The 72089-nt window shown below is 32.9% G+C and overlaps 3 protein-coding genes and 2 long non-coding RNA genes across 7 annotated transcripts; 1 reads left to right on the top strand and 4 right to left on the bottom strand.

Moving 5' to 3' along the window:
* Nucleotides 1-37460: 37460 nt before the first annotated feature.
* Nucleotides 37461-41221, bottom strand: LOC112715955 (probable receptor-like protein kinase At1g80640). 3 transcript variants are annotated; one of them, XR_011866777.1, is made up of 9 exons: nucleotides 40851-41213; nucleotides 40586-40768; nucleotides 40271-40491; nucleotides 40052-40184; nucleotides 39730-39793; nucleotides 39546-39642; nucleotides 39328-39401; nucleotides 37878-37996; nucleotides 37461-37782 (listed from the first exon to the last, which is right to left on the bottom strand). XR_011866777.1 is itself a non-coding variant. In XM_025767800.2 (9 exons), exons 1-9 carry the CDS (start codon nucleotides 41197-41199, stop codon nucleotides 37567-37569), a joined length of 1485 nt encoding a protein of 494 aa, XP_025623585.1. In that variant the 5' UTR covers nucleotides 41200-41221; the 3' UTR covers nucleotides 37461-37566. The 3 variants fall into 3 exon arrangements, 2 of the variants coding, with proteins under 2 accessions (XP_025623585.1, XP_025623584.1); XM_025767800.2 differs by having other exon boundaries at nucleotides 39299-39401; nucleotides 40851-41221; XM_025767799.2 differs by having other exon boundaries at nucleotides 39299-39401; nucleotides 40271-40497; nucleotides 40851-41215.
* A 723-nt stretch (nucleotides 41222-41944) lies between these two features.
* Nucleotides 41945-42274, bottom strand: LOC140175703 (glucuronoxylan 4-O-methyltransferase 1-like). Its single transcript, XM_072204240.1, has one exon. It carries the CDS (start codon nucleotides 42272-42274, stop codon nucleotides 41945-41947), a length of 330 nt encoding a protein of 109 aa, XP_072060341.1.
* A 4227-nt stretch (nucleotides 42275-46501) lies between these two features.
* LOC112715956 (uncharacterized) lies at nucleotides 46502-48282 on the bottom strand. Its single transcript, XR_003160091.3, has 3 exons — nucleotides 48152-48282; nucleotides 47952-48049; nucleotides 46502-46812 (listed from the first exon to the last, which is right to left on the bottom strand). It is a non-coding gene; the product is annotated as an uncharacterized lncRNA (long non-coding RNA).
* Nucleotides 48283-52741: 4459 nt separating this feature from the next.
* On the bottom strand, nucleotides 52742-54477 carry LOC140175515 (uncharacterized). The gene is made up of 2 exons (XR_011866339.1): nucleotides 54192-54477; nucleotides 52742-53052 (listed from the first exon to the last, which is right to left on the bottom strand). It is a non-coding gene; the product is annotated as an uncharacterized lncRNA (long non-coding RNA).
* Nucleotides 54478-56044: 1567 nt separating this feature from the next.
* LOC112717738 (uncharacterized) lies at nucleotides 56045-58667 on the top strand. Its single transcript, XM_025769690.1, has 5 exons — nucleotides 56045-56128; nucleotides 56292-57173; nucleotides 57443-57815; nucleotides 57936-58034; nucleotides 58126-58667. The coding sequence occupies exons 1-5, from the start codon at nucleotides 56045-56047 to the stop codon at nucleotides 58665-58667; spliced, it is 1980 nt and encodes a 659-aa protein (XP_025625475.1).
* Nucleotides 58668-72089: the final 13422 nt, after the last annotated feature.

The following is a 72089-nucleotide window of genomic DNA, read 5'->3' as shown; positions in this document are numbered from 1 at the left end:
TTTTGCAACAGAAATGACAAGAGAAAAAGAAGCATTATGAGACTTGGCATAAGTCATAAGTTGAGCAGTAATTTTTAGGGTTTTTGTAGGTAAGTGGTCCATATGTTCTTCTCTCAAATACTATTCACCCACATGTACCTTCCGGAATTTATCATTCAACACTAGATTACGCTAAATGACCACAAATAAAATTCTCTAAGAGAAATAAATATAATTACTTTTTGGAATAGTTCACAGAACATACAAGATTATATGGGTTACATGATTATTTATTATTTAAATATGTCATAAAGTACAAGCTAGGGATATATTTGTTATCCGTGTTTTGTTTTACAACAAATTTTGTTTGCGTAGTTCACTGAACTGGGGCTAACTTCCATCAAATCCCATGTGATCAAAACTACCAACGGAAAAATATATGTATATATACCTTGGCTTCTTTCTTCGAAAAAGAAAAATTAAAGAAAAAAGAAACACACACAAAATGATGGGGTCCATTCTATGGAGGGTGATCAAGTTCCATGCATGTCTGTGCGCCACGCATACATGTTGATATGGTCAATGAAGTGCTGTTCATGTTATTTTCTGGCTCAAGAATCTTTTTTCATTAGCTCGCACTTTAATTATATATGTTAATTCAAAAAATTAGTTATTAAATTTATTATTATATACATAATTTAATTTATTTTTAATATAATTTTATATTTTATAATAATAATTGAATTTGGTCTACATTTAGAACGATTGATGTAAGTTTTATATCTTAAACCTGCTTCTAGTTTTTTGGTACATCAGTTTTGCCTTTTGTTTCTTTCTATGTTGAATGAATATAAATGTAACACAGTCATCGACCACTCACTAAGAAAGGGAAAAAAGAATAGAAGAAGGGGAGACAAAAGAACAAGTAACATGTATGTCATGGATTGAAAGATTTGGAACTTTACATCAGTATCCTTATCTATGTCTCTATCTCCATCTTCAAAATTTCCCCTTTTTTATTTTCTTGTTCTAAATTTTATTTTTCCTAGTAGCTAGAGAAATCCTTTCTTGTTCTTTAACTTGGTGTACAGCTAATAAGATGAAATTGATAATGATATATGCACAAAATGTCAAGAGATTCATATAATATTTGATATAAAACCCAGTAACCCATCCTTATTACATACGCGTGAAATGGGACCCAAAACATAACATGGGTGATGATAGCAAAAGTATAGTGTTAATAATGTGTTTATTAATTAATAAGCAATATATAAATAACCTTAAACCTCTGATCTCCATATATATATGTTCATGACGCCCATTCTGTTCATGTCACAAAGCACACACAGACAAACTACTTCTTCACATGACAATATGAATTAATAAATCCATTGAATTCAAATAATAATTAAAAGCAAGGGTCAGCCTAAGGATATGTAACATAACATGGGATTTTTCTCTATAATACTAGCGATATGAATTGAACAACTTATGTCTTTTTCTTTCTGTTGAATACACACATGCATGAACCATATACATATTCATGTGGGCCAATTGTCTTTTTCCTTGATTTGTTTGTTTTCTTCTTTTGGTCTTATTGCTAGATCAATAATAATAATAATAATAATAATAATAATAATTCACTTGTATTTTAGTCTACTTCGACAGGTGATGTCAAAATGTGCTTGTATAAAGATCTCAAGTATAAAAAAGCAGATACGACTCATCTGAAAAAAGAATGAACTCAATCCAAGAATTATTTAATTAATGTCAAGGCAGTTTATCTTGATATTGCTAATAGTAAACTTATGACAAACGTCAAAAGAGTAAAATAAACAAGAAGATGAAAACGTAAAAATTTGATTAAAACAAAGTAAAATAACAATAAATGCAATAAGAAGCAAAAGAAAATAAATTAAAGATTGACTTCGGACACTTGCATGCACTTGCATTTCATGTTCTTCCGTTATATTGCGGAGACTGAAAATTTTATGAGTTTAAGTGATGATTTAGTATTCTTGAGTGAAGTCCTGAATTTTTTCTAAATTTCTATTATTTATAGGCCATGAATTTAATTGACCTTGGAACATGTCATCCACGATTCACTTCCTCCTTTTTCTCAACCACGACATTGCCTTAATCATGAAAAATTTTTATCTCAAAATTTTGACAACTACGTCTTCTTTGGTCTCTAAAGTAGCATTTGTTTTGCAGTACTGAGATAGAGACTGAGAGACTGAGACACAGTATCATGTTTGTTGGTTCAAAGATTGGTACTAAAATTTCTGTCTCTGTTCTCAAAATTTCAGTACTTCAGTGCCTCCAAAATGTAGGGACACAGGGGACTGATATTTTTAAAAACAGAAACTAAAACTTTAATAACATTTTATACCTAAAATACTCTCATTTTAATTAATTGATTCCAATTTTATACTTTGTGCAAATTAAATTAGAGTTTTATTCTTGTTTCAATATTTGTCTCTCATTTGGCACCAAACAGAATACTAAAATTTATTTCAATTTCTGTTTCTTAATCTCTATTTCTCAGTCTCAGTCTTTCAGTATCTGTCTTTCCACCAAACGCTACCTAAGTACTAGCTTGTTCCTCAATTTTCTCTCCCATATGTTCCCATTTTCAGTTTGAAGATCGCATTAAGCTTTTGATATTTCGAAAGAGATCACCAATTACTTTTTGATTTTGACATATTTATACTTTCTTCCATCGACTCCAACTTACCTAATTTCACAGTCAAAACACTAATTCAATGATCGAAATTATTGAAAGTAAAAAAAATTCATTTTTTATACTAACAACTAATAATAATAATAATAAAATTTTATTCTCTAAAATTCTTCAAAAATTAATTTTTTATTATTTTTAATTAAATTTTTAATATGTATATTAAATAAATAAACTTTTAAGTCAATTTGGCCTTCAAAAAATACACTTCAAAATAAATTTGTCTTTTTTAAAATGACGCAAAGAATATTTGTTTCGATAAAAATAATTTCTGAAAGAATTTTTTGAGAATAAAAATTTATTAAAAACTAAATATCTAGTAATAATAACAATGCCTTATAGCTTCATCAATCGACATATCTATATATCCATCGAGAAAACGTTTACCGGTTAAAACCGCCCCTAAAATTCTTTTCTTGTACCTAAAGAAAGAACTAGCTAGTTTCCATTCTGATCCTACTAATATATAAGTTATTTAATTACTTATTTATAATTCAACATTTTCTTGTTTTTCATTTGAAATGAAACAGCTGGATGGAAACGAGATTCACAAATTACTAATGGTCAAAGAGAAATAAATTCAGAAAAAAAATTAAAAATTAGTAAATTTTATTATTTTTAAATATTATTTTTAATTATTAATCAAATTTTTTTATTTTAATAATTTAATAATATATTTTTAACTTATATTTTTAAATATTAATAATTAATTACAAATAAAAAATAATAAATTCTACTAATTATTTAATATTTCTCATCAATTTAACCACATGATCAAGTTGCCGTGCATAAATATAAGTAGCTTATAATTATAGTACGTAATTTTCAACAAGTGAAGGCTTAACGCGGTTTCGTTGCTAAGCAAGAAAAAAAAATGAAGGGTGAGACGTGAGGGTGAATTAAAGGGATGATGTGACACTAAACATTACATATTCTATACTATTACTTTTCTTCACAGCCATTAATCCGCATTCCACAGTCCCCACCCTCTCCGCACTACATGCGCCGGCTTTCGCCCATTGATTTTCCAAGGTAACAAATTTATTTAACTTAATAATGCATGTATGCAATTATATATTATAAGATAAGAAGATTTATCTTTTAATCTAATTTTTTATAATCTTTTAAAAATATAATTATTTATATATTTTTTCAAATCAATTTAAATTTTTCAAAAAAAATTCATAATATGATATCAAAATTTGTATGACTATGTTATTTAAATTATTTTTTATTAATTTAATGTTGATGATAATTAATTATAGTAAAAATACATAAAAAGTACATAAAATTTTTTACTTATATATTTTTTATTAATGAAAAATTATAAAAAATGAAAGAACTGTTTTTTTCCTTCTCTCAAATTTCACTCTTCCTCTCTCTCTTCTAGTTTATCAAACCATTAAGATTACACCTTGAATAGTTTAAGACATGAGATTTTCTTTGTGACACGATAAGCATGGAGAGCAACCAAGTTGTAAATCGAATTAAAAAGTTATAAATTGCCAAGCAATGACGTCGTTTTCTTTCTTTTTCTCATTTTTTCTTCGACATTTCCTTTTCCCTTTCTTATCTCTTCCTTCAAAACTCAGCCAATAGAGTTTGATAAGAGACTATTTCGTAAGATTCTTTTTTAGTGAACATAGCTATTCCGATCAACGAGTTGGAAGGAAGAAAAATATATGAATCCATATTATTCTATAATTCATTGATTTGGTAAGCAGATCTTCGAGTAGTAGTTTTGACAATTAGAGTAATGCCAATCTCCTCCGTCAATTCACGAATCTTCAATTTCAAATTTCAAAGAGCAACACAAGTCCGATTCAAGATCAATCAAACCCTTATTTTCTCCACCCTAGAGAAAATCTAGATAGTAGAAGTCGTGGAATTACAATGGCATGCTCTCATTGAAACAAGTAAGACTACACAGAAAATATGTGCTATAGAAAAAGCATGGGTACTCCTCCCATTTCCAGCAACGGTAGCAACATAACACGGCAATTAGTCATGTGATCACAGAGGAGCATGATGATATACTTGGTAACAAATAATCCTAACCCAATTGTCTTTAAGAGAGCATTGGAATATCAAGATCCGAGTGAGAGCAAATATTTACTTTGTTAGAGTTGATCAAAGATAAAAGTGTGCAACAACAACCTCATAATGCAAAGAAAATTTTGATTAATTCCATTCAGACATCCACTCCAAGTAAAACCATTGCATTACATTTTAAAGCAAGAATTATGTGCTTATTTGGGTGAACTTCTAAGAAAATATCATTTTTTGAGTTATATTTTTTAAAAGATCTTATGGAAAAGTAAAAGTAATTGTATGTTTGGGTATCTCATGCAAAAAGATCTTTTTATTTATCAATTACGTTTGGGTATAACAATGTAAAAGTAATTTTTTGTTTATTTATGACATGAAAAACATCTTTTTTTAAGGAAAAAAGATTTTTAAAAAAAAGATTTAAATTACAGCTTCTAAAAAAAGATGTTTTTTTTTTAATTTTTCTAGTACTTTTACTTTTACTACTAGAAATTTGCCAAACACACTAAAAAAAAAATTCTTTTTTCATTAAAAAAGATCTTTCTTTTTATCAAAATAATGGCGCTCAAACAAGCACTGTGAGCATTATCACTCCAAAATCTGCACTATGGGTCATTGACTCCAATGCAACAGATCAGGTGACTTTCGACTTAAAATTTTTTATAAACTTTTAAAATATTGCTCCAATCAATGTGATATTGCCCAATGGGACCAAAACTGTTAACACCATCATTGGCATAATCACATTCTCCAAAAAAAATTTTCAAAAATATTTTGTACATTCTTTCTTTTGATTTTAGGCTGATTTCTATGTCAAAATTAACCTCAAACTTACATTGCCAACTGTTAATCGATGATAAGTGTTGTGAGATACAAGATCGATTCACATTCAAGATGATGGGCATTGCTAAGTGTAGAGAAGGGTTATATACAATGAGTAGAGAATCGAAATTCTCTCACTTTCTCTCTTCTCCAACAAAACAAGTTTCATTAGTGGCAACTACGACTACTACTCATCCCACAACACCTTCATACACTGAGCACAACAACATTTGGCATCTTAGATTAGGACTAATACCGATGCATAAATTGAATTTACCGAAGATATATTATCCTTGTATAGATTGTATTGTTTCAAAACTTCCTTATGACTCATGTCATTTTGCAAAATAAAAGAAATTATCTTTTGATCTTAGTACAACTGAAATAAAAGATTGTTTTGACTTAGTTCAAATGGATATCTGGGTCCTATTTCTATCCCTTCCAATGAAGGACATAGGTATTTTGAATTTTTTTTATGAAAAACAAATTTGAAGCATCACAATTAGTTATTAATTTTGTGAATTTTATCAGAGTAAAATTTAAAAAATAAGTTAAGTGTATAAGGATTGATAATGGGCTAAAATTCACCCTAAAATCCTTTTTTTACATCAACTGTCATTTTACACCAAATTTTTTGGGTAGAAACACCAAAACAAAATGGGATTGTAAAGCGAAAACACCAGCAAATTTTAGATGTTGCTAAAGCACTATTATTTCAATCAGGAATTTCACATCATTTTTGGCAATATGCAGTTGCTCACGCTATTCACCTAATTAATAGACTACCCAGCACTAAACTGGATAATGCTAGTCCTTATCAGCTTTTGTATGGTAACTTACCTAACCTTTTATATTTAAGAGTATTTGGTTCTCTTTCATATGCCTCCACATTAACAAATTCAAGAACAAAATTAGACTCAAGAGCCAGAAAACAGCTTTTCTCGGTTTAAAACTAGGAACAAAGGGTTTTCGACTTATTGATTTAAAATAAAAAGAAATTTTCATATCTAGAAATGTAACTTTCTATGAAACTCATTTTCCATTTTCCATTTTCACATTCCACTAGCACTGACATTCCTGTGGTACCCATTCCTACTCCATAATGCATTGATTTTTTTCAATATGATACAACATTCACACATCATTTTTAAACACCCACACATACCACACTCATAGATTCAAATGAACATTTCTCAAACTCAATGCACTCACCAATTTCCTCACATACCATTGCACCCATTACCATCCCACACACTAATAATGCACCTGCATTACAAAACTACAACAACATCACACATGACTGCATCATTAGAAAATCTGAAAGAGTAAAAAAATTGCCTGCTTATTTGAAGGACTACCATTGTATGATAATCCATGCAACTCACTCTAGCAACTTTGCCAATTCTAACTCTTTATATCCTATCTCATAGCACTTGTCATATGATAAGTTAACACTAAAATATAAGTCCTTTTTTCTATCCATCACCTCAAATTCAAAACCTAGCACTTATAAAAAAGCTGCTGCACATGAATGTAGGAGAAAGGTAATACAAGCTGAATTGACAGCTTTAAATCAGAACAAAATTTGGTGTCTCATTGAACTTCCAAAAGGCAAGAAAGCTGTGGGTTGAAAATCAATTTTTCGGGTAAAATTTAATCCCGATGGTACCATAGAAAAGCATAAAGTAAGGTTAGTTGCAAAAGGATTTACTCAAGTGCAAAGACTAGATTATGGTGATACTTTTAGTTTAGTTGTCAAAATGACTACTCTACGAGTAATGTTGGCATTAGCAGCGACAAAGAAATGACATTTGAAACAGCTGGACGTCAATACTACCTTCTTTCACGGAGATTTGGATAAGGAAGTTTATATGAGGATACCACCTGGTTTGACTGTGTCAGTCTGTCACAATTAGGTTTGATTTGTAAATTACAAAAATCTCTATATGGGTTAAAGCAAGCAAGCAGACAATGGAACATTAAGTTCACTCAGACTCTTGTTGATGCTGGTTATAAGTAGTTTTTTTATGATCATTCACTCTTCATCAAGAAACAATATGAAAGCTTCACTGTCATTCTAGTATATATTGATGACTTGGTTTTAATTGGGGATGAATTGGCAAAATCAATTCCATCAAGCGAATTTTGGATGACAAATTCAAAATAAAGGATGTTGGTGATCTCAAGTACTTCTTGGGAATGGAAGTAGCATGCTCTAACTCTGGAATTCACATTTATCAGCGGAAGTACACCATGGACCATCTCAAGAATTTTGGTTATCTAAATTGCAAGCCTCTCTCCACTCCATTTGATTATAGTCAAAAACTCTCGAAAGAGTCAGGTACCATTTTGACGGACAATACTACTTACAGACAGCTCATCGGCCGACTCCTTTAGCTCACAAATACTAGATCCGATATCTCTTATGTTGTGAGACGTTTGAGCCAGTTTTTGGACTGTGCAACCACTTCTCATCTACAGGTTGCTTTTTGCGTACTCTGATATTTAAAAGTCAGACCTGCAATTAGTCTATTTTTTACCTCTACTTCTAATCTGCATCTCACCAGATTTGTCGATGGTGACTGGGCTACCTATGCCAATACTCGTCGCTCCATTTTTTGTTATTGCTTCATGCTTGGAAACTCTCTCCTTCGCTGGAAGAGTAAAAAGCAAACCACAGTTACCAAGTCTTCTACAGAAGTTGAATATATGTCTCTTTCTGTTGCCACTTGTGAAGTTAGTTGGTTATCTTTTTTAATAGATTTCATTGGTTTGCCATTTTAAAATTTTATTATGCTATTCTGTGACAATCAGTCAACCATTCACATTGTCAATAATCTCATTTTTCATGAAAGAACCAAATACATTGAAGTGAACTGCCACATGGTTCGTAAAAAGTATTTGTCTGATCTCATTCATCTTATGCTAGTTCGTTCCAAAGACCAACTTACTAATTTTCTTATCAAAACTCTGTCCCCGAATCCTTTTCTTATTAACGTTTTCAAACTAGGATGGTTAGATTTATATAATTTTTGCGGGAGGCTGTTACCTAAAATATTTTTTATTAGTTTTATATTAATGGTAATTAATTATAATAAGAATACATAATGAGTACATAAGGTTTTTCACTTTTCTGTTTTTTCATTTATTAAAAATTATCAAAAATAAAGAACCAAAATTTCTCCTTCTCTCAACTTTCACTCTTTCTCTCTTTCTTCTAGTTTGTCAGACTATTAACATTACAATTTGAATAACTCAGGAAATGAAATTTTCTTCCGACCAAATAATCCAAATTTTGATTTTTGTTATTAAAAAAAAACTAATATGGGACAAATAAAAAGAGAAAAATAACTTATGTTAATATTTAAATAAACATAAAAAAGATTTTTGTTTAAAGAAATATGTTAGAGATATAATTATTTATGTATTTTTTTTATTAGTTTAAGTTCCTCAAAAAAGTGATTTTGTGACAAATAGAAATCGGTTACATCACGTAAAAATCTTATGTAAAAAACAAAGGGTCTTGTAGAGATTTATTTTTTTATTAAAAAATAAAAACAAAATAAAATTTTAACAAGAGCTTTCGATTTTTAAACTATAATTTTATATTAAGGACAAAACAGAAATAGGAAAAAGCATATGCTACTTCCATGTGGATGTTCCTATTTTGTCTGCACCATTAATGTATTTGCATAATAGAATAATAATGCTATTTCTAACGAACATAATTTATCAAACAATCTTAATAAAACAATTCAACTACTCCAATAATATATAGTATTCATTGTTTTGTTTATTCTCTTTCTTTATTATGGTTTTGCATACACATATTGAAAGAAAGTCATTACATTCTAAAGAATATGTGTATGCATTCTATACAAAGAAAGGAAGTCATTTCTAAAGATGAGTTTAAAATCTCATCTTTGTAAAAGAAAGGAAGTCATTACATTCTAAGAATGTCTTGCTTAATTAGTTCATGTATATGGTGTATGTGAAGTATGCATCAATTTACCAGAACAAACCAAATGGCTTTCGATTTTATATTGATCTTTATACTACTATTGTTTCATATTAATATATACACGAATCTTCTACATTAACGATTAGTTTAGTAATTTTTTAGTTGTTGAAATTTCTCGTGTGCGCTTGCTACTGACAAGAACATAAAACGTTGTAATTTATTGTGTGGAATGTATTAGTTCTTTATCCATCCAATTGAAGAGCATTATATTAGAGGACGTAGTTTTTGTCCCCACAGAAATTAGTCAAAATGAAGCACATGCTTCACTCACTGTTCCAAACTACAAAATGCTAAATGTAGAGGTAACCAACCATATTGTTGCCTTGTGTATTATTATATAGAAAAAATGACACTTTTCTTTTTATAAGATTAAAATAATATACATTTTAGTTTATTTAACTAAAATACTTATCAATAACTATTATAATTACATATAAATTAGTGATTATTATTTGATTGATAATAATAATAATAATAATAATAATAATAATAATAATAATAATAATAATAATAATAATAATAATTTTAATATATTTTATTTATTTTTATGTTTTATCACCTAATATAAAATATTTTAATTTACTAAGATATTTAATTTAATTTTTATATATAGTTCATGATTATTAATGTAATAAATTTTATTTATTTTTAAAATTTTATAACATAATATAAAATATTTTATCATATTAAAAATTATTTAATCTAAAATTTTATACAATTCTTGATTATTGTGTAACAAATTTTATTTATGATTAATGTAATAATTTTTTTATTTTTAATATTTTATCAACTACTACAAGAAAAATGATGAATACCGCCCGATTATAAATCTCGCCGGTAACCACCAGTTACTGTCACATTTTTTCATCTGACGGTAATTATCATTGGATTCTGCAACAGATTACTAGTCCCAAAAAATTATTTGGTTATCGGCAGATTTTTCTAACGATAACATTAGTACCACAATATCCTGCTTTTCACACTATTACAGTCAGATTATTCCCTCGATAAATTTGATGGTAATGTCAATTTTTAAAAAAAAAAAACTTGTGATGCAATTTTGTTTTTTATTTTTTTCTTTTTAATTTTAATTTTTATTTAAACTTATTTTTCACATAATTAGTGGTCAAATTATAAATAGTACAAACCAATTATGTAATATTAAATATCAAATGTTTAAATAAATTAAAAGTCAAATAAATCAAATATAATGAAACAATAAAACAAAGCCCTAATCAAATATAATGAGGCGGCGATAATATTTGTGTCCCACCAGCAACACCGCTACCACTGGCACACATCTGAACCTAGTACACTGCCATCTACTGCTTCATCTGCTAAAGCTGCTCCAATTGCTCCCTCTACTCCAACCTGAGCTCATTCGTGTCTGTCACGCATGTGAGGATCTCCCAATAGTTCTCCCGAGTTTTGTTCAGCTCTTGAGCCTGATCGTGAAGGCTCTGAGTGAGCTTCTGCACCTGCAGCCTCAAATTAACGCCTTCTTCGAGATCAACAGTTTGACTGGTGGCAGAAGTGGACGATGGTCTCAACGTGGAGGTGTGGAGGCTGTTAGCAAAGAACGACCCCAACCCGTATATGAAAATCTTGTGCGGCTCTGAGGTGGTCTCGCGCCAAACCGCATTGAGATTGACGACTGAAGCAGCAGAGCCAGTAGCATCCTTCTCACTTTGCTGAGATTGTTGAGTTGTGACCTTCAGTCTCCGCATGTAGGACTTCTATGTAACACATGTTATTATGATTAGGACAACAGCTGTACAGTTAATTGAAAATTTTATATCACAAGATCAGATGTTTACTCACATAATGATCCACAGACCGCTGATAAGCAAATCTCTCTTTGTTCTCCTTCAAATTAAAGTGTAGGTGTACTTGTAGGCCTTCGCCAATGCGCATCGCAATCCAACGACTTGGACTACAAATGTTGCATTGAAATAATATGTTAGGATGCCTACTAACGATATGTCAAAGAATATAACTAAGTTAATAACAAAATTAGAGAAGTTACATACCAGCCTGATCTTAGTCTTCAAAAGGTCGCTGAGCTGCCGGTATACTTGGATGATGATGCGTGAGCATCTTTCCTACCTTTTCCTAATGAATTTACATTTAATTTGTTGAGTTTAATCAAGAATTAATTATCTTTTAGCCACTATGGATGCTACTTTGAGTCTTGTGCAATTCTGTTTATTTTAGGTAGCATTCGGATAGATTTGATGGAGTTTTCGCAGAAAAAGAGAAGAAGGCGAATGATGTTGTCAACCTTGACCTCTCTGCACTCAAACCTGAATAACTCAAATTACAGAGGTCCACTTGACGTGATTCTAGTGGCGTTAGAAAGCTAACTTCCAGAGCTTTCCAACAATGTATAATAGTTCATACTTCTTCTCCATCAATTTGGCCAAGGCTGCGCCTAACTTGATATTTTTCAAGTTAGGCGTGGATTATTAAGGAATCAAGTGGTCCCCAACTCTCCAAGAAGCAAGCACGCAATCTCCTATTAATTCTTATTGAAATTTTATTTATTTAAAATAGGAAAAGATATTATTTAGTTTTAGAAAATATATTTTACATTAAATAGGATTAGATATAAAAAAAGAATATCTTCTCTTCTACCTCATTCCGCACTTCACAGTTTACCTGAATCCTTATTTTCTCTCTGAACCATGAGCAACTAAACCTCCACTGTTAAGGTTAGGAGCTCTGTCTATTATATGGATTGATACTATTATTTTTCTATTTTAATTCATATACTGATTTATATTTCAAGAATTGTTTTCGTTCTTTATCTTATGAATTTGGGTGGAACGGAAGTATGACCCTCTTTCTAATTGAGTTCTTGTATAATTTGGAAAAGCTCTTTACTTAAACAACAGTTTGAAAACATATTCTCCTAAATTTCTAATTATCTGGACTTAACGGGATACGTGACATATAATCCTCTTATATTTGGGTAATTAGGATTTCTGGGGCATATAAACTTAGAATTGAACTTCACCCTCTAATTGGAATTAAGTGACCAAGGAATTGGCAGTTGATGAATTTTAGAGGAGACTAAAAGGTATAAGGAATTAGGGTTTAGTCACACATAGTTTGCCATGAATTAAATCTTGTATGATTAAAATAGTTAGTAAGAAAAGTCAATCCGGAAAATAGACAACTCTGAAGCCTTAACTATTTTCTCCATATATTATTCACATTAATTTACTGTTTGCTTTATTAATATTCTGAATTTACTGTTTAATGTTATTGAACTCTCAAACACCATTTTCTGTTTGTCTAACTAAGTAAATTAATCAACCATTGTTACTTAGTCCATCAATCCTCGTGGGATCGACCCTCACTCACCTGAGGTATTACTTGGTACGACCCGATGTACTTGCTGGTTAGTTTGTGGTTATAAATTCTGCACCAAATTTTTGATGCTGTTGCCGAAGATTGATTGTAATTGACAACTACTCGTTGTTTGAATAGTTAGATTAGATAATTTTTTTAAATTAATTTTTTAGTATTATTAATTTTTGTTTTCTATTTTTTTCTTTTTTTTTCTTTTAGTTCGCGTTTTTCCCTGTCCCTACTCCCTATGTCTTCTTTTCATTTTTTTCTTTTTATTTTTTTATTTCTCTAACTTCAATTTGATTTTTTTTAAAACTTTCTATTTTTTTATTTTTGTTTTTTTTTTAGTTCTAAATTATTTAACTTATTTTTTATTTTATTTTATTTTCGTTTGTTTTCATTATTTTTATTTTTTATTTTATTTCTTTTGATAAAAAAATTATATATATATATATATATATATATTTAAACAAAAAAATATTTCTGTTATTTATTCTTTACTTTTCTATTTACCACATGGTGCGTTTAATTCTGTTTGGTGTTTTGTGTTAAGAAAAAATAATGGAGAGATATATATCACATGGGTTACTACTCTCACCCAAGTAGTGATTCATATTATTGTGGATGGAGGAACTATCCGAATTCTAGTTGGCAAAGTCAAAATTAAAGAAACTTCAGTGCTCTATGTTCCAACTATCAAGAGCCACCATCTCCCTATTCATACCAAGAACCACCACCTCTCTATCCATATCAAGAACCATCATCTTTCGACTTATATCAAGAGCCACCATCTTCCTATTAATACCAAGAATCATCATCTTTTTACTCTTATCAAGAACCATCATCTCCTTCTTATTCATATCAAGAGCCACCATCTCCTTATTCATATCAAGAACCATCATCTCCTTTTTATTCATATCAAGAGACACCATCTCCTTATTCATATCAAGAACCATCAGTTCTTGAACTTCTCATGAAAGAATTTATACATGATATAAGAACGAGTGTCAAAAATATAGAGAAATATGTGCAGTCGATTATCAAGTCCCAGGAAAAGGAACAAGCAAATTCCTTCCCAAGAGATATAATGCAAGATCCTATGGAAGAAAGTGAGGAAATCAATCAAATGAGTTCATGCTCCAGTGAATTAGAGAACTTTCCACCCTCACACATGGAAGAAGAGAAAGATGCAAGAACAAAGGAGGAAGATGCACCAACAAAGAAGGAAGATGCACAAACAAAGAAAGTTGTAAGGGATGAAAATAATTATGGAAATCTACACTCTAATGAAGCAGAGAGTGCCATAGAGGGTGAGTTTATTGAACCACCAATTCAAGAAGTTTTTGATGAAGGGTACACTCTAACCATCACACAACACCCAAATTTTGAAATCAAAGAAGTGAAGGCAACTAAGGAAAGCACTGAAAAGGGGATTGTGACCAAGAAACAGAAGAAAATATCCATGAAAAAGAGAAGGTCAGAAAAAAATAATCCAACCTTTACCCCAACAAGCAAGGTGAATCAAGTTAACCACAATAAAAGAAAGCTTGTTACGAGAAATTTATATCAGGGGGCACTAATTTTCACAACTCCCCCCTTGGAGACATTTCTTTTAACCAACTGGAAGAAGAGGAAGAAATTTCAACAATCAAATGTCAAGCTAGTGACATTAAAGAAGCGCTTGTTGGGAGGCAACCCAACTACTAGTATCCTTGTTTTTGCAGTTACTGTGGTTTTAATTTTATAGTTATTTTGATTTTAGCATTATAGTTATTTTAGTTTTGATTTTAAACTACTTTATCTCTTTTTTTTAGAATTTTTCTTGTTTTACATGTGTTTTGGTCATGCAGAATGATTAGAACAGGAACAAGAGCAATTAAGAAGAATTTTTGACACCTTGTTTTTAGATTTTCTTTGCTTGAGGACAAGCAAACTTTTATGTTTGGTGTTGTCGCTTCGCTTTTGGCCTTTTCTGTTTATTTTAATAGCACCAAAGGGAGATGAATGTTCTTCATGGGGGAATGAGATGGCCATCAGCATAATTGAGGTGGTTGAGTTCCTTTCATTCTATTTCTCTTCCGTTCTTATTTTGTTATCTTCTATTTTCTGTTGCTTTGTTTTCCTGCATGATCTTTAGTACTTTCAGTTCTTAGATTTAGTTTCATTCTGTCATTTGCTTTTAGTTAAAAAAAAAACAAAAAAATTTCTCATGTATTGCTCACTGAGCTTGAATTCAAAAGAAAAAGAAGTGATGTATTGCATGAGAAAGTGAGTTTATATTTAAAATTTGTCTTGTTTACTTAAATATGGTGGTATTATTTGTGATTCTGAATGAATGACATGAACAGTGCATAGTTGAATTTGAATCAAGGGATGTTGATGTATAAAGAACAAGAATTTAGAGAACTATTATAACTTCTCTGACATTAGTGAAGGCTTAATCCTTGAAGTAAAATAAACAGCAAAAGAAAAATAAAAAACAAGGTCTAAGACTCTGAGCATCAATGACTAGGGAGGTCAGACATGATTAAAAGCTCAAAGAGTTGTTTTCCTAGTTATATGCTTGTGGTATTTTTGTGTCAAGTAATCCTTGAGACAGAGCACTAAGAGTCAAGATCAAGTGCATTTAGCAGAGTATGCCCAAGGCTTTGAGCACCACTGTCTGGGAGTAACTGAAAGAAAAATCAGAACTTAAAGAGAGTTCCCCAGTTAAGTGCTTGTGGTGTTTTTGTGTCAAGTAAAGCTTGAGACAAACATTTAAAGTCACGGCTAGGCTCAGGGTGCAAAGCACCCAAGAAAAGAGAATTAAAAGAAATTTGATGTGTTTAAGGATTAAACTGAAATAGAAAGATCAGAGAATTCATAATACGATCCAGATTCTAATTCCAAATAATAGTGACATTCCTCTGATTCAAAGGAGAGTGAGATGCCAAAACTGTTCAGAATTACCCCACTTTAAGAATAGACATGAGCAGAACTGAACTCTCACCTCACATGCAAATTCACATCTTAATCATGTACTAATTTTGGTTGCTTAAGGACAAGCAACACTTCAAGTTTGGTGTTGTGATGCGTGAGCATCTTTCCTACCTTTTTCTAGTGAATTTTCATTTAATTTGTTGAGTTTAATCAAGAATTAATTATCTTTTAGCCACTATGGATATTACTTTGAGTCTTATGCAATTATGTTTATTTTAGGTAGCATTCGGATGGATTTGATGGAGTTTCCACAAAAAAAGAGAAGAAGGCGAATGATGCTGTCAACCTTGACCTCTCTGCACTCAAACCTGAATAACTCAAATTATAGAGGTTCAATTGACGTGATTCTAGTGGCGTTGGAAAGCTAACTTCCATAGCTTTCCAACGATATATAATAGTCCATACTACTTCTCCATCAATTCGGCCAAGGCTGCGCCTAACTTGAGATTTCTCAAGTTAGGCGTGGATTATTAAGGAATCAAGTGGTCCCCAACTCTCCAAGAAGCAAGCACGCAATCTCTTATTAATTCTGATTGAAACTTTATTTTATTTAGAAATAGGAAAAGATATTATTTAGTTTTAGAAAATATATTTTATATTAATTAGGATAAGATATATAAAAAAAGAATCTCTTCTCTTCTACCTCATTCCGCACTTCACAGTTTACCTGAATCCTTATTTTCTCTCTGAACCATGAGCAACTAAACCTCCACTGTTAACGTTAGGAGCTCTGTCTATTATATGGATTGATACTATTATTTTTCTATTTTAATTCATGTACTGATTTATATTTCAAGAATTGTTTTCGTTCTTTATCTTATGAATTTGGGTGGAACGGAAGTATGACCCTTTTTCTAATTGAGTTCTTATATAACTTGGAAAAGCTCTTTACTTGAACAACAGCTTGAAAACATATTCTCCTAAATTTCTAATTATTTGGACTTAATAGGATACGTGACATATAATCATCTTATATTTGGGTAATTAGGATTTCTGTGGCATATAAACTAGAATTGAACTTCACCCTCTAATTGGAATTAAGTGACCAAAGAATTGGCAGTTGATGAATTTTAGAGGAGACTAAAAAGGTCTAAGGAATTAGGGTTTAGTCACATATAGTTTGCCATGAATTAAATCTTACATGATTAAAATAGTTAGTAAGAAAAGTCAATTCGGAAATAGACAACTATGAAGCTTTAACTATTTTCTCCTTATATTATTCACATTAATTTACTGTTTGCTTTATTAATATTCTGAATTTACTGTTTAACGTTATTGAACTCTCAAACACCATTTTCTGTTTGTCTAACTAAGTAAATTAATCGACCATTATTACTTAGTCCATCAATCCTCGTGGGATGGACCCTCACTCACCTGAGGTATTACTTGGTACGACCCGATGCACTTGCCGGTTAGTTTATTGTTATAAATTTCGCCCCAGATGACCTGGCTGATTCCTTGTTCGCTCTATTTGTGAGACGCCGATGTTAGTGTAAATCCCTAGTAATTAGTAAATAATTAATCAATAACTTAATTATTATTCAAAGAAATTAAAAACATTAAATTTTAAAGTTTAGGAAAGTAGAATTAATTAAAATATGAATTTTAACACTAATTTTAAAGATTTTGGTCCCAAAACGGACCAACGGGCCAAACCGGTTGGATCGGACTCAAACTGAACCCAAGGCCTAACATATAAATAGCTTAGCGCAGCCTCCTCTCCCCTATCATCACATTGAAACACGCTGAGGAGGAAGGGGCAATCATGAGAGCCTAAACCTCCATTTCTCTTCCAACTTCAAATCCTCGTATCTTTCAACTCGGAGTTCTCATTGACGAGCTGTTAGCGGCCACACATTTGTCTCGGAGTCCTCTTCAATTCTAACTAAACATTGTGGTAAGGAACCATAAATTTCGTGCCCAATTCTGTGTTTTCCTCTTTTTCACATTTTTTGGTTTGGAAAATTGAGGGATTTTGATGATTTTGATGATTTAGGTAAACTCTAGCAGTGTAAAATTACTGGGTTAGTCAAATTGACCTGTGGGTAATGGTAAAGAAACTCTAACCCTTGTAAATTATTGCATTAGTGAGCCCTATGCTGATTATTATGATATCGTATGGAATAGATTATGTATCTTGTTAATGTGGAGTTTAATTGGTGGTTTGGAACAAAGTTCCGGTGGTTGAGCTTGTGGAAGAAGAGGCATTTTGAGGTATTGCGGGTTTAGGGAGAAACCGGCCAAGGTATGGTTTTGGTTTCTTGTAGTTAATGTTTAATATCACGTGAAAACTTAGGCTAGTTGACCATATGATAAGTTGAACTATGAGAACTTGTTGAAGTTTGGTAAATTTGGTGAGAATCTGTTTAATAACGATGATTGTGATATTTGATGATATCGATGAGTTATGATGATGATAGTTGATGAATAATGAGTTATGTTATTTTGATTTTGGATTGGTTGTATGAGTTGGTATTTATTAAATTATGATTTTGATGAGTATATGAGCTTGTATGTAGTGGACTATGATGTTGGTGATTTACAAATAATAATGATTGTTGATGATTTTGGTTGAGGAAATTGTTGAGATATATGAATTGTATATGATGATGATTTGAGGATTTTGAAGTGTTGATAATTGTTGATATTGGTGAGGATTGGGGATAATTATGAATGTGGAGTGTGAATTGATTTGAGAAACTGGGTGTAGAATGGTTGAGGAAGGATGGAGAGGTAATTGGCATTGAGTTTTAGTTGTAATTGAATTGAATTAGGATAGAGGTTTTTGGAAAGCTAGTGTTTTATGAAACTTGGTAAGAGGCTGATTTTTGACCAACTTTGACGGTCATAACTTGGTTTTCAGACTCCCAAATTTTGTAAAATTTATTTTGAATAAAAATTGGATTTGTGAAGTTATGCCGTTCAAAGAACGGATGAAAAATCATTTAAAACGAAAAAGTTATGCGCGCTTGAAGTTTGTTGCAAAAATCTGATTTTTCTGCAACTTGGCCATTTTGATGAAAAAGGGAGATATGCGTACGCGAGAATCTGCACGTGAGGCGAGAATTTGGCACTGCCCAAGCATTTCTCGTACGCGGAACCCCAATTTTGAAAACTTGCATACAGAAAAACGAGCACGCGACGCGAAGAAGATTTGCTGTTTTTCTGACTCGCATACGCGGACCAGGGATTGCGTACGCGAGATGGCCATTTTCCATATCCCCGCGTACGCGGACATAGTCTCTCGTACGCGGAACCCTTATTTGGCAGAAATGTGATTTTTTTTCAAAGTTTATCTAATCCTCTAACTTTCTAAACCTCTGTAACTACCTTCTATGATCCAATAACCAGTTTTTAAGTCTAGAAAAAAGAGTGAATCTATATGGGATGTTAAGTGGCAGAAAATGGGTTACGGAGGATGAAGTTCTAACTAGGAAAGTGTGGACGTGCTGATTATGATGTGAATGAGAACTAAAATGATGTTGATTAATTGAGAATTATGAAGTATTGATGAAATGTGATTAGTGATTGAGTTAATGTGTATTGTTGGAGAAGTGCGGAAATATTACGAATGTATGAATGATGAATTAAAATAATGTTGAGAATGAATTTTTTATTGAGATACCTGGGCAGTAGCAAGGATTGTGGTTCGTACTGCTTGCTCCGGGTCAGTGATTGAGATATCTGGGTAGTAGCAAGGATTGTGGTTCGTCCCGTTTACTCCAAATTAGTGATTGTGATGCCTGGGTAGTAGCAACACTAGTGGATTATTCCACTTGCTCCAGGTTGAGTCTTTAAACACCAGCCTGGGAAGTAGCAGTAGTAGTGGTTTATTCCACTTGCTCTGAGTTAAGCAAGGGGGTTATGGCTCATACCCACTTGCTCTACGATGGGTGTTTCTGTTCAGGGCTAGCTACAAGGACATGTCGGGTTGGCTTTATAACCGACAGATGATATCATCAGCCATAGGACAGGCATGCATCATATGTATTTGTATGTTTTGCTTGAGTGTGCATTATTTTGGTTTGCCTAATTTATTATCTATGCTTATTTGTTACTTGCCTTACTTGCTATACATGTATCCTATCTGTGTTTTATTTTCTTGTCTTGTTTGTCTTTACAACTGAGAGATCCCTCGTGTGATGGAAGTGTGACAAGGGTTGTTCCACCGATGATTTGGAGGGTTGGAGGAGAGTGGGATTGAAGTGTTAGGTTATATTTGGATTAGAACCTGAGTACCTTAGATAGTTTACCTGATTTCTGGTTTAATTTATAATTCTAAGTTTTAAATCTGAGTGTCAGAGTTATAGGATTGTCTGTGGCTTTTCCGGGACCTTATACATTATGTACGTTGGCGCCTTTACCTTACTGAGAACCCCCGGTTTTCATTCCATACATATATTGTTGTTTTTCAGATGCAGATTGAGAAACATCTCGGTGAGCATCTGGAGTTTTTACTGCAAGCGAAGTTGGTTATTTTGGGATTACTATATTTTGTTTTATGCTTTATATATATGTATATAGATTCTCCTTGTTTATATTTTACGTTTTGTCCTCCTAGAGGTTGACTTGGAGAAACAGGTGTATGTTTCATGTTTCTTGGGCTGTTTTTGGGTTATATGTGTGTGTGTGTGTGTGTGTGTGTGTGTGTGTGTGTGTGTGTGTGTGTGTGTGCGCGCTCTGGCCGGTCTTAGCTTCACAGGCTGAGCCTAGAGTTAGTTATTTGTATCTTTGGAATTCTGATCTTATATATATACTTTATCTTTTCCGTCCGATCTTATCTACCTTTTTATGTTTATCCGACCGTGAGTAATGCACTTTTCTGTTTATTTTTTTGTTTAACTTTTTCTTCCAAAGCTCTTAGCTAAGTTATTCTTCATATATATATGAGGTTTTAAGATTTTTTTTGCTTTGTTACTCATTTTAAAAGGTTTGAAAAGGGGTTTTTCAATAGTTTTGGAAATAGAAGTTTCATGGATATTTTTTGAAGACAAAAGAGATCCTGAAGATGAAAGGTTGTCACCCAGACATTGTAAAAATTTATTGGTGTAATTTGCCTGTTCAATAAAATTTTTGATATCTTTTGGGGTGACTGCTTCATCTACATTTTTGGTTTTGAAAGGAGATGCCATAATTGGATTATGTCCTTCCATATTTGAAATAACAAAAGGTCCTTTCGGAGGAAATTCAGATCTGACTAAATTCACATCTTTAACTTTCCAAGTTTAAATGACATTTGCTGAAAGCAAAGTTTGTTTGTTTTTGAAAGGATAATCAATATTATTTTTGATGGAATAAGCATGAAATCATTCAATGAAAGGAACATGCATTTTAACATCATTTAAAAATTTGTAGTACTTTTCTTTGAATGATGAAATTTGAGCAGCTGTATATGTACGTAAATACCATTCTCTGTGGAGGTCATATTCCTCAGATTCAAGATTTTTACGTAAAAGCTTCCTTATTTATAACAAATTCTGTGCTACTCATTGGGCATCATTCATAGAAGAGTATTGAGCTTCATTCATAGTTGATTATGTTGGAGATAGAATGGAAGATTCTATTTCAACATCATCATCTGAATGCTTACCATCGGTTTGATAAACTGCTTGAGAAATATTTGAATTATTTTGTAATCCTGAAATATTGACTTCAGAATGTACTGCTTGAGAAATATTTGAATTATTTTGTAATCCTGCTTGAGAAGTCACGGAGAAAGACCTTCTTGCTGAAGCAAAATTATTGGATGTTCCTGCTTTAGATCTGGAGGAAAAGGAGTTTCGTCTGGCAAAGAAAATCTCTACTTTTTCTGATTCATCCTGTTTTATTTCTCGTAAGAGAGGTGCTTGTCTATGTTGGGTTGGGATGGCTCGGTCAATTGACCATGACTGGGGGAGGTCAATTTCATCCCACCTTATGAGCCTTGGGATCGTGATGTTGGCCTTTATCATGTCGGTGACAAACAAAGTGGTCTCACGATATTAGGATTTAAGAAGGACTCTAGAGTTACAAGTGTTCATAACCTTGTATTGAATCCTATGGATTAAAGAGGCTGGAATGGATTCTTCCTTCATGTTGAGACCATGAATTCGGATGTTTAGAAAAAAAGAGTCAAGAATGTTAACGTCTAACAAACTGACAGTTTTGTTTGGGAAACAGTTGAAGTAAACCGGACCGTGTCCTAGACTTGTTTTAACTGTTCCGATTAAGGAGTCTTGGAAGTCATTGTATCTAATATCTCTAAGACACATGAGGATGGAGGCATTCAAACCTTCTCGGATGAGAGGCTTGATGGCAACCTGGACACACCTTATGTGAAGATATCTGTAGTGACGGGCATGTTCTCTGACGGATTGCTTGGTCAAAAGATGGAATTCCTCACCAGAATTTGGTCCTAGAGGAATGTTGTTTTCAGCGGTTTTGATGATATAGTATGATTTTCTTTTGTTGTCCTCAGGGACATATAACTCATCTGGAGGGATTTTGGGTATTTTTCAAATGTCAATGGCTTGATTGATATCTTCAAAGCAGACTTCTTCCTCAAAGATATTGTGTTTGGGAGAAAGTTACTCAGGACGAGCTACTTTCTCGGTAAGGGAATTGGAGGAAGAGTGGATTGGAGAGGTGGAGGAGGAAGACGGAGAAGAAGAGGAAAAGCGTCTAGAAAGAGAGCGGAAGAGTTTAGACATATTTTCAAAAAATCTGATATCATTGCCCTCCTTTGGTTCAGAAAGAACATATTTATTATCACTAAACTATCACTCAAATTTTTGAACCTGGGGTTTTTAACTTTTTTTTATCCCTTAAATCCATAGCCACCAAGAGTTCTTACGTTCGGATCTTATCACCTTCAGGAACATCGTCAAATTAGACTTACTGTTCAATCTCAAGGGTCTTACTGCTACAGTTCCTTTCAGTGATAAGATAAAACAGTCTGTACTTCTAGATTTAAAGCATTGTTTAAGGTATACAAAAAATAAGAACATGAACAGTAAATAAGGATATGAACAGTAGATAAAATTTTTAGATCCATGAATTTCAGAGATAGTCTAATGATAATAATATTTCTTCTTCCCCATCAGGCTCTGATACCAGATGGCCCGAAGCGGATCAAGGAGAGAAAGGGAAGAAGGGTTCAAAGAGATGGAAGATGTCAGGATAATGAATGCAAATGCAAGAACAATAAAGTAAATATGAAGTTAGATGCGGCGGTAGTCCGCACGCATATGCAGGTTAGTATGATGTTAGATGTGGTGGTAGTCCGCACACATATGCAGATGCAGAAATGTAAAAATAAAAACACGAAAATGAAGAACTGAATAAAAGTTTTATTGAATGATTCGAAAAGAAAGAAGAGGGAAGAAGAAGAGCCGGAGAGCTTACAAGGGATCTCTCAGAGCTTCTCTCACTAACTTCTCTCTATTTTGTAAAACTGAAGGGTGCCTTACAATGAAAACGAGGCCTCCTTTTATAATTGAAGATTCTACTGTTTCTACAGTACAGGTGAAAATGACCGGTACTATTTCTACAGTACAAGTTGACGTAATTATGAATTTTGTGATTAGATAAATCTCGAGATTAAAGACTAATCCTCTCCTAAGTCAATTCCAAAGCAGTCGTCTTCATTTTGGTTATAACCGCTTGAAGATTCTGCTGACGACATAGGATCTTCTTTGTGTTTCTTATCTTCTTTGATTATTTACATGATTTACTAAAGATGTTTTGCTAGAGTTTCTTTTGATTGAGCTCCTACGAGGGCTGCAGCAATTTGGGCTTTTTTATTGAGAAACAAATCTATTTCTGGATCCGAAATCTTCTGACTATCTGGATTGGATTTGAACCATTCTCTGACCTTTTCTGGATAGGCCATTGATGAATCAAATTGAGGCCACCATTTGACATAACCATGCCTTTGTATGATTGGAAATGATTTTGGGTGGTCTGATTTTGCATATTTGTATTGCCATGAGAATATCCATGCCAATGAAAAAGTTGAAAAGAATTTTAACATTACAGGAACACTTGTTTCCTGACTGTTAAATTTCAATTGAAAAAGATTATACCCTTCATCCATAGGTGAGGGTAGAATTTCTAGGATTGCCCCAAAGAAGTCCCACCATTGGTAGAACGAATTTGAAAAAAATATAATTGATTTTTCTTTTAAAATATATTAACCATGAATGTCTGTGCTGATTTTTTTGGAACCAAAATACTTTAGTCCAAACCTCCATGTAATCCCAATAATTAAAACCTATTGGGTCATAATTTTGAGAAAATTTTTGAATTTTATTTAGATTGTTCCCAAATTGCTTTGGGGACAAAATTTTGAGAATTTGGATGGTTGAATGGGTTATAAGATCAAGATTGGTTTTGTCTTTGTAATGTTTAATAGCTACTAGTCAGTATCTATTAGGATGAATTCGTAAAATTGGCGGATTTTATTGGGTGCCAATGGCCTGAAGTGGAATCCGGTGGGAAAAATCTTTGGGATGACTCTGTTTGGTCAGCTGTCCCAGAATTCAAGCTCCATATGGATAATATTTGAGGTTTTGTTTGTGGGCCTGTAATTAGTTTGGGATTTTTGTGTTTTGGTGGTGATTGAGGATGTTTGGGGTATTTGGACGATAGTCTTTTCTTTTGGTTTTTGTATGACTATCTTTTAGTTGGCCATTTGGGATATCATTTGTGTTATGTTAATTTCTTCATCTGACTCACTGCAAATGTTAGCCCAAGTTTTTTTGTTAAGTTTTGTAAGGCCTTGGTCCTGCAGAGCCAGGAGGGTTTTGATTGGAAAGGCGTAATCTACCTTAGTTTGTTTGGATTGGTTGATTGCTGGTTCGATTGGTTGTTGGGCTGGGCTTTTGGAGGATTGTTGGGTAGGTTGTTGGGTGGATGACCCAGTTGGGGTGCTAGACCCTGATTTTCTGATTGGCCCAGGTAGGGTTAGGCGAACGCCTCTACATCTAGCAGAGGCTAAAGTTGCCTTTTTAGGCATTGTCGTATCCTTGCTTGTCTCCTTGCAAATATTCACGTGTGAGAAAGTCAGGGAGAGAGTTTGAGTTACCCTTGATGTGCTCAATATCAAAATCAAAAACACATAAAATGGCTTGCCATCTGGCAAAAATTTGTTTTGATGCGAGATTTTTAACATCATTTTGTAAAACTTCTTTGGCTGATTTACAATCGACTCGGACTAAAAATTTTTGATTGAGTAAGTCTGATTGAAATTTTGTAATGCATAAAACTATGGCTAAAATTTCTTTTTTGATTGTGGAATAATTTTGTTGAGTGCTATTCCAATGTTTGGATGTAAATGCAATGATACATTCTTTATCATGCAATTTTTGTTTTTTGATACCCCCATACCCTAAATCTGATGCATCTATTTCCACTATCTTGAATGCATGAAGAACATGTAGGTAAAGACAAAGAAGATTGCGAACTTTGGTTTTAAGAAATCTGATAATATCAGAATGTTTGTCTGTCCATGGTGGAGGATTTTTCTTAAGCCTATCATGGAGAGGCTTAATGAGATTGTTAAGATTTGGGATGAAATCTGATACATAATTGAGACATCCTAGGAACCTCTGGAGTTGAGGTTTATCAAGGATATAATCTGAAAACTTTTCTGCAAATAAAATCGATCGTTATATAGGAGTTATAGTTCCTTGAAAAATCATATGACCAAGAAAACGGATTTTTGTTTGGAAAAGAACAATTTTTTATTTAGAGACAGCAAGACCGTTTTTTTTGGATGATTTACATAAAAGTTTTAACATGCTTAAAATGTTCATCTAAAGTTTGGAAAAGATTAAGGCATCATCAATATAAACGATTGCAAAGTTTGAATATGGGTTGAAGATGTCGTTCATAATTTTTTGAAATTCAAAAGGGGCATTTTTCAGACCAAAAAGGCATTACTTTCCATTTATATTGACCGAATGGAACTGTAAATGTTGTTTTATATTGGTCTGATTCTGTGATTTGGATCTGCCAAAAACTAGATTTCATATCAAATTTTGAAAAAATATTTGCGGAGTTTAATCTATTAAGCAAATCTTTTTTGTTTGGGATAGGATAACGAATCCATTGTAAAGCTTGGTTCAAACGTTTGTAATTGATAACAAGTCTAGGAGTTCCTTGTTCTATCTCAGCTTGTTTATTAACATAAAAAGCATAGCAGGACCAAGGACTCTTGCTAGGACAAATTAATCCTTTATCCAAAAGATCTTTAATTTCTTTTTGACAATACTGCAAAAGCTGCTCATTCATTTGAATGGGGCAGAGTTTTGTAGGGATTTTTGATTCCTTGAAATCTTTTTCATAGGGAAGATCAACAATGTGTTCTTTCCTATTCCAAAAGGCATGAGGCAAATCAGAACAGATAGACTCTTCAATTTGATTTAAAAGATTTTTATTTTATCTTGAATCTTTGGTTTAGAAAGTTGTGATTCAAGGATTTTGAAAGAGATTTCTTCTTTTAAAAAGCAATTTTTTTTTTGTTTTGGATTCAATTAGGTTTAGAGATCTCTGCTTGGGCGAATATAGGAACTTAAAGAAAGTTACCTGTCCTCCCACAAAAAAAGGTTAATCCAGAAAAATCTGCTAGATACAGAAACAAAAGGATTATGAAAGGTGTCCCCAAGACTACATCATTTTTTATATTCTTTGCTATAATAAATTCGGTAGAAATTCTAAGATTACCCTTTTCAACAAAAACATCGGTTAGTTTAAAATTGATACTTAGCCTTTCGCCTATTATTGAGCTAAGACGTTCAGTAGATTTTTCGAAATATTTTGTGGCGATCAGACCTTCTTTAATACAGTTTGAATCTGCACCTGAGTCAAAGAGTGTAATGGTTTCGAAAACAAAATCTTTAACGACAATTCGGATATGAACACGATGTTTCATAAAAGAGAATACATTTATTATTCTCAAAATTTCTTTTCCCTCATTGTCGTTAGAAATTTTATTTTCTTCTTTCTTAGAACACTCAGTTTGGTTTGAAAGAGAATCAAGCTCTTCGTCATCAGACTCTTCTTGTTGCATTATCTGCGAGAGAATGATTCGATGATCATCTTGATTTCTTTTGATTTCCTGTATTTCCTTCTTAAGGTTGTTAACCTCTATTTGGAGATCCTAGATGGTTATGGGACGAATAACTTATTTTTCTAATTTTTTGAAAATAGGTTTGACGTCATATTTATTGCTAAGGACCAAATTTTTGGGTTTTTTCTCCTTTTGCAAAGATCTTTTTAATTTCAAAAGAAATTCTTTCTTTTGTTCTGGAATGTCAATAGCCTCAATAGCATCAAATAATAGATCTTGATCTTTGGATAAAACATTAATTTTCTTGACATCTGAATCTGAGGATGATTCAATGTCATCTACTTGGATGTTATTGATATCATCCGAAGATTCTAGGTCAGAATCATCATTAGAATTTTCTATCAAAAGATTATTAATCTGTTCCTCATTCAGAAGATCAAGGTTTAGATTATTAATCTTCCTTTTAATCGACAGTATTTGCTAATATGTCTTGGTTTCTTACATGTATAGCAAATAATGGGGTTTTTCTGTGGGTGGTTTTGGAAATTCTTTTGGAAACCTTTTTCATTTTTAAGTTTTTAAAAACCTTTTCTGGATCTTCTGAAATTCTTTTCAGGAATAGGTTTAAAAACTTTTTGATTGGATGGTCTTTTAGATTTCCTTGGATGACAAGCAGGAAGACCAAATTGTTCACAGAAAGTTCCCAGATCGATACGATTTTGGGTTTTCTCACGAGCAAGTTGCCTTTGGATTTTATCATCTTGACAAATCTTCAGAGCAACCTTTTGGATGAAAGAAATGAGTTGACCATAACTTAACTCGTCATAGGGTATTATCCCGTCTGGGGTTAAGCTACGAATTTTTTCCCTTACTTTATCTCCCTGGGATTTGGGGAGTCCAGCAAGGAAGTTTTCTTTCCAGAAAGGTTGTTGACTGTCTTCTCTGGTATAGACCCTAGTAAGAAAGGTGTCCTTATACCATCGAAAGTCAGACAAAATTTTGCATCTGAGATTGGAAAGTAGTTCAGCAGATCGGTCTTTCCAAAGAGATGGGTCACCTATGAAGTGGCTTGCTGTGGTAAAGATTAAGGTATTGACAGCATCAGGGATAGGTTCCCCGTCATCTTCAATAATGGGTTTGTTTTGATCATTGACTTTTATGGCCGAAAATATTGAGTGTTTTTTATTATCAGAAAGGTAGTTATCCCACCATCCTTTGAGTTGACCACTGAACCCGGAAACAATAACATTGGCTATTGCCTCTTCAGAGGTTTCATGGGCGGCTTGGTAAGCTGTGCCTACTATAGTCATATGCTGAAGCATACTCATGATATTGTATTCGGTTTTGCCGTCTATGTTCCATTCATAGACATTATTGGCATTGAAGCTGACAAAACCTAGTTCTCTTTCTTCAAGAGCTAGATCTGGTGCGGATACTCGATTATAGCCATACACAGAGGATTTGGTTAAACCCTTCCACTTGGTTAGAGAGTTGGTCATAATAGGGCTGACTTTGAGGGATGAATTGCAGGAATCATCACTTTGTTCGGAGGAAGATTCATTGAAATCATGGCCAAGGACATTAAGGCCAAAAATACGTGTATATATATATTGTTTTAGAGGGGAGCACCTCACCACCTTTGATATACAGAGCCTTTTTTTGGGCAGAGCCAGGAAGTGCAGTGGTCGCGCCTTTCACATACATCCTCCAACATCTGTTGCATCCGTCTACCTATTCGATGGTCGTATATCTTTCTAATGAGGGTATCATGCTCTTTGACCCATATAAAGTTCACCTGCACAAAGAAACTTTAAAATTTGTTAATCAAAAGATATCGTATTAAACAAAATAGAAGATACAAACTAGCTAATAAGGTTTGACTATATTAAGCTTTTACCTCCCACTTCTAAAACCATCGCTCTCTGGTCTCAGAGGGGATCTTCTTGTTGCTCGGCCATAGATGGTTGTACATCAGTTTGATGACGTTGGTCATCTCTTGAGTACATGCATTATTATTTGGCACAAACCTAAAATAATTTACAAACAAACTAATATGGCAATATAAATTAAAACTTCATAAGCAAATAACTATAATATATAGAGATTTTTTTAGAAATTTCGGCAGAGTTTCATCTATAATTGGAATATGATACAAACTCTATCCGTCAACAATAATCTTAAACAGTACCAATTGTCAACAATCAATGAACAACAATCAATAATCAACAAGCAACATCCATAAATCCACTAAACCAGAAATAATAATCAAGAATCAATAATCAGAATATATCAAACACTTTCAACAGTTCAAATCTACAATCCTAAATCCACTAAAACTAGAATCAATAATTAAGAATCACTAATCACGATATATCAAACACTTTCAGCATATAAAAGACTTAAAGTAGTACTTACGCCGTTCCGCCATCAAGTTAAATCATCATCTGTACGATGGGAGATGGTGGAGGGACATCAGTTGGCTGGCTTCCATGTGAGGATTCTGGCGCTACTATGTCCGTCGCTGGAGGTGGCGTTGCCAAGACAATGGGCTACTGAGCGGATGGAGACGGTATTGCCGAGACAGTGGGCTGCTAAGCCGATGGAGGCGACGTCATTGCCGTAGATGCAGGGACATAATTGGGGTTAGGCACCATGATGAACAACTGTTCTGATGCACCCGCAACCTGTGACGTCACTGGGATAGTCGGATTAGAGGGAGAGGATTCATAATTTCCAAGAGTATTGGCAAAAACCCTCCCGCTACACGACCACGACCAAGACCAATACCACGATCACGACCGCTAGGCTGATGCACAAGACCTCTACTTTTTGTCATGTCTACAGAGAGCATACCAATTAAAAATGTGCTAAAACATATTCACAACATCATTCAAAATACTTAATCAAAATAAACTATGTTAAACTTAGTTAAAGAAATACATTATCCGTTCAAATCAAATAAAACAAAAGAGGTAAGTGCACATTTCAATTTCACAAATATTTAACAATATATATCACTACATGTGTAAATTTATCTGTATACAAATAAAAAGTTATCCATAAGTCATTTAAAATGATGTCATATTTAATTTTTTTTAATTTATTGTCATTTTCACTCTTAAAACATATTGAAAATTAATGTAACTTATTATCGGAGTCTTTAATCAACTTGTTGACTATTAGCTCATGCAAATAATAATAATAATAATAATAATAATAATGTCTTAACACAATAAAATATAATATACATTATAACGAATAATATAATATAATTAATTACACTGACTATGCATAAAATAAAGAATTAATTAATCTAATAACTTAAGTAACAACTAAAATCTAAATTAATCCTAAGTTTAACGAGAACAAAAACAGAAATTAATTTACTAGAGAATGCAGACACAGAAATTAAAATTTATTTTAATAATAAATATATTTTTATATGATTATTAATTAAATAATTATAAATATTTATATATTTAATTATAATTATTGTACATAGGTATTTTAATAAAATAGATTAAAAATATATGTTATTTTAAATTTGTAAAAAAATATATATTTTATAAACAGGAAAAAAAATGTCGTTTAACCATCTCATAAAAACAAAACATTGTTATTTTCTCTATTTTATAATATATATTTTTTTCTTCTTTTACTTTTTCTATTTCTAGCATCATCATAGTGTTGCTGTCAAAATCATTATAAAGTTATTACATATAGTTACAAAATTAAGGGCTACTTTCTTGGCATGTGAGAGGGAATTAATCAAGAGGGGTTTGAATTAGCTAAGGAAGCGGTCTAATCAAATATCCTAAGTAGATTTGGGTAACAGAAGCCATATAAGATATAGTTCCAACATTATACCTATATTGTGCAAGAAATTAAAGATAAATAGGTAGTTAGGTTTAGGGTTGATTTTGTAAAAATTTTTGAGAAGGTTTTTGTATTTTTTAAAAATATAAGTATTTTATTTTGTATTTAATAAATAAAAAAAATTATATATTTGTATTTGTAGCTTTTAAAAATTATGGATATTTTTGAAAGTATCTAAAAAAATTTTTTTTAAATTAATTTGTACTTATCAAAATTAAAAAATGTAATATAATCTCATACATTAATTAATATTCAAATTTAATTTTTATATTAATATCAATTGTAATATTTTTAAAATTTAAAAATTATTTTACCAAATGTATTTATTATTGTTTAAATTTATTAAAAATAATTCTTAATTTAATTTACTAAATACAGATACTATAACTTTTTAAAAAAAATTAATTTTTATAAACTATTTCAAAGTAAGAATTTTACCCAAGTAAATCTTAATTAATTTAGATAACGGACAAATATAAATTTTGACATAATTAGGAGAACTAAGGAGCGATAATTGAGGGACTAGTAGGTAGGAAAGAAAGTCGTGTGAAAATTACCTATTATTGTTAGGATGCATGTGACTTGATTATTTATTTATTTATTTATTTATTTTTGTCCAAGACAGTGGTACCCGCCACAACATGATCAATTTGCTACTATATATGGACGTTGAATCATAGAGATTGAAGACCGATTACAAGTTTCTTTAATTGGATGGTACAAGACACTGTTTTGGTCTTCATGGAACTGGATTCATGTAATAATATGTTACGAAATTGATGGATGACCAACAATGAAAAGGATGTCGACAAATAATTAACTTGTAGACTATGTCAACGCATCAAGCTTAAGAAAAGGAGAAAAGAGAAATCCAAACAATTTTTTGGTCATGGAGAATCTTCTAATACCATCCTATTTACAACAGGTGAACTTAAAGATCAATCACATTTTTACACGGATGGTAAAATCCATAAATTCAATGAATCCCGAATTTTGGTTGGAAAACTTTTGATCAAATTATTAGATAATCTTACCAAACAAATTCGTATAGTGATGATTGGTTATTCATAACAAAACTATGTGTTGAATGACCAGAGGATCTATGTCCATATTTTTTTATTTTTTATTTTTTGCACATCATCTATGTCCATATTTAGGTGTGCCAAAACATTTATTGGATATTATTTGTTGATGGGCTTAGTTTGGATTTACCAAAAAGAAGGGTGGTTGGTTTTGACTTTTGAATAGTGGTGTTTATGATCTAGTTTTCCACAAACTAAACTAAACTGGTAGCACGACAAAAAAAAAATGAAAATTGTAGCATATCATTATAAATGGTTTGAAAAGTGCACTAAATCATTTTTCAAGGTAAAAAATTGGTTTTAAATCAGTTTATAATATAGTGTACTAATTTCTAGAAAAATTTAACATATAAAAATATTATTTTTAACCAGTTTATATATAAATGTTTATTTCAAATCAATTTAGCCAATATTGTTCAACGAACCGTTGCTCAGAAATTTGTTGGTGATTGGACTAGGGCCAGTAGGCTGTTGACGCATGGTGGCTAGAGTATGTGTCCACGTGGAACTAGCAAGCAGTCACGTTAGGTTTGCTTGATTTTTAATCAATTCATTGTCATTCAAAAATCAAAATAGTTTACTTTGATTCTGAAGCAAAACCAAACACATTAATTTTTGTTAAACTAATTTTGATTTTTTTTAAATTACATTAATTTAGTACAATTTTAATTTTATTTTGACTTGACTTAAGAATGACAATTCAAATCAATATATCCTACCCACTTTATTTGGGTCGGATTTTTCAATAATTAATCTATTTTTAGAGTGAATTTAGATAAAACTCAGGGTAAATCACAATAATAAATTAAAGGGAGCAAAATTTTACACGAATCAGCCAAAATAAAAATTGCTTCATGAATCCACCAATGCACGTTTATATGTAGTTCGAACAAGTTAAATTTGAACTCCATTTCTACATAATTCGAACCAGCTGGATTCGAATTATACACAAACACACTCACACAGTAATTCGAACCAGGTGGGTTCGAATTATACACAAACACATACACACACTAATTCGAACCAGTTGGGTTCGAATTACACACACAGTAATTCCTATGCTGTTAAAAAATTAATAATTTATTAAAAAATTATTAAAAAAATTTATAATTTAAAAATTAAAAAATATATTTTTTATTTCATACATTAAAAAAACTAACAAAATATATTTTTTAATTTTTAAATTATTAATTTTTTAATAGATTTTTTAATAAAATTTTTTTAATAAATTATTAATTTTTTACCAGCATAGGAATTACTGTGTGTAATTCGAACCCAGTTGGTTCGAATTAGTGTGTGCGTGTGTTTGTATAGGTTCGAATTAGTGTGTGCGTGTATTTGTGTATAATTCGAACCTACTTGGTTCGAATTACTGTGTGCATGTGTTTGTGTATAATTCGAACCCAGCTGGTTCGAATGATGTAGAAATGGAGTTCGAATTTAACTGGTTCGAACTACATATAAACGTGCATTGGTGGATTTATGAAACAGTTTTCGTTTTGGCTGATTCGTGTAAAATTTTGCTCCCCTTAACTTATTATTGTTATTTGCCCTAAAACTCACTTGTTTTTATTTGGATATAGAAAGAGTATGGATAATGGTCATCTCATCTCACAACTCCGAATGTGTATGTGTGAAGAACCTACTCCACTAATTTAGTAACCCTTGTTTCATGCTGTATAAATTTATAAAGAGAAAAACGGTAATCAGTAATTCTATTTGGAACGTGACAAGGTGGATATTGGAATGAGAAATAACATAACACATGAGTGTTCAAGATAAGTGTTCATATCCTAACACAAAATATATAATCAGGATCAAAATCAATCAAGGTCCAATCAAGAGATATTGGACCTCATCAACACTTATCCGATCTTATGGAGGTTGGACACAGCGACGACAGCATAACCATAACTTAATAAGTAACTAACTCTTAAGATACCTCCTATTTATTTAGAAAAGATATCTCAACAAATTTCTCTTGAAAAAGGAAATAATTATCCACCATCAAAAATAGAACTACACTAAAAAGTGGTTATCTATTTTACTATAAATATAGTGACACTCTCAGGTATATTCAGAACCCAATATACTAAAAACCTGCTTAAACCCTTGCTAATTTAAGTATCGAAATCCCTTACAGATATCACCCCCACCTCCTCACAAGGAACTCGGATGGCAGTACCTCGACACTAGAAGAAGTCGGATACTACCTAAAAAGGAGTCTGGACCTCACGTTCAAGTCTAAAAGCAACTCAGTTTCACGTAACTATCGGAACATTGACACCGTTGTCGGGGACTTGGAAGTCTACATCCAATCATAGCAGACGATTAGTTTGAGGACAAACATACGGCATCCGAATCTAAACCAGAGTACCATAATGACCACCGAACACTCATGATACCTCCATGACCGAAGAGAACAGGTGACCCTAACGGGGAAGGAACGTCAGAAAATTTCTAACTCATGCGAATCAATTCGGAGGTACATCTACCCGAGAATGAGGAGCCTTTGCACCCGACAAAAATCATGGGACTCGTACACGAGCATCATGACCGACTGGAGTAACTCAAGCAGGAGATAGAAGGACAACGAGAAGCTGAAAAAGACCTGCAACAAGAAATACGACGTCGAAGAGAACTAGAAGAAAAACTTTTGAAATTAGACGCCGACCTGTGAAATTAGAACGGTCGTGCAGATTGGGAGGAAAGTCTTTTTGGTGGAGAAGATCCATTCATAGAAGAGATCATGCAGGTTAGGGTTCTAAGGAATTTTAAAAGCCCCAACATAAACCTCTACGATGAAACAACTGACCTAAGACATCATCTCAATAATTTTAAAAGTCGGACGTATTTGGCTGATGTGTCCAATGCAACACGTTGTAAAGCTTTCCCAACAATATTAACTAAAACGGCAATGAAGTGGTTTGATAGTTTACCATCTAGGTCGGTGACTTGTTTCAACAATCTCGCAATGAATTTTCTCACCCGATTATCCATTCAAAAAGATAAAATCAAGCATGCTCCAAATCTCCTAGGGGTCAAACAAGAGGTTGGGAAAACACTCTGAGCTTATATAGAAAGATTTAACAAAGCTTGTTTGGAAATTTAGAATTTATCTCTAGAAGCAGTAAGAATGGGGTTAATTAATAGTCTCAAAGAAGGGTCGTTCTCTCAATCCATATCAAAGTGACATTTGACCTCCTCGTATGAAGTACAAGAACAGGCAAAAAAGTACATTAATATGAAAGAGAACTCCCGACTTAAAGAACCAATTCCAAGAAAAAATCTTCTTTATCTAGCTTGGGATAAAGACAAGAAAATAAAGAAAATGACAGTGCTACTGTGTAGATAAAAGATCTTTTCTACATGTATAAAGACTACGTATCTTGTATAAAAATATGACACTTGTACAACATAAAAATGTGTGTTGAGACAGTAGTTTTATGAAAATATGAAAAAATTGTGGTTTCAGAAATAGTAGGCCCCATGTATTTTTTAATCAAGCTATAATAAAACCTGTAAAAATTGCTAATGACTAGAATTAAGAAAATAAGTTTTTATGCAAAGTTATTTAAGCGTATATATCTGTGGTAAGACTAGTTTTAAATACGCAAATCAGAGTACTGTAAAATTTCAATAAATTTATAAAAAATAATTATTTCATATTCATAATTAACCATACCATTACAATAACTCAACAATAATATTTTTGGGTGTGAAGAAGGAAAGGAAGAAGATTTGATACAAAGAGAGATAAAAATAAAAAATAGAAGGAGAAAGAAGATCTATAAAGAGTATAATTGAAAAGAATGAAAAAAATTTGTGTCTATGTCAAAAAATTTGTGCTCCACCCTTTGATTCAGTACACAAATTTTGTGTATTTGTATACTTGCGTGTCCATCCGTGTCTGTTAAAAATTCGTGTCTCAATAAATAAACAATGAACGTATACCACTGTATCTATGTCTTAGTCTTTATGTCTCTCAAACCAAACGTTACCTAAAAAAATTGAAATGTTGTATCTCAAAATTAAAATTTTAGTTCTAATTTCTAATCAATAAATACAATACTTGGTCACAATTTTTTTAGTCTTAGTCCCAATCCTTAAAAACAAATACAACCTTAAGCTTCCTCAGCTAAACTGGAATTTGTTCTGATCTTTGTTGCAGAGCCTAAAATAAACTTCCCTTTCCAATCCCAGATGACCATGAATGCTGTTTTGAATACAATTTTGTATGTCTTTTGAGTTTTTTTTTTTTTTTTGGGTCAAGGTATGTCTTTTGAGTTTAGTCATCAATCATATAAAAAAAAAACCCTTTTCCAAAAAAAAAAAACATTGTTAGGAAATTATTTCTCGAGGAATCCTATTATGTATATAAATAAAAAAATATTGACTCAATCCTACATTAACCAAATGGCCTTCTATACATTGTAAGTGGGCTTCTCATGCGGAGTATACAGAAGGAATAAGAGTTGCAGCCACATCAAAAACCTAGAAAATAAAAATGAGAAACGTTTTGTTACAAGAAGTTAAAGATGAACACCAACATTTTGTGGCCCAATTTGGACCCTGAAAAAAAATCGAAACAGGCATTTTGATGAATACTTTGCACCGTAAGAATTATGTCTCTGACAAAAAAAAAATATATATATATATAAAATAGAGAATTTACGTCATGTCCAGAAACTCGGATTTATATAAATTCTGACAAAAAATGTAAATAGCCAAGTCATTATAACAAAAAAATTCATCAAAATAATTGATAGTTTGTCTATTATGTACTCTAAAAATAAAAATTAAAAATTTAAGGGTAAGATATATTTTTTATTTTAAAATTGGTTTAAAATTTTAAAAATATCTCAAAAGTTTTATTTTGTTTCAATTATTTTTTAAAAATTTTCGATTTACATTAAATATATTCCTAACGGCTAATTTTTCAAAAATTTTAAGATTAAATCAGCAACAATTTCATAACAACAACCTTTAACATAAGCAAATTAAATATAATTGTCATATATTTTTGCTAAATTAGTTTTAAATTTTTTAAAAATTTAGCTATTATGAATATATTTGATGTAAATAAAAAATTATAAAAATAAAACTGAAATAAAATAAAAATTAAGAATATTTTTAAAAATTTTAACAAATTTTAAAGATAAAAAATATACTTTATCTGAAATTTAAATTAAGGAAAAAGGGTTTACTCATGCATCCTTCTAAATTCTAATATCACAATCTCCTGATATATATTTGTGATTGTAGCCGCAAACACATGACAATGAAAACATTAAGGATATCCATTTCGATAAATAATGGTTCCTCTTAACTTGTAATATTGCTAATCCGTGATAAACTATAAAGTACTTTCTTTAAGAAGAAGCTTCGGAGAAAAATACGGTTTGTTAGTTTAACTTAATTATGACGCTAACATGTAACAACACACTTATTTGCTGTGTCGGTTGCCAATGAGTTCATATAATTGAAGCATTCTCGCAATAAATGTGATGGAATCGTTCATTTATATCAACAGAACCTTTTATCTCTTTGTATATTTATATATACAATGTATACATTAATCTGTTATTAAGAAAGCAAAATGTGGTTGAATTCAATGAGATCTGAGTGTTCCTCCAAGATGAATGGGAACAAGAGGGACAAGTGAATGAAGAACATCAGTGATTAGAGGACGGTAACTTGGCTCAGGCTGAACACAGAGAACAGCAACAGCAGCAACCTGGTATAAGTGCTTGACATCCATTGTATCTTTGATCACTGGATCCACAATGTTCCTAAGTTTGGATCTGTCTGTGAGTGCCGGCATCGCCTATAAATTCATTCATATGGTTATGTATACGCGTACGCGCGGTGTGTGGGGTTAATAAATTAAATGAATAAAAGCAGGTAGCATACATAACATACCCATGTGACAATAGATTGGCATTGAGCTGGTGCCAGTTTCTCCACAGGCTTCCTTCCTAACAGAAGTTCAAGAAGTACAACCCCAAATGCATACACATCGCTTTTATCTGTCAATTTCCCTATCAATACATAAATATCACTTGCTATTAGAACTAACAAATAAATTAACAATTTTTTTTATTTTTATAAAATCACTCATTTAAATCTAAATCATTAATATAAGATTTAATAAATGAAGACTTAAAATTTGAGTGAAATATAGTTCTTACTCTCTCTGTTTTATATTAGTCTGTCTCTTTTTAGTTTTATGCAGGTATTAACACAATCATTAAATTTTATTAAAAATATAAACAATTAAAAAAGAAAGACAAAAATACTCCTAGTATTTTTTTCTCTCTCTCTACTAATTCTTTACTCTTCTAAGTTTCTCTTTTTATATTAAATAGAGAATATAATATGTAAAAGTGAATTAATGACTTCATGGAATTAGAAAATGACACTTAATTTGCAACAAAAATAAAAATGGAAAGAGACATTTAATATAATGGGTAAAGTATGTTTTTTATCTCTAATTTTTGTGATGTTTTTCAAAAATACACTTAACTGTTAATTTAATTCAATTTTGTCCTAATATTTTCGATTCATTCAATTTTGTCATTAATTTTTTTTATTTATGTTAAAACTATCTCTAAATGTTTTCAATTTTGTTCATGAGATTTTTAGATGAAGTTAACGTAGAGATAATTTTGACACAAATTAAAAATTTTAAGAACAAAAAATTGAATAAAATTATAAATATTAAAGATAAAAAACATATTTTAACTTAATATGAAATGGATGGATTATTTAGTAAGAAAATGATGAGCCTCTAAGAAACTTAAAATAAGAAGTTTTGACTTTTTTTAATACGTTATGAATTCATTTAATGTATTAAAAACTTTAAAATTTTATGTTTTCTATTATTAAAGTTTCATATCTCTAAAACACTTGGTATCATGAACCAAATAAATAATTCAGTTGCACGCTCCTCATGTGTAGATCCAGGATATTATTAACATTGAGAATTAATTATACATTAATTTAATCATTAATACTGTGAGTGGTACAATTCGGATGTTAGTTTATATCAACAAGGAGAAGTAACCAGAGAAAACAAAGCATATGAGATTATTGTAAGGTAACTAACAACAAAGTCAAATTAATTAAATCCTTAGATGACATGTCATGTCAGTTGGGCAGGTACATGACCAACAGTAGCAAAATGTTTCAAACCAACTCTAAACTCATATGGCATAATTCATAATAGAATAAAAAACACCACAAAGCTCCAAAATAAAACTAACGCAGTGGATCAAAGATGTCAGAGTCAGAGAAATGCATATGCAGTGAAATGAAGAGTTTGTTTTGGCATAATAACATACCATCTAAAAGGTACTCTGGGGCTACGTACCCCAATGTGCCTGAAAGCTTAATGTTCTTCTTGCTTTGGGACCCATCAGTTATGGCAAGCCCAAAATCAGATAGCTGAATCAATCCACCACCAGCGGTTGTGTATTGAGAAATGAGAACACATTAGTTGTTGCAATAAATGATATGATAAAGTAATATGAAAAGGAAATCTCTTTTTTTCTTATAAATAGCAGTTACATTTTTGCTCTTTGTTTTTACCTTAGCGTTGAAGTTTGCATCCAAAAGAATATTGGAAGATTTCATATCTCTATGGATGACAGGAGGGTGACAATGCTCATGCAGATATTCTAATCCTCTGTTCATAGTTAATCAATAGTAGTTTTGTTAACATGCTGCTAATTAATTAACAAATAATTAATTGATTAATTCATTAATTAATAACCTTGCCGTGTCAAGAGCAATCTTCATCCTCATGTTCCAAGTCAATGCAGACCCTCTAGTAGATCCTTCATCGTCATTTTTTGTTTGGTGGAAAATAAAGATATCAGTAGAACTAAGATAACTTTCAGTGCAATCATGAATGTCATCTTTTCAACTCAATTTAGTATGATACATATTACATGTCTCTTAGAAACATTATTCAGATAGCTAGAATTCTAATTATAACTATCAAAAAACCTTTCTGGTTCACTTAGAAAAGGAGGATATTAGAAATCTTCAATATCAAAAAATATATGTATGGTACTTTAAAATTTGATTGTTACCATGTAAGTGAGCTTCTAAGGATCCATTTTGCATCAACTGATATACGATGAACCTGGTGTCCCCATTAATGCTACAAGCCAGCAGAGGAATTATATTGGGATGCTGAATTTTGCTCAACAACTGGACCTCATTCTGTATATATTCATGTCACACAAGTTTCAAATTTGAAAAAGAAATCAAAGAAGCATAAGAGTTAAAGAAAAAGATTAGATACATACCTCGAATTCTCTCTCAGCATTTTGAGTTTGACAGTGTAGCTTCTTAACAGCAACAACAAGATTATCATCCAAATGAGCCTTGTAAACACATCCAAAACCTCCTTCACCCAAGATGTTACTTTCGTCAAAATTATTCGTGCTTTTCTCTATTTCCTTATAATCAATGATTGGAGCACAACCTTTCATACCAATCGTCTTCATTCCTATGAGCCCTTTCTCCACTGTATCTTGCAGCCATTAGTACTAAAGAGATAAGCAATTGAATATTCAATTTAATTCAAAGCTTAGGTTTAAAAGAAAATATATTATAAGTACCTGAGATGTGAAGACTTTGATTCTTCTTGTTTGATTTTGAGGGACGCTTGGTATGGCAAATCCAGAAGCATAGCAAAGTGAGAATAACTGCACCAACTGCACCGGTGGCTACGGCCACAGATATAACCACCGTTTTGTTGTGTGAACCTTTTCGGTGCTGTTGTTGTTCCCCAACCTGAAATCCTAATGAACAGGGAGGTGAAAATATTGTTAACAAGTCTTGAGGGAAAGACATAAGATCCAAAAACAGAGGAAGCAGAGTTACCAGGAGAGAGAGCTGCAGGGATGGGATTGGAGGTGAAAAGTGGAGCAATGGGTTGAGAAACAGGAACAGGTGCAGGTGCAGGTGCGGGTGCAGGAGAATGAAAAGGAGGGCGGTGTGGTGCTTGTGCAACTGCACGGTGAAGAAGGAGGTTCAGGAACATGGAGAGAATCATAGGAACAGGGTTCATTTTCAATGTTTGTTGTGTGTCTTTTGAGGAATTGCAACACATGAAGAATGAAGATGCAGCCTGAAAAGGAACAGAGAGAGAGAGAGAGAGAGAGAGTTTTGAAGGCAATGCAAGTGATTTTGGATCTTCAAGACTTGGACCCTCGCTTTTTTGTTTCTCCATAAAATAAGAAAAAGAAAAGTACTCTTTTCAACACTACCTTTCTCTGTTGTTATTGTCTTTTTTTTCATTTTTGTTTTTCTCTCTCTGCACAATTTCACTGCTACAGTCAACACAACAAAGTTTAGCTTTAACTGAATGTTGTTTTATAGATGGAGTCGATTCACTTTAATTTTACTAATAATACTATACAGATAATAATACAAAAGAACAATGTTAGAGAACTTACTATACAGATAATAATACAAAAGAACAATGTTAGAGAATTAAGATATTAGCAAAAAATCAGTCAAATACTTTTGGGTGAATCCAAAGTTTTTACTACTTAATATATATGGATGTTCATTCTGCTAAGTATCAGAATGTTTCTTTTTAATACTAAATGGATGTTCTTTTATATATTTTTTCGAATTTTTTTGTATTACAAATGTGAATGTCTCTATATTTTTTAAAATTTCATAATTTTTTTAAATTTTATATATATTTAATTATTTTTGCTAAAATATAATTGGATATTTTTTTTGTTAAATATTAGAATTTTTTTATATTAAATGAATGTTTTTTTATATTTTTGTAATTGTTCACGGACTCCTTTTAACTAAGATCAAGGGTGTAGTTTGCAGTCTCTTTAATCATCAGCTACAAACGTGAAATATGACTGTTATCCCTTTAATGAATGTTGTAAAGGCAATGTTTAATATTGTTGCTGGTGTAGTGGTGTGCGTCTAGCATAGCTTTTGTGTGCCAGCTAGCACTTGGAGAACCTGGGGTCACTCACCTTCTTGCACTCCTCCTCCTCCATTCCAATCTTGATGAGATCGTCCGCCTGGTGGACGTTGGTGTCATAGGCCACGTGATACGACTTCAAGTTGGGAATCCTCTGCTGGACTTGGTCGATCCAGGCCTTGTCCTCCTCCGAAAACACAGTGTGCCCACCATAGTTGAAGGACGTCCACATGAGGCTGTCGTGGCCCAGGTCGAACAAGTTCAACTCCAACTGCAACGGCAGCTCCGATAACACATCTGGTTCATGAAAGGAAAGCGGTTTTTGTCGACGGTGGCGAATACGACGAGCCATATGTCAGTGATAGAAGAGGAATGAGTCGCGATGGGGAGGGGGAGAGGGCCTGACGGTGAGAGAGAGGGATCTGTGTGTGTGATTGTTGGAGGTGAGTAGGTTAATGTGAGAGAGAAGAGAAATGTTTTTATATGTTTTAATTAGGTTTACTTAATTAATTTTAAATTTTTTAAATTTTGAATTTAAAATATTTAAAATTAATTAATTATTAATATAAATTAATGTGATTTTGTTTAGTTTTTTATTGGTAACTTCTTGGTTTCGTATACTTTTCCAATACAAAATTAAGGTCATTTACATTTGCTAAAATATTTGTCTATTTATATTATACAAATATGTGAAATATCCTCATTTTTTGTTTTTCACGGTATCTCCTAATTCGGCGAGTACTGAGCTCCATTTAAGAGTTTGTCGCTGGCCAATGGGTTGCTGCATGCACAAGGCGGGATCCGAACTCCCGACACTTGCTTAAGCAGACTAGTGAGCTAACCACTAGACCAACCCAACTTAGTTCAAATATCCTCATTTTATTTTGCATAACACCTCTCTCGTGGAATTTTTATTTTTAATATTGGGCCCAAAATAGGTGTAATCCATGAAAATGTCCAAAAAACTGTTTGATGCTATTGTGAGAATTTTTGATAGCCACAAAAAAATATCATTGTTGTTTTCTAATCCATGTCACTATCGTCTTTAACAAAACGTCACTTATGTTTTGCACAAAACGTCACTACCGTTTTCTTTTTCATCAATTAAAAAAAATATAAAAAATATACAAAATATCGTTGCCATTTTAGAAATACATACATAAGAATCTACTACTACTACTACTACTACTAATAATAATAATAATAATAATAATAATAATAATAATAATAATAATAATTATTATTATTATTATTATTATTATTATTATTATTATTATTATTATTATTATTATTTGATGGAAGACTGTTATGTCTGATAGAGAAAAATGTTGGGGATTGATCTGTATATTAATTTTTTTAGAGACTAAAATGTCCGTTTTTAAAATTTTTGGGGACTGATTTGGGTAATTACTCTGCCAGAAATAAACTGGAGACTGATTTGTCTGTTGATATAAAACCTTGGGGATTAATCTGTGTAATTTTTATTTTAGAAGTCGTAATACCACACCACCTTTGTTTTACATCCTAGGTGTAAAGCTCTGTGTAGTAGAATGTTACACAATGTGATAGCACTGAGGAGGGACGGCGATGGTGGGTCAATGATGAGAAGATGAGCTGAGAAGTGAGAAAAATGAGTTAGATAGATAGCCGTTTCTAAAGGGGAATTCGGGTTTCTTTCTAAAACACTAATTTAACTTTATATATTTGATTATTTATTTATTAAGTGTGCGGATCCGTGAATCTGCGGATTGGATCTGTGAATACAAACATAATATATGCGATCCGATTATTTTAAAGTGCAGATTAAGTCTTGTCCAATCCGATGATAGTGTGGATCGGATCTTATCCACAATTTACAAAACCGATGCAGATAAATACAGTAGATCTACAAATATTAGCCGATCCATGTTCACCCCTAGATTCAATGTTTTTCATCATAATCACTTAGATTTGATAACTGATATTATATTGATTCGATTTACTTAGATCTTGCTCTTCCTTTAAATAGATTTATATAGCATCAATTTAATAGGTTAGAAAACAAAAACTCCTCTACAAGTAAATGGACGTGGGTCACTTCGATTTACTTTTTTTAAGCTTTCGATTATAAATCGAATTTGTTTGGTTTGATTTATGTATAAATTTATAAATCAAACTTCTCTAATACGATTTACATAAATTTAAAAATAACAAACGTGTATACAGAATGGAATTAGAACATCTAAAAAAAATTGATGGACAAACATTTTAATAATGTAAATTACCCATAAAATTATATTATTTAATTTAATATTCATAATTTTATATATGTAACACATCTATAATTATATATTTATTATATTTAAAATTATTTATTTTAATAATAATTAAAAAATACAAAATGAAAAAATTAATACATTAAAAAATTAAATAAAACAAGTTATAATTTTCTATAATTTTAAATTGGGACTCTATCTCAAACATTATATAATTTTATTTAGTTTTTTTTTTTTTTTTCACTTTGTTTAACGGTGGAAGGGGAGGGGAAGTGCATGACAAACATGTGCAGAAGTGATTCTGTCTGAGAGTTGCTTCAACGATTCACATTATTTTCTATTGTTGTCTTTTCTTTTTATAAGCTGTTATAACTTTGATGCACCTCCCTGCTGCATATAAAGAAGAATAAAAAGACCCGGAATTCTTGCATTGTTATTCATGTCGAAATTATGCTCGTCAAATCAAAGGGTTACATCTTATAATGAATCATATGGGGCCAATTATTATTTTGATATGCCACCGTTTTCTGCTTCTTTTTCAACGCCTTCTGTTCTAATAATAATAACAAATAATCATCATTTGCACATGTAAATAACATTTTCTTAGGCTCAATTGGCTAAAATTTTAGTTTCTTTAAAGTAATTTTTAAATTTAGGTTTAATTTCATAACCCTTCAAATTAAGGTTGACTTTTTTTTTTAAGATTTGTGCATATATTTCCCTATTAATGTATTTAAATATGTATTATTTAAAGAATTTAAATTTAATATACTCATAATATTAAAAAACTATTTTACAACGTTATCTAATTAAATTTATACATTTAAATAATTTTTAAATAATAAATTTTAAAATTATATATATATATATATATATATATATATATATATATATATATATATATATATACTGAGTAAATGCCCAAAATGGTCCTTAGAATTCAAATCGGTATTTAATTTAGTCCTTGATTTTTTTAAATGACCAACTAAATCTCTCAAATTCAGAAACGTGCGTCTCCGTTAGTCCCTCGCAGAAGTGCCGTCTAAACGTTGTTGATGTGTAACGTTAACTGCCATGTGGGCATTCCATTAAACGACGTCGTTTAAGAAGTGGATGGCCTAAGTGTGTAAAACGATGTCGTTTCCAATAACACCTTCTCCCCCTTTGAATAAACAATTCTTGTTGGTTCCCCCTTCCACTTCAACGTTTTCCACCAAAACCTCAGAAAAACTTTCTCTTCTCCTACGTCCCTTCATTTTCCCATACTTCCACTCACGTTTGCTCGCCGAGGATCATCCTTAGAATCTGTTCTCTCCGGTCAGTGAAGGAGTTATCGACGAAGCATCACCTTCGTACACTGCCGACGGTGAGAGGTAATAGTTTAAGTTGATCATTCTCTTTCATTTTTTGTATTTTATTGAGGGTTCTTGATATTTATGTGTGAATGCGTTGTTGTATATGTCAGGGAGTGGTTTAGAATGTTGTGGTTGTTGATGGCGCAAATATTAGGGTTTAGGATTTCTAATATGAAACTTGTAACCACATAAATCATAGTCTGGTTTAAGTTATAGTCAATAGGAAGTAAATATATGCATTCTTATTACAAATATAGTTTGATTTCTAGTTATTTGCAATATGGCTGTTCTGCGACAAAATGAATAATCCTGTCTGTTTTGTGCATTGTGCTGTAAACTTCAGATGCCTGATCGATTGAAACTTGTTTTCCACCATGGTGGAGCGTTTGAGACAGATCCTGGAAAAAATTTTATCTATACTTCTGACTTGTATGATGAATGGGTTGGAGTTGATGAAGACTATCTTGACGTGTTTGCGTTAACAGGTTATTATAGAGAATTGGGGTATGATAAGGCTGAAGCATATTGGTTTTTGGACCCTAAAGATGGGTTGGATTTTGGTCTTAGGAGATTGAAAGTTGACCAGGACCTTGTTAGTATGATCAAGCACTGCCATAAGAATAACAACGTCATCCACATCTATTTTGAGCACGAACCTTCGATTCCTGATATAATTGATGTAATGAATTTATCTAGGGAGGATCATGCTATAGGCCAGAAGGTCAGAATGGAAGGCATGGAAGAAGATAGAGTAAAATGTAACACCCTACCACACAGGGCCTTACGCTTAAGTCGTAAAGTAGAGGTGGCAAGGTATTACGACCTCTAAAAGAAAATGATATCTACATAGATATAGTTGGGTGAAATCATATCTAGGAGCCTTGAAGAACAAGCTAAACAAATTGATAAACAGAAAATCGTGACACACTCGCATGGATATTCGTAAAACGGACAGGTAAAATCGAAAGATAACTGAACACATATATATACATATCAGAGTTTCAAAACTCCGATAGCAAGCTCCAGACTCGACCTGCGAAGCTAAGGCCGACCAGAGTATATAATTATGTTTATATACAACCCAAAATAAAACTCAAACCACAAAATAAACCCCTGTATCTCCAAGTCGACCTCTAGGAGGGACAAAACACAAAATATACATACGGAGATTCTATAAACATATATACATAGCCTAAAACAAAATATGACAGTCCAAAAGACAGTTCTTCGCTCGTAAGGAGGATACCCAAATGCTCAACGAGGTGTCTCTCGACCTGCATCTGAAAAACAACAACATAGTATGGGATGAGAACCGGAGGTTCTCAGTATGGTAAAGGTGCCCGCATAGTTAATATAAAAGGTCTCGGGAAAGCTAGAGGCATTCCTAGAACTTCGACACTCAGATTTCCGCTTAAGAATTCAACTAAACCAGAAATTTGGTAAGTTGTCTAAGGTATTCTAATTCGGAATCTAACTTTAACCTAATAATTCACGTTCTGTCTCCTCTACTCCTCCGAATCATTGGTGGAACAATCCTCTCTCCTCACACCTTCGCCAAGAAGGATTTCTCAGAAAACATACACATATAGTTCAAGCAAGAAAAGCACAGGTAGAGAAGCATTTACAGCAAGTAGAACAAGTAGCGGATAAGTAGAATTAAACAGTTAAGCAAACCAAAACAATGCACACTCAAGCAAACAAACAAATGCATATGATGTATGCCTGTCCTATGGCTGATGAGTCTCATCTGTCGGTTATACAGCCAACCCGACAAGTCCTGGTAGTTAACCATTGGACAGTCCCTCTGTGCGCGCATCCCCAAGCTCAATAATATTCCATGGAGTCAAACTCCAAGCTCAAATATAATATTCCATGGAGTCACACTCCAAGCTCAATAGTATAGTATTCCATGGAGTTAAACTCCAAGCTCAATAATATTCAATATTCATATTTATATGCATGCCCATGGGGGAATCCGGGGAGTTAAAGTGCCCGGTCACATCTTGCGACAGAGGGTCAACAAATAGTCTCAAATATACAAGTCACATAATAATCTCTTTCCCTTTTAAAATATTACCTCAAATCAAACTTCAATTCTTAAAGAAATTTTGGCAATATCTCCTCTAAGACTCAAATTTCTACCACCCTTCAAGGGTCCCAACTATCAAACCAAACACCTCTCAGTCACTCAAATCATTTTCAGTAACAAATTATTTCATAATCAAACAAATACCAATATCAAATCTTTTTCCAAACCGACCAACTTCAACAGCAAATTATTGACAATAGCTAAACCTCACATTTAATACCATATACACAAATCCATCAATTATTCATTCATTTCATTCCTATCTTAAGGTCTTCTAGCCTGAGTTTTCACGTGACATTAAACATTATATACGAGAAACCAAAACCATACCTTCGTACGAAATCAAAATATTCAAAACTCCGGAGAAGCTATCTGACTGAGCTATCGAAGAAGAAAATGTCCAGTATCGTCTATGTCTCCTAAAACTCCTGTTGGTCAAACCCAAAAGAAAGAGGAACTACGTCACTGTCAACTTCTACTAATTAAAAATTATGCCAACGTGTAGAGGAGGAGGTTACGAATACTCTTACCGGATTAGATTTTTTATTGGAGTTACGAATTTCAAGAAATTGAAGCCGGAAATTCCGAAGGATTTACGTTCTCTCTCGGTCTTCTCTCTCCGTGTTCTTTCTTTTTTTTCCTCTCGCATACGTTAATGATATATATATGATTAATACAAATACGCCGCCTTAGCTTTATTTATATTTTATATACACTTTATGAAAGGAAATTATAATAATAGGTTATACTTATATAGAAGGAAGCTAAGAACGAATTATAATAATATAATATTATATTACAAAACTTATATCTATGAAAGTGACCGAGTACTCTTTCTTTATATATATTAACGTAACTTATAATGTTACAATATCTAATTGTGTAACTTATAATACTATAAAGTTTCCTTAGTAGAACTAGCAATGAATAACGCTAGCTATAATAATAATAATAATATATGCAATCATAATGCGTAATGATAGTAATGATATATATGTAGCTTAATGTAAAACATAAACCGCCTTTTGTTTTCATACTTTATAATTAATAATGATAATAATAATAATAATAATAATAATAATAATAATAATTTGATTAAATTTAAATTATTATAAAATCAGTTCAATTACTGATAATAAAAATAATTTTCTAAAAATAAGGAACTCTAATTTTATAAAATAAATTGTAACTTATTTATATTTATATTTTTAAAATTGAGGGTTGTTACATCCTATCCACCTTATAAAAATTTTCGCCCTCGAAAATTGATATAAAATGGAAGAGACTCGTACTAAGTAACTCCCCTTCTTAAACATGTCAAAGAAAAATAAACCCCTGTATCTCCAAGTCGACCTCTAGGAGGGACAAAACACAAAATATACATACAGAGATTCTATAAACATATATACATAGCCTAAAACAAAATATGACAGTCCAAAAGACAGTTCTTCGCTCGTAAGGAGGATACCCAAATGCTCAACGAGGTGTTTCTCGACCTGCATCTGAAAAACAACAACATAGTATGGGATGAGAACCGGAGGTTCTCAGTATGGTAAAGGTGCCCGCATAGTTAATATAAAAGGTCTCGGGAAAGCCAGAGGCATTCCTAGAACTTCGACACTCAGATTTCCGCTTAAGAATTCAACTAAACCAGAAATTTGGTAAGTTGTCTAAGGTATTCTAATTCGGAATCTAACTTTAACCTAATAATTCACGTTCTGTCTTCTCTACTCCTCCGAATCATTGGTGGAACAATCCTCTCTCCTCACACCTTCGCCAAGAAGGATTTCTCAGAAAACATACACATATAGTTCAAGCAAGAAAAGCACAGGTAGAGAAGCATTTACAGCAAGTAGAACAAGTAGCGGATAAGCAGAATTAAACAGTTAAGCAAACCAAAACAATGCACACTCAAGCAAACAAACAAATGCATATGATGTATGCCTGTCCTATGGCTGATGAGTCACATCTGTCGGTTATACAGCCAACCCGACAAGTCCTGGTAGTTAACCATTGGACAGTCCCTCTGTGCGCGCATCCCCAAGCTCAATAATATTCCATGGAGTCAAACTCCAAGCTCAAATATAATATTCCATGGAGTTAAACTCCAAGCTCAATAATATTCAATATTCATATTTATATGCATGCCCATGGGGGAATCCGGGGAGTTAAAGTGCCCGGTCACATCTTGCGACAGAGGGTCAACAAATAGTCTCAAATATACAAGTCACATAATAATCTCTTTCCCTTTTAAAATATTACCTCAAATCAAACTCCAATTCTTAAAGAAATTTTGGCAATATCTCCTCTAAGACTCAAATTTCTGCCACCCTTCAAGGGTCCCAACTATCAAACCAAACACCTCTCAGTCACTCAAATCATTTTCAGTAACAAATTATTTCATAATCAAACAAATACCAATATCAAATCTTTTTCCAAACCGACCAACTTCAACAGCAAATTATTGACAATAGCTAAACCTCACATTTAATACCATATACACAAATCCATCAATTATTCATTCATTTCATTCCTATCTTAAGGTCTTCTAGCCTGAGTTTTCACGTGACATTAAACATTATCTACGAGAAACCAAAACCATACCTTCGTACGAAATCAAAATATTCAAAACTCCGGAGAAGCTATCTGACTGAGCTATCGAAGAAGAAAATGTCCAGTATCGTCTATGTCTCCTAAAACTCCCGTTGGTCAAACCCAAAAGAAAGAGGAACTACGTCACTGTCAACTTCTACTAATTAAAAATTATGCCAACGTGTAGAGGAGGAGGTTACGAATACTCTTACCGGATTAGATTTTTTATTGGAGTTACGAATTTCAAGAAATTGAAGCCGGAAATTCCGAAGGATTTACGTTCTCTCTCGGTCTTCTCTCTCCGTGTTCTTTTTTTTTTTTTTTTTTTTACTAATTAAGATTTGACATGTTTAGTTTGCAAATTCAGGATATTCTTATGGCTTAAAAGTCTACGCAAGGTGGAATATACAAGATAAACTTGATGCAGAAAGGTTATAAGGCAGGTTGGTATTGGAACGACGAGTTTATCGCTTCTAATACTCGCTTCATCTAGCTCCCAGGTTCTGCTGATTCTAATGGTGTCACCTTTCGTAATTCAATCGAAACTGGTTCAGCCTCTGACACTAAATCTATCACAACTTACTCTTTCTCTTGACACATAACCGATTATCAATTACGGGTTCAACCTATGTCATGTCTCTTCCTCATAACTTACCATCTCCGGGTTTCAGGTAACTGTCCCGCATAACTCTCAACATTTCCGGTTCTTTATGTATAACTTAAGTTGTATACTCAAAATAATTCAACCCACTACTGCTGCGCCACTCTTATTATTATTCTCCAAGAATTTAGTCACTTTTCTAAGCTGACCAACTATCGTTCTGTCTCACCATTCGGAGGTTTTTAGTCGATCGCTCAATTGAAAATCACAAGGCTCACAACTCGGTAATGTACTACAATGAATGCTACGTGCTATTTACTACGCAAGGCAGTCGGAAATTTCGATTATCAGTGCGTGATTACCTCTAATCGGAGTATCTGCGGTTCCAGCACCATCCGCTGTCATAGTGAACACGCGTCCCTGATGTTGTGCCTTTCCAGCTTCTTGATTCTTTTTCTTTTCTGGACAATTCCAAGACAAATGCCCAGCTTCACCACAGTAATAGCATACACCTAAACCAGCCCTGCACGGAGTATTCGGGTGGTACTTTCCACACCTCCTACAAGTTAAATCATTCGGTGGGGTCTGAGCTTGCTTTCCTTTGCCTCTTCCCTGACTGTTATTATTACTGAATCTCTAGAAGTTATTCTGACCCAAATGTGGTTGTGGGGTGTAACCGCCTCGCTTAAAATCTTGTCCTCTAGGGGCGAAGTTCCTTCCCTGATCTCTCCTAACAAAAATTCGCTGATCACTCTTATCTGATGTCGCCTTTCTCAGACAATCCTCAGCAACTCTACTTTTGTTTACCAGTTCTGAAAACACTCTGATCTCCATTGGTGCAACGAAGCTCAGAATATCACTTCGAAGACCTCCCTCATACTTAATACATTTCCACTCAGCAAAATCATCAGGCGCACCTTGACAAATACGAGAAAAGCGACATAACTCCTCAAACCTGCTAGTATACTCAGTAACAGTCATCTGTCCCTGCTTTAACTGCATCAATTCAAGTTCTTTGGCATTTCTAGCTGAATTAGGAAAGTATTTCTTATAGAACTCTGTTCGGAAAACCTCCCAAGGAATCACAGCGCCATTTGGCTGCAGGATACGTCGTGTCCCCTGCCACCAGTGCTGAGCCTCACCTTGCAGCTGATAAGTTCCAAACTCAACCCATTGCTCCTCAGGAACCTGCTGAGCTTGCAGTGCTCGTTCCATAGCTTGAATCCAATTATCTGCATCTGTGGGATTTGAGGTTCCCCTAAAGGTCGGAGGGTGAACTTTCAGAAATGTAGCAAGTGTCATGGGACCGTCCTCATCATTATTGTTTCTGTGATTACCCTGGTTTATCTGATTACCCAGTGCCTCGGCTGTCGCCTGCATAGCCGCAGCCATATTTTCCAGGGCAGCCATGAAGTCTACTGGATCATTCCCTGCCAGGCCAGGAGTAACAGTGCCTATCCTACCTCTACCTCGGCCGCGACCGCATCCGTGAGTCGACATCTGGTCCCTTCACACACCAAACAAGTGATATTAAGTTGATCAGTCTCAATATCGCAAGTCTAATGCTTCAAGTTCCAAATGCATGCTCATGAACGTTTATGCCACATATATCAATCAGATATCCTAATAGCACATACACACACCCAGAGTATGCCCAGAAGCATAATCAGTCCATCCCTCAGGCTCTATAGGAACGAACTGCTCTGATACCATAATGTAACACCCTACCACACAGGGCCTTACGCTTAAGTCGTAAAGCAGAGGTGGCAAGGTATTACGACCTCTAAAAGAAAATGATATCTACATAGATATAGTTGGGTGAAATCATATCTAGGAGCCTTGAAGAACAAGCTAAACAAATTGATAAACAGAAAATCGTGACACACTCGCATGGATATTCGTAAAACGGACAGGTAAAATCGAAAGATAACTGAACACATATATATACATATCAGAGTTTCAAAACTCCGATAGCAAGCTCCAGACTCGACCTGCGAAGCTAAGGCCGACCAGAGTATATAATTATGTTTATATACAACCCAAAATAAAACTCAAACCACAAAATAAACCCCTGTATCTCCAAGTCGACCTCTAGGAGGGACAAAACACAAAATATACATACGGAGATTCTATAAACATATATACATAGCCTAAAACAAAATATGACAGTCCAAAAGACAGTTCTTCGCTCGTAAGGAGGATACCCAAATGCTCAACGAGGTGTCTCTCGACCTGCATCTGAAAAACAACAACATAGTATGGGATGAGAACCGGAGGTTCTCAGTATGGTAAATGTGCCCGCATAGTTAATATAAAAGGTCTCGGGAAAGCCAGAGGCATTCCTAGAACTTCGACACTCAGATTTCCGCTTAAGAATTCAACTAAACCAGAAATTTGGTAAGTTGTCTAAGGTATTCTAATTCGGAATCTAACTTTAACCTAATAATTCACGTTCTGTCTCCTCTACTCCTCCGAATCATTGGTGGAACAATCCTCTCTCCTCACACCTTCGCCAAGAAGGATTTCTCAGAAAACATACACATATAGTTCAAGCAAGAAAAGCACAGGTAGAGAAGCATTTACAGCAAGTAGAACAAGTAGCGGATAAGCAGAATTAAACAGTTAAGCAAACCAAAACAATGCACACTCAAGCAAACAAACAAATGCATATGATGTATGCCTGTCCTATGGCTGATGAGTCTCATCTGTCGGTTATACAGCCAACCCGACAAGTCCTGGTAGTTAACCATTGGACAGTCCCTCTGTGCGCGCATCCCCAAGCTCAATAATATTCCATGGAGTCAAACTCCAAGCTCAAATATAATATTCCATGGAGTCACACTCCAAGCTCAATAGTATAGTATTCCATGGAGTTAAACTCCAAGCTCAATAATATTCAATATTCATATTTATATGCATGCCCATGGGGGAATCCGGGGAGTTAAAGTGCCCGGTCACATCTTGCGACAGAGGGTCAACAAATAGTCTCAAATATACAAGTCACATAATAATCTCTTTCCCTTTTAAAATATTACCTCAAATCAAACTCCAATTCTTAAAGAAATTTTGGCAATATCTCCTCTAAGACTCAAATTTCTACCACCCTTCAAGGGTCCCAACTATCAAACCAAACACCTCTCAGTCACTCAAATCATTTTCAGTAACAAATTATTTCATAATCAAACAAATACCAATATCAAATCTTTTTCCAAACCGACCAACTTCAACAGCAAATTATTGACAATAGCTAAACCTCACATTTAATACCATATACACAAATCCATCAATTATTCATTCATTTCATTCCTATCTTAAGGTCTTCTAGCCTGAGTTTTCACGTGACATTAAACATTATATACGAGAAACCAAAACCATACCTTCGTACGAAATCAAAATATTCAAAACTCCGGAGAAGCTATCTGACTGAGCTATCGAAGAAGAAAATGTCCAGTATCGTCTATGTCTCCTAAAACTCCCGTTGGTCAAACCCAAAAGAAAGAGGAACTACGTCACTGTCAACTTCTACTAATTAAAAATTATGCCAACGTGTAGAGGAGGAGGTTACGAATACTCTTACCGGATTAGATTTTTTATTGGAGTTACGAATTTCAAGAAATTGAAGCCGGAAATTCCAAAGGATTTACGTTCTCTCTCGGTCTTCTCTCTCCGTGTTCTTTCTTTTTTTTCCTCTCGCATACGTTAATGATATATATATGATTAATACAAATACGCCGCCTTAGCTTTATTTATATTTTATATACACTTTATGAAAGGAAATTATAATAATAGGTTATACTTATATAGAAGGAAGCTAAGAACGAATTATAATAATATAATATTATATTACAAAACTTATATCTATGAAAGTGACCGAGTACTCTTTCTTTATATATATTAACGTAACTTATAATGTTACAATATCTAATTGTGTAACTTATAATACTATAAAGTTTCCTTAGTAGAACTAGCAATGAATAACGCTAGCTATAATAATAATAATAAGGCAACTACTCAAATGAAGATACTAAAAACATCTTTTTATGAAGATTTTTGTGTTAAAAGTGTACTTTGTTTGTTTAGCCACACTTTAAAAAAAATAACACTTTTGTAACACATCAAAATCAAACCATACATTTCATCATCTAATGGTAAAAAAGAAGCATCTTCATATAAAGACAATAATGAAATCTTCATGGTAGTATCCACCTAATAATAATATATGCAATCATAATGCGTAATGATAGTAATGATATATATGTAGCTTAATGTAAAACATAAACCGCCTTTTGTTTTCATACTTTATAATTAATAATGATAATAATAATAATAATAATAATAATAATAATAATAATAATAATAATAATAATAATAATAATAATAATAATAATAATAATAATTTGATTAAATTTAAATTATTATAAAATCAGTTCAATTACTGATAATAAAAATAATTTTCTAAAAATAAGGAACTCTAATTTTATAAAATAAATTGTAACTTATTTATATTTATATTTTTAAAATTGAGGGTTGTTACATAAAAGGTGTTGAATCTGTAAAGAAAACCATCACAATATTAAGTCAACTTGAAGAACCAGTTACCTTTATCACAGTTGAACTGAAATTCACTGCACCAAGTCCACTGTCCCCTACCCACTGCCCCATCTCCACTGCCCCCAGCCCACTGTGACGCAGTCCGTTGCTCCCAAGCCCATTGCCCCCCAGCCCACTGCCTCCAAGCCCATTCTTCCCAAGCCCACTGCCCCCCAGCCCACTTCCTCGAAGCCCAGTCCACGAAAATCAACTGCCCTCAATTTTAATGGCCATAAATCATGTTCAAAGGTGAAGTCCCCTAAATCTCTATCCCAACCAAATCCCATTACATCTAAACTCGTATCTCAGAAAGTTTGCTCTCAACCCACTCCCTCAACCAAGAATCCACAAATAAAAAAAAATAGCGCATCAAAGAAACAATCCAAGCCTATTAACTTTAAATTCAACACGTCTACAAAAATTCCTAGAAGGTATATCACAAGATCACAAGGCTGGAGAAAACAAGCAAGCAAGGAGCCAGTTCACTTGAATGTTGATAGCTCATCTGATTCCTATGAGTCTACAGAGGACAATTTATACAAGCCACACATGTCACTTAACTCTGTGGACTCAAGCAGTGACAACAATGATGATGTTGGTCCTACCAACGATAGAAGAAAAAGGAAGACTGCCAGTGACAATGACAAAGGCAAGAAAAATTGTTATTAATGATGAAGATACTTCTCGTCCCCCATCAATAGATGCATCTGATTATGAGAAGGAGGTAGATGATGATGAGAAAGAAGAAAACTTGCAATATATGTAACGTATATTATAATTAATGTGCATATGTATTAATTTTATTCTGTTTCTGTTGATGATGTAATGCATGAATCTGTATGACAGTGTCTTTTTCTGATGATAGCTGAAAATTTGATGAACTGAAGACTCCACCAAACTCTGAAGATGAAGCAGACCCAGCTGCGAATCCCATCTTCAATGATACTGCTAAGTTTGGACATGTGAGATTAGAGCTAGGTATGGAGTTTACCACTAGGGATGCTTTTAAGAAAGGGGTTAGAAATTATACATTGCAAGAGGGTAGAGATGTAAGGTACAAGAAAAATGATACTACTAGATGTAAGGTGGTATGCAAGAATGAAGATTGTCCATGGATGGTGTTTTGTTCTTATAGCAAACCGAATAGATGTTGGCAGATTAAGACCTTTAATGATTATTATACGTGTGAGAGAACTTTCAAGAATAGATGTGCAACTAGGCCTTGGGTAACTGATGTACTTGTTAAGAAGGTTAGGAAGCTCCCAGCTTTTAGACACTGTGAGGTGTTTAATTACTTTAAAGCAAAAACTGGAATACAATTGTCTAGGACTACAATTACAAGAGCATTGGGTGATGCAAGGAAAATAGTGAGGGGTGATGAAGCTGCAGAATATGCTAAACTCAGAGATTATGCAGAGGAGCTGTTGAGATCTAATCCGGGTTCAACTGTCAAGTTAGGTGTTAGTCCAATGCCTAACGGAGAAGGTGTCTTTGAAAGGTTTTATGTGTGTTTGCATGGATGCAAGAAAGGTTTTGTGGGTGGCTGTAGACCCTTGATAGGACTAGATGGGGCTTTTTTGAATACCTATTATGGAGGATGGCTGTTGTGCGCCATGGGTCAGGACGCAAACAATCACGTGTACCCAATTGCATGGGCAATTTTTCATATTGAGAACAAAGACAACTGGAAGTGGTTCTTGGAGCTCTTGCATGAAGACATTGGAGATCAAATAGAGCATGGTTGGTGCTTCATCTTTGACATGCAGAAGGTAACCATATATGCTTCAATTAGAGGCACGATAAATGATTTAAAGGACCATTTTGGATTAATGAACAAAATTCAAAGGACTATTTTGGATTTTTTATGCAATCAACTTCATTTAGTATACTATTGTTATTCCAATTGCAGAATTTAAGAATCCTTAAGCGCATAAGTTCAAATTAGACCTTGTTTTTCAATATATTATTATATATCTGGTAAAAATCAAGAATCTGTTATTTGCTCAGGTTTTTAAGTGACTACTTTGTTATCTTGTAGGGTTTAATCCCAGCATTATGTGAAGTTATGCCAGGTGCGCATCACCGCTTCTGTGGGTGGCACCTTTGGCAAAACTTTCAGAAACAATGGAAGGACTCACACTTGAAGAGTTTGCTTTGGAAGTGTGTTAGAGCAATGACTGCCCAGGAATTCAACGGACATATGCAGTCTATAAAGAGGGTGAATGAGAAGGCCTGGGCATATTTAGACAAGTTTCCTAGGCAGGCATGGACCAGGGCTCACTACAAGGACTTTCCAAAGGTTGACAATTTCTGCAACAACATGTGTGAGGTGTTCAACGCTGCCACCAAACCATACAGATGCAAGCCCGTCCTGACTTTACTGGAGGAGGTTAGGAGGTATGCCATGACTAGTATGGCAAGGAACAAACTGAAACTTTCTAGCCATGTGGGACACTTACCTCCGATTCAATAAAGTAGACTTGCAAAGGAAAGGCATTGCAGCAGGTGTTATACACCAATGTGATCTGCAGATGTGGCTGAAGTGATGTTTGAAGTGCATGGTGAACTACATAATGTGGTGGTTGATTTGGAAAACCAAACATGTAGCTACAGGTCTTGGCAGTTATCGCGTAAGTACTATTTTATTTGATTTTTTTTTGTGTAATTGCACCATAGTATACCTATCAACGCACTTAGTTATTCAAATTTATTATGTGCTAGGGTTACCTTGTCGTCATGCAACAGCTGCAATTTCAGTCATGAATGGTAGACCCGAGAATTATGTCCATGCATGGCTAACAATGAGCTCATACAACAAGACTTATAAATACCATATCAACCCGGTAAGAAGCCAACAGTTGTGGAAAATATCAGAATACATCCATTGCTTACCACCTGTAAGGAGCAAACCCCGTGGCAGGCCATCACATTATGCAAGAAAAAAAGATGCACATGAGACACCTGTTCGGGGGAGCCAAAAGCGCACAACAACAAAATTGAAGAGAAAATATGGCAAATTCACCTGCGGGACATGTGGAGATGTTGGTCACACAACAAGGAGTTATAGAATAACAAAGAAACAAAAGGCTGATGAGCTAGTAGCTGCTGCAAAGGGTGCTGAAGATGCTGCAAATAAGGGTGACACTGGTTCTAAAGGTAACGAAGGTGAGGTTATTACTGAAGAATGTGGGGTTGGTGCTGAAGGGGGACAAATTGATACTCAAACAGAAGTTGCTGTTGAAGGGGGTCTAGGAGCTGAATAAGAACCTGCAACTCAGGTAATAATAGTATTAAAAATATTAATCAAAATTAGAGATTGAGTTAATAAATCTGGAAACAAACAAATCCATATAATGACACTTGTATTATTGTTATTGATATCATTGGTTGCAAAGACTACAAGAATGCCAAGAAAGGGCATTTGAGAACTAAATGTGAGAGACGCATAGACAAATTCCCTGTGAAGAGGACAACTTCATCCACTGCTGCTACTACTGCGGCTGCTCCACATCCAATTGAGATTTCAAGAGAGACTATTCAGGGAGCTAGTGCAGCAACCTCTGAAAAACTGGCCTCCTTCTTGAAATTTGTTACAACTCCAGGATTTAACCCACCAAGAAAAAATGTCTAACTAGCACAACGTGTAGTGGCTTTTTGAGTTCATGTTGTTGTAGCTTAATGTTATGGTTAAACAATTCTGTCTTTTTGTAATGTAACCTTTGAAACTTGTATGCATGGCCTTTGAATGTTTTTATGGCCTATGATATTTTGGGTTGTCATAATATGTTATGCACAATGTGCTTTAGCACAAACAACACTTGTTCCATGTTCCGGAATTAACTATGTTAAATTAATGAAGTTTTTGGTTTACTTCATGTTGTGATTTATCTCTTTCTGGTTTAGTTGAACACAATTTTAGCAGAATAAGTGCAGCATCAAGAGTTGAACTCATGTCAAATTAGTGTTTCATTTCATTTCATTCCATCTTCATCAAGACATTACATATTACTTAAGAAATTTAAAATTTCATAACATAATCATCATTTGTTGAATATAAACCCCAACAAACTAAAATTTAAACACACACCAAAAGTAACTACAAAAGCCAACAGCACCATTATTATCATCTTCACAGTCTTAACATCACCCTCCAAGCTTGTCATCCTCCAACTTAACTCATGCAAAACTTTTAGTGGAACGGGTGTTGCAGAAACTTGTTCTTCACATCCATCAGCCCAGCGAAAAAAATTACAGTGAATTTCATACTGTAAATTAAAAAAATGCAGGTGAATCCAAACTCAAACTCAAACCATCTTAACATTTTCTTCACAACTATAACCTTACCTCATAGTTCGGACAACCATAAAATGGTCTACCAGGATTTTCTACCGTTGTTGAGTACTTCATCACCGTTCGAAGCCCGCAATTATAGAAAATAGCGTTCTTACCTCCCCTATTTCGTATTTCTTTGTTGCCATAAGGTCTGCCTGCAGAGTTGTTCCTACTTAAGCTACTTTGGCTTCTGTCGCCACCACCCATCATCACTCACACAGACAACAAATCAATTTGGATTTTACGGCGAAGAAGAGAGGTCGAACAGAAGAGAAGGAGAGTCAGAGAATAGAAGAACGTAGCATACAGTTTGAAGAAGGGAAGCCAATTAGGGTTTTATAATTGAAATGGATTAATTTGGGTAATATTAGGCAATTCCAGATACCAATTTGAAACAAATTCAACCTTGGCACACATCAGCATACAGCTGAAATGCCCACATGGCAGTTAACGTTACACATCAGCAACGTTTAGATGGCACTTTTGCGAGGGACTAACGGAGACGCACGTATCTGAATTTAAGGGATTTAGTTAGTCATTTAGAAAAATCAAGGACTAAATTGAATACTGATTTGAATTTTAGGGACTATTTTTTGCATTTACTCTATATATACCACTAGTTGTCCATATAAAATTCTTTTACATTTTTTTAAGATATAAAATTTTATTAATGAAAAATTGCAATAAAGCAATATTAGTCCATTTCAGGACTCTAGCAAGGATAAGGTGGGAATTAACCAAAAAAAGAATAATTTAAAAGAAAATAAAATAAAAAACTTAATAATAAATTGTCTTAAGGAGATATTTTTTATTCATGTTTTATGCCTCTTTTAAATAGCAGCCGATTCACTTCTTTTGCCATCAAAAAGCCATTTGTTCCTAGACATCCAAATTCTCTATAGCACCATCGCAAGAAGACTTCGATACTTCTTATTAGAACCCTCTTACATTATCTTTAACTGCATCTCCTTCCACCAATTGCAAAAACTATCCTCCCTATCAACTCTATTCGGACTGCTGAACAAGAGCCCATGTAATTCCACACTTGCTGCGAGTAATTGTAGGTAAGCAAGCAATAGGTCAAAATTTTGTCATCCATTTCACATCTTAAGCATATCGCAGAATAGCTTGAATGCGGGCGTGCAGTCGGTGCCTCACCGAAAAGCCATTGTGGAGAGCTTTCCAAGCAAAGACCTTAACCTTGGCTGGACAGTCAAGATCCCAAATCGAGTTTCATAGATTTTGTCTTTGAAAATTGGTGGAAGATTTCGAGTGGCAGGTGAAAAAAAATTAAAGCATACATCATATCCTGACCTTACAAACTAAGAACCCCTTTTTTTCTTGTACCAAATCAATTTATCTTCTTCTTTAATGCTTATTTAAAGTATTTTTTGTGTAATTTCTGGTGTAAAGTTACTAGCAATAAGAGGTGTATTTCAATTATCTTCCTCAGTGATAAGTTGAGAGACCCAAATTAAGTTTGGATCAAGCTCCTGATTTTGTCTCAATGTCAATAGTCATTGTCTTCTAACTCAATAATCTTCCCAAATCTTTACTGCTGATCTCCTCCCAATCTCCTAGAAAACTTCCTTTTCTAGAACCTTTTGCCCTTCTAACAAACTCTTCCAAGCCCATGACTGATTGTAGCCAACATCAGCTTTTAAAAATAAAGAATGTCTAAAATACCTACTTCTAAATACTTTAGTCACTAGAAAATTCGGTCTAGTCATCAACCTCCATCCATATTTTCCTAGCATGACAAGATTAAAAATTTTTAGTTCCTTAAACTCCAATCCTCCTTAATTTTTTGGTCTACACAGTGTTTTCCACTTAATCTAGTGAAGTCTCTTTTCTCCTTGTTTCTTTCCCCACCAAAATTGCATAAGCAATCTCTGAATTTCGTCTATAAAAGTTTCAGGTAGTTTAAAGCACCCTAACGTGTATATCAGGATAGCCGTACCCATAGATTTAATTAGAACTTCACGACCACTAACTGACAATAACAATCTTTTCCAGTGCTGTAATTTTTTGTAACTTTATCTTTGACAAAAGTGAATGTTGCTTTTTTTTTTTAATTTTGGATTGTTGTTGATAAACCCAGATATTTATTTTGAGCACTAATATTCGGAACTTGAAGAATGGTTGCAAAGGTTTCCCTCTCTGATTGTGAAGTATTCGACTAAAAAACATAGCAGATTTATTCAGGTTCACCTCCTGTCTACTTATACTACTGTAGTCATTCAACACCTGAATTATATTTTGGCATGCCTGAGAATTTGCTTTGCTGAAAATTATAGAGTCATCTGCAAAAAATAAATGCGTGATAGTAGGGCAACTATTGTTTAATCTGATCTCGACAATATTATTATTTTGTTCTCTTCTGTGTAGCAAATGGGAGTGTCATTCTGTGCAAAGAATGAAAAGATAGGGCAAAAGAGGATCCCTTTGTCGGAGACCTCTTGTAGGTTTAAAAAAACCTTTAGGTTGACCATCTACAATAACATAATAGGAAAAAGTAGTTACACACTCCTTCATCCATCCTATCCACCGATCACAAAACCCCAATTGACTCATAATCTTCCATAGGAAGCACCATTCCACCTTATCATATGCTTTGTTCATGTCGAGTATCAAAGCCAAATCCCGATCACAAATTTTTTTATTCTTCAGAAAATGCATGTACTCACGTGCTATTAGGACATTGTCACTAATCAACTGCCCCTTTATGAATGCACTCTGGTTATCATTGATTACCCGATTCATTATAAATTGCATACAATGTATCAAGACCTTCAAAATAGCTTTATAGAAGACTGAGCTTAAACTGATAGGTCGTACTTGTGATATGGCAACAGCTTCAGGTATTTTAGGAATAAGACAAATGAGTGTATGATTGAAAGACCTCACCATTCTTTCGCTTGAGAAAAAACTAATGACTGCTTTTATAACATCTCCAGTTAATAATATCCCCAAAAAATTGATAGAATTTTACCGTAAAACCATCGTCTCCTGGGGCTAAGAAGAAATTGATTGAAAAGATTGTCCTCTTAATCTCCTGCTCCTTAATTGGTCTTATAAGGGTCCAATTGTTCTGTCTAGATACCCTCCTTCTCATTGTTGAGAGCAATGCATTCGGGTTAGTGGGGGATCTCGAACTAAATAGTGTCTCAAAGTATTTCTGCACTGTCCTCCCAATTCCTTCTGGATTAGAGTGCACCTCCCCTTCTTCATCTTCAAGTTTTTGTATTCTGTTGTGCTTATTTCTCCTTTACGTCCTTGAGTGAAAATGCTTCGTGTTTTGATCACCATGTTTTAGCCATTGCTCTTTTGATTTCTCTTTCCAATAACGTTCTTTATTTAGGTAGGCTTCTGTAAGTTCTTCTTCTAAAACCTTAATAAAAAAAGTTGTCTGCTTGCTGTGTTTTGTTTTTTTCTTCTTTTATCCTTTGTTTAAGCTGCTGGATCTATCTTAGGGAGTTGCTACTGGGCTGTTGTTGTCAATCAACAAGGCGATGCCTAACAATTTTAAGCTTTCTGTAAAGATAAAACATACGTGAGCCTTCATGTGTCTTTTACAATCTGTCCAACCACCTCATTATCACACAACCTCTCCTGAAATCTAAACCTCCTCCTAAAGCTTCATTGCTTTATCTCCAATTCAAATAGCAGTTGTCTATGATCAAAACCTTGATCATTTAAGTGGAAGATCACTGCTCCTGAGTATAATTCCAATAAATTCATAGAGACCAAACACCGATCTAATCGCTCCTTTATCAAATTCCCCCCAAATTGAATACTGCACTAGGTAAATTTGTTTCTTTCACATCTCAAATTAATTAGGCATGCTGCATTTATAAAATTATTAAAATTTTCAATAGATGTAAGAATGTAACTAATTTCATGCTCCTTCCGTCCTTCTCATCATGAGCCATTATGACATTAAAATTACCAATAACTATATAAGAATCTTCCATATCTTCTAATTGATTAAAAATGGTGCCATACTGTTGGTTTTGCAGATCTTTTTCACTGTGTAAATATACTGCAATAATGCGACACTCTCTCTGCAGCCTCCTATCTTTTCACCTAAAATAAATAAAAAATTATGCACTATTTATTACTGCAATATCTACATCATCCCTCCATGCCAACGCCAATTCTTTGCCAATTCTTGAGGTTCAACACAACTAACATTTGCAAACCCCAATTTATGGCATTGGTCTATCACAAATGAAGAACTGTTCTTTGTCTCACATAAGAATAGAACTTTGTGAGAATGAGATCTATTGATCTCTTTTATGTTATGAACTGTCAGGGATTTCTCTAAATTCTGATAGTTTCATGTCATCATTTTCATAACCCTTTGGGTGCCAAATTTGGGTTGGCACCCTCCCCCATTGTCTCTGAGCTTTTATCACTAAGGCATTATTTTTTCCTCCATTATCTACGATATTCTCAGTTGTTCTCCTTTTTCACCACTGAATCTTTTATACTTACTTCCACTCCTCCTTGCCAGTTGTTTTAACTTCATCCTTTGGTCATTGCCCTCCAATGAGTGATATTCTCAGCCAATATTGAAGTCATAGATCACTGCCTAATATCTCCCTTGGATTTACTACCAACTTGCTCATTTTTTCTACTATTTTTCTGCATTGAGAGATTGGCAAAGCTTCTTAGCAAGTTAACTGGAGCCTGTTTTTTAAGACCTTCCATCCGAGACATCTCAGCCTTAGGGATATTAGGATTTGCATTCTCCTTGTGACTTTCAACCCTCTAACGTACTTGCTCAGCTTTTAACCAATTTCTCCACTTCTCCTCTTTCACATCTTCCTTAATTGAGTCTTTAAAGTGTTGATTGCATTCTCTACTTTCATGTTCGAGGTATTCACAATAGTTGCAAAATGTCTCAATTTGCTCATATTTTGCAGATAATTCAATCACGTTTCTATTAGTTCCAGTATTCCTGAGGCTTATTCTCAATGGTTTTGTAGCATCCATGAGAATTTTAATCTTTAAAATTTTACTTTCTCTTCTTCTCATTGAAAAAAAATCCACCTCTATTACCTCTCCCAGAGTACCTCCAATCTTTCTCCCCAACTCCTTTGATTTACAGTGCTCTGAAATCCCCTCACAGTTGCACCCAAATTGGAACTCGAACTAGATCATCATTGTTATTAATAGCATTCTCCTCCCACTTTTTGACATTAACAATCTAATTTTTAGCAGTTATAGTGCACTACGTTCTATGCAAATCAGATCCACTTCCTTTTCAAAGAAGAATTGGAATAGGTTATCACCTAAATCCATAACTTTAAACACCTTTTGGATGAGACCAAATCGCCCTCGTTGTTCCTTTCACGGTACTAACGCTAAAAGATTGATCTACTAAGATCCGGCTTATAAGACTTTTGGTATAAATCTAGAGACTTTTTTCTGTTTCTTCCTCTCCAAACACAATAATATTCGTTCCTCCAATCTTTCAGTGTAATCTAACACCATTCTTTGACCGGCATTACATCCAGCCATTGTTACTATCAAAGCACAATTTAATTTGTATGAGAATTCGATTTGAAATCGAAATAATTAATCTTATAGAAAGAAACTCTAGCAGAGCACCCTTTAAACTCTACAGGTCAATATTAATTGTAATTTTTTCATGATCTTATAAAAGTTTTTTACATTTGCTATATATAAAAATTATTTTTATATTTAAATGTGTGAAAGTATATATTTATATTTTGATGTTCAAAGATACATATATATAGTTAACCTTTTTTAAAAACAAAGGATAAGCTATTCCTTTATATATGTCTAATGATTGTTAGATAAAATTAATTAACTTATCATAGTTGATACATTACAATGATTATTTATTCGTATTTTTTTATTAAAATTATCTCTAATTTTTCTCGTAGTGATTGTATTAATTAAAAGAATTATTTTATACTATAAATATTATAAAAAATCCACTTTGCAATTAGAAAAAATAACTTTCAAATAATAAACTTTTAAAATTTTAATTGATTTAGATAGATGAGCAGTATGTCTATTTTGATGACTGCATAAAAAAATCTACATACAAACTAGTAGCTTAATATTAAATTATAATATCTACTATTATTGAGTTAGATGAGTATGTTAATTGATGAATGCATAATAAAATTTATATACCACTAGTTCATCAAAATTAAATATAATATTTTAGAATTATTTGTAAATTTTGTAAGAAATAAATATTCTTAAGTTAATTTCAAATAAAATGAGTAAAATTTTACTCAGCTATATATATACTGCAAGTCTACAAGAATAGAAAATCTCACTGCACTTTACTACAACAATAAATGGTCAAAATTAAATTCCCCCCTTTTCTTGCTAGGATTGGAAATCCTGTATTTTACATATCCATACGATTGAGTCCTTGGATTTCTGAAATAGTGTAAAGTGCTTCGAATCATTGCTATTTGACTCGGACCTATTCTAAAAAAGTCGAGGCATTTCGAATTTTTTGTTGACACGGACAAAGTCAAGGAAAACCTCTGAAATTATTTCAATATTGGACCTTGGACATATCATAGTTCCGAATATTGCGTTTGTCGATCAAAGTGCATATCTCTTTTTCAATAAAAAAAGGGTATTCTCATATATATATCGTTTTGGCGGCATTTTTGTCTAAATTTCGGAGTAAATGGGCTTCTAGGTGTGGGATTTCCTTAGTGATTTTTTCAGGACCGTGGCTTGTCACAATATTCCATTCAAAATATTTTTTCTTCTTATAAAATAAATAGATTCCAAAATAGATATTTATATGAGTTATAAGTCAGATGAATTCTATTATACATAAAATCATACTTTTATATATCATATTACTATATGTTTTCATATCCTATACAAGATAATACATAAAATTATATAAAAAAGTTATTAAAAAATTAAATAAAAAATATGTATAGTAATTATTATTATAAATATTTTATAAAGTTATAACTAAAATCAAACTCTAAGAATTTTTAATATTAAAAATAATTAGTATTTGTCTTAATCAATTTGAATTTGTTGAGTGGTCATCTCACTCGTTCGCTTAAGCAAGTATTAGGAGTTCGAATCTCGTCTTGGGTGCGTAGTAATTCAGTGGCTAGCGATTGATCATTAATAAATGAAATATCAATATATGGTTAGACTTTACAGGAATACCAAAACCATGCGTACCCGACCCGTCCCTGACCGGTCAAGACGGGTAATACTAACCCAACCCGAAGTAGGGGTGGGTTTCATTCGGGACGGGATGTACCCGATCCAGGGTATATACATATAAATACCTTTTAGGGATTAGAATTTGTCTCACATCATATATTTAGTGATTCACAGTCGTAGTCCATTTCCATAGCCATACCAGAGAGACCCAATCATCTTTACCTAGAGTCTTCTTCTTCTTGGCTTTTCCGTAGAAAGCCCCACAACTCTCGCTGCTGTCACAGCTCCTGTCGTCTCACCACTCAGCCCATCGTCATCGCTACTGAGTTCGTCATCGTCTACCTTCACAACTCTCGTCGTTGCCGCTGCTGAGCCCATCACCATCATTGCTGATCCCGTCGCTACCTTCTTGCTGAGCCCCTTTCTGCTAGGTAAATTCCTTAAACCTGTTGGGAGCCCCTTTTATTTTTTAGGTAAATTCCTCTCCTCCTCCCTTCCTCCCTCCCCCTCTCTTTCCATCACATTGTGAGTCTGTTAAGTTCTTCTCTTCTTCTTTCATAGACTCATCACTTGATCGTCACTGCAATTTTATGTGAGTTTGTCATCGGAGCCCCTTTTTCCTGAGAACGTCGCTATCTTCTTCCTCTATCTCCCAGCCTACAGATAAGTCTCTCTCTCTCTCTCTCTCTCTCTCTCACGCATTATGAATGACTGAATCTGCATTTCATTGAATCTGTACTTAGTGAAGTTGTGAATTTGTGTTGTAATTTTGTTGGTGAAGTTATGAATTTGTGTTGGGATTTTGTTTATATACGTACAATGAGTCTAATCTGCATTTCACTTATTTCTGTCCATATTATGTACTAATATTTTTCATGGTTGATTCTAAGATTATTTTATATAAAAATAAACATATTTTATATTGATTCTTTATTGAAGTGTGCATGTTCTCATGATATAAAGTTTATTTTGCCTTTTTCATTTTAAATTATTATTGACATTGGGTTCTAATTACTGATGTTGGCATATTGCAATAGTTTATATACGTTGATTGAGAATTAGGGCTTTTGTGATTTGCTTGATTTATATATGTGCAATGGGTTTAATTGCTAATATTGCAATAGTTTGCTCAATTTTTTCAATAGGTACATTATATATGGTTTACTTAGTTTTTTCAATTTTTTTTAATATAGGTGCTTTAAGATTATTTCATTGCTATTAATGTTAGAGAAGACACAAAACAACAGTACTGCTCCTAATGATATAGAGATTGAAATTTAGAGTAATGCTAATCCACTTCATATTAAATTTGTAGTGATAAGACATTAGTTTTTTTATTTCATATTATTTGACATTATATGAATTTTATGTTTACATTTTAATTTATGTATGAATTTTATTTTTTTATCTTAATTTATGTATGAATATGTAAATTTTAAAGTGTTATAGGGTGGGTAGAGGTGGGAAGGATACTCACAGGAGAGGGTTAGGATACAGCATTATACTATCCACAAGTATAGGTGGAGCAGGTAGTTGAGAAGTTTAAGGACGGCGAGGCGGGGTCAATTAGGGCAAAAATTTGCCCCACTGCCAACCATATACGTGGTGGATTAATTTTTGGCCTATTCAGTTAAGAAATATCGTATAAAAAATAGTAGTTGTCTTTAAAGTAGAATAATTTCTCATTGATAGCAATATTTATGGAGATTTATTTTTGTTAAAATTTACACAACAATTTTATTTGTTAGTATCATATTCAATATTGAAGTCAAAACAATATGATCAATAGTGTTACCTATTAAAATTTCACATTTTATGACATGATTTTTAAGTTTATAAACTTATAGACTTATGTCATTACAAAAGCTATTAAGTTGGTTAATATTTCTTGATAACATTATTGGAATACCATTATTGAGTATTAGTTTGTGGGAAGAAAAACTAATAATAAATTTTGTTATTGAATATATAATTTATTCTATTATAAAATGGATTATTATTTGTTGAATTGGTAAATACATTTTCTTCTAATTTCTTACACTATTTTATTTGACAATGTTCTCGTGTAGTACACAGGATAATTAATAAAAATCATAGGTTAACGATTTTTAATATTAAAAATATTAAAAAAATTAGTATTTATTTTAACAAATTTGAGTTGGTTGAGTGATCATCTCACTCATGCATTTAAGGAAGTATTAGGGTTTCGAATCTTACTTTGTGTATGTAATAACTCATTGGCTAGCGACATACCCTTAATAAATGGAACTTTAATCCATGGTGGATTAGTTCTCGCCTTGCCGAGTTGAAAATATGATAAAAAAAATAGTATTTGTCTTAAGTAGAACAATTCTCATTGATAGCTATACTTGCGGAGATTTGTCTTTGTTAAAATTTAAATGTAACAACTTTATTTGTTAGTATTATATTCATTCATGAAGCCAAAACAATATAATCAACATTGTTATCTGTTAATATTTCACATTTTATGACATGATTTTAAGTTTCCAAACTTATAGACTTATGCCACTATAAAAACTATTAGATTGATTAATATTCCTTAATAATATTACCAAAACACTATCGATGAGTATTAGTTTATATAAAAAGAAACCCTAATAACTTTTGTTATTCAATATAAAATTTATTCTATTGAAAAACAAGTTATTATTCCTAAATTGATAAATGCATTTTCTCTTTTTACACCCGTTTATTTGGCAATAATTACATCTAAAGAAAAACGAATGATTACACTATTTTATAATATGATATACAAAATAATTTTTTATTTTAAAATTAATTCTAGTTAATAAGATAAAATTAAAAATAATTTTTTTACACAAATTTAAATTTGACTTTAGAATTGATTAACAACTCACTTTTTTGACAGGATTAATGTATAATTTATTGAGAATTAATTTATTATCTAAATTTTTTTATAAACATTGTACTATATAAAAATAATGATCTTATTTTTTTATTATTACTTAAAAATTATTCATAATTTTTTATTATGTAATTAACTTAATTAATAACCTTTATTTTTATTTTTCTATCAAAAAATCATATTTATACTATTTATCTATTTTCTAATACTAAGTATTTATATTATTATACTTATTGTCTTAAATAATGGTTTAAGTTATATGTTAAATAATATCAATTATATTTGTATATTAAATTCATTAAATTTATTCATATTAAGAGGAGAAAAATTATGTAATAAATGATATGTTATAAAAATTAGTTAATTTACATATAAATTAACTTTATTAAAAATAAAAAATAATTTATCATATATAATAATTCTTAATATATGTACTATCATGTATATATTAGGATGATCTATTTTAATTATGTGAATTATTATTATTATTTATTTTTTCATTATGTTAGTAAATAATATTTAAGACTAAAAAAGAAAAAATATAATTAAAATATTTTTAGTTTGATTAAAAACTCTCTTGTAGGCATATCCAACTTTTATATATACTAAATGTATTAATATTTAATAATATAATATTTGTTATAGCAATAACTAAAAATATTAAGTCAAGTGGGTAAGATTAACCTAGGTCCATTACTCGAATTCAAAATTTGAATTAAGTTCATTATCTTAGGATTCTATACAGATAAATTTCACATGTTTCAGCTTAAATTGGCTTAAATAAAATTTCTGTTGTTAGTTAGAGATGGTACTGTATATTTGCGTGAGCGCGGCAAACTTTCTTTCCCGTCCTTTACTCTTGTGTTGAAAAAATATCCTCCGTTCCTTCTCTATCTTCATCGCAAGTCCCTATTTAATTATTCTCTTAGAGAATGTAGATACTCACAGTTATCTATAAATATTTTTTGAATTTTTTTAAAACAAAATTAACAAAAATTGTCGTAATATAATAATCATAAAATAATCAATTCAATATAATTCAACACAATTCATAATATATTCATTATGAAAATAACATTTTAAAATTAAAGATATGAGGAGTGTTAATAACAAATGAGAACTTAAAATTATATGTAAGCAAATTTAAATGATGTATTTAATGTGATTTGCAAGAAAAAAATTCTCGTTATTCAAATATAACATACGTTTTATTTTTTTGAAAGTAAAAGCTCAACACAACAAGTGGAGCACAAGACAACAGAAAACCAACTAGGTCGACAGACTAACGTAAACTAATGTAGCACTAATTGATACCTCCTGTCACCTTCGGCAATGCCATCAACAATAGAAGGGATCCACACCTAGCCACTCCTTATAGCTCATGAAGGACTGTTGAACAACATCTTCAACCCCTCCACCTTTATTCTGAAAAATCTTTTTATTTCTTTCTTGCCAAATATTCCATATATTCACACAGAAACATACCATCCACCTCTTGCGCTCCTGTTTACTAGTTGGGAGCTCAGTCTAATTTAGAAAATATTCTTTTAGCGTCTTGGGGCACGACCATTGTCTTCCAACAAAAGACAGCCAAGCACACCAAACCTGCCAAGCAAAAACACAACCAAGAAACAGATGGTGACCATATTCAACACCTTGATTACATAATACACATATCACTTCTTTCTGAGTAACCACTCCCAGACGACTCAGCCTCTCCTTCGTATTGACTCTTCCAATCAGAGCAAACCAAACAAACAATTCAACTCTTGGCGGGACTAGACCTTTCCAGACTGTCTTAGTAAAGCTGTAATTAACTATATCTTCTGGAAGCAATTCTACCTGCAGTTCCTGCACAAAAGAGTTAGTAGAAAATACACCTTGTTTATCAAATTTTCACATAACTTTATCCTCCCTGCCATATGCAAGCCTAACCAGTCTTAAAGTTTCATGCAACTGGTTCACTAGTTCTAATTCCCATTGGAAAAGCTCTCGCCTCCAATAGAAATTCCATCACCACTCTAACCCATCCCAAAATCCACAATCCCCTATGACGGATCCTGTTTGGTTTGAAATTGAGAAAAGCCTCGGAAATAAGTATTTCAGGGCCCCTCCACGCAGCCATACATCCTCCCAGAACCGAGTACCTCTCCCATCACTAATCTCCATAGCCAACCCATTAATCATCTTCTATCTAACTTGTTGATCCTTGAACTGTATCTGACAGATATCCTTTCATGCCCTTCCCCCCCGAGTAGGTAGTACCTGAGATGAT

The sequence above is a fragment of the Arachis hypogaea genome, chromosome 10, assembly GCF_003086295.3.
Source record: "Arachis hypogaea cultivar Tifrunner chromosome 10, arahy.Tifrunner.gnm2.J5K5, whole genome shotgun sequence".
In the NCBI taxonomy this organism is placed as follows: domain Eukaryota; kingdom Viridiplantae; phylum Streptophyta; class Magnoliopsida; order Fabales; family Fabaceae; genus Arachis; species Arachis hypogaea.
The sequence above is the reverse complement of the archived record's forward strand: the minus strand, read 5'-3'. Positions and strand labels throughout refer to the sequence as shown.

Coding starts and splice junctions, on each gene's coding strand:
- LOC140175703 (XM_072204240.1), bottom strand. CDS start 42,274: ATGGCTCGTCGTATTCGCCACCGTCGACAAAAACCGCTTTCCTTTCAT.
- LOC112715955 (XM_025767799.2), bottom strand. CDS start 41,199: ATGGAGAAACAAAAAAGCGAGGGTCCAAGTCTTGAAGATCCAAAATCA. Junction 39,402..39,545: donor ATGCAAACTTCAACGCTAAG/GTAAAAACAAAG, acceptor GGATTGATTCAG/CTATCTGATTTTGGGCTTGC. Junction 37,783..37,877: donor GCCAATCTATTGTCACATGG/GTATGTTATGTA, acceptor ATGAATTTATAG/GCGATGCCGGCACTCACAGA.
- LOC112717738 (XM_025769690.1), top strand. CDS start 56,045: ATGACAAAGGCAAGAAAAATTGTTATTAATGATGAAGATACTTCTCGT. Junction 56,129..56,291: donor CATCTGATTATGAGAAGGAG/GTAGATGATGAT, acceptor GATGAACTGAAG/ACTCCACCAAACTCTGAAGA. Junction 58,035..58,125: donor CAGGTCTTGGCAGTTATCGC/GTAAGTACTATT, acceptor ATTATGTGCTAG/GGTTACCTTGTCGTCATGCA.